Source organism: Papaver somniferum, chromosome 1 (genome assembly GCF_003573695.1).
Source record: "Papaver somniferum cultivar HN1 chromosome 1, ASM357369v1, whole genome shotgun sequence".
NCBI lineage: Eukaryota > Viridiplantae > Streptophyta > Magnoliopsida > Ranunculales > Papaveraceae > Papaver > Papaver somniferum.
The window spans coordinates 182,491,617-182,563,705 of record NC_039358.1 but is presented as its reverse complement, the minus strand read 5'-3'; the positions used below and the strand labels follow the sequence as shown (position 1 = coordinate 182,563,705).

The 72,089-nt window shown below is 36.7% G+C and overlaps 1 protein-coding gene and 1 pseudogene across 1 annotated transcript; one reads left to right on the top strand and one right to left on the bottom strand.

Annotated features, from left to right (window-relative positions):
* Positions 1–43,655: 43,655 nt before the first annotated feature.
* Positions 43,656–68,094, top strand: LOC113309419 (callose synthase 9-like). The gene is made up of 52 exons (XM_026557854.1): positions 43,656–43,882; positions 44,247–44,451; positions 46,040–46,137; positions 46,406–46,569; positions 46,985–47,096; positions 47,302–47,415; positions 47,495–47,620; positions 48,332–48,421; positions 49,082–49,179; positions 49,304–49,421; positions 50,179–50,310; positions 50,388–50,464; positions 50,556–50,634; positions 50,821–50,943; positions 51,740–51,842; positions 52,167–52,290; positions 52,411–52,600; positions 52,696–52,748; positions 53,093–53,153; positions 53,245–53,326; positions 53,482–53,531; positions 53,940–54,026; positions 54,290–54,375; positions 54,486–54,510; positions 55,464–55,558; positions 55,694–55,775; positions 56,066–56,226; positions 57,056–57,176; positions 57,447–57,544; positions 57,644–57,734; positions 57,835–57,995; positions 58,118–58,227; positions 58,849–58,983; positions 59,593–59,661; positions 59,738–59,915; positions 60,011–60,125; positions 61,533–61,652; positions 62,163–62,278; positions 62,391–62,474; positions 62,567–62,679; positions 62,849–62,901; positions 62,985–63,161; positions 63,361–63,408; positions 63,789–63,947; positions 64,664–64,777; positions 64,861–64,949; positions 65,035–65,193; positions 65,267–65,369; positions 66,356–66,475; positions 66,647–66,697; positions 66,798–66,980; positions 67,642–68,094. Exons 2-52 carry the CDS (start codon positions 44,250–44,252, stop codon positions 67,876–67,878), a joined length of 5,736 nt encoding a protein of 1,911 aa, XP_026413639.1. The 5' UTR covers positions 43,656–43,882; positions 44,247–44,249; the 3' UTR covers positions 67,879–68,094.
* Positions 68,095–68,382: 288 nt separating this feature from the next.
* On the bottom strand, positions 68,383–71,589 carry LOC113309445 (annotated as a pseudogene).
* Positions 71,590–72,089: the final 500 nt, after the last annotated feature.

Genomic DNA, 72,089 nt, shown 5'->3' with positions numbered 1-72,089 from the left:
CCAAAAACCATTGGAAAACCGATTAATTTTTAAGCTTAGTTTCTACCGTCGATTTACAAGTATTAGATTCTACCCATTGATCTAGAGGATAAATAAAAACCCTAAATCTAATATTTCATTATGATACTCTCCCTCTTTCTCTTTCTCCTTCTCTCAGTCGCCTCTCTTCTCCACCCCCAACTACAGCTGCTGCTACTCGACTTTTTTCTTCCCGCCTTCCTTTTTTTTTATTTGTCAATAACTAAATTAAGATATATTATATATCTTCTTTTGATCTCTAGAATTAGAGTAAGCTTTAACTATTCTTGATATATTTTTTTTTGTCTGTGAATTTGTGTAAAGCAATACTATCGGCAACTACGATTTTTTTGTCTGTAAATTTGTGTATTTTTTTTTTGGTTTGACATAATTATTGGTTAACCAAAAACCACTGGGACAAACCGAAACCAACTGGAACCATATGGAAACCGAACCAATGATTAATGGATTGGTTTGGTTTAGATTTTTAGAAACCAATAGCATTGGTTTCGGTTTTGGTTTGGCTAGAAACCGAACCAAAACCGACCATGAACAGCCCTAATTATAACAGTTTGATTTGTTCTTAACCTGAATTTGTGTTGGTTGAGTTTTTTTTTGTGTATTTTGTTGCGTTTTTTTAAATTATTTCCTTTCACTTGGTCATAGATTTGAAAATCGTTGGCTTTTCCTACACTGTGCTGTCTTTTGTTCTCCATATGGATGTTGAAATAGGCATCCATCCTGTCAAAGAAGCATTCGGAAAACTATGTCAAGACATGGTCCCACCAACCTGCTCGCAAAACCGGGAGACGTCTTGGTATTCATGAGATTTGCAGTTAATACCCTAGTTAGTAATTCGGGATTCGGCAAACGTACGGAACGGCAAACGTACGAGTATTATACGGTTTTGTAAAATTCAGATTCGGTTCAAAATTTGGTCAATGGGACGTGATTCGTCAGTAATTCGGAACGGCATACGTACGTGTATGATTCGATTTATAAATGTGAGTTCGGCTCTGAAAATTCGGTATCTATATATAACAAATAATTTGTATTTATAAGGTCATAGACCAATTTTTATGCATATGTGTGAGTTATTTAAAGAAAAAATAAACTTAATATGATGATATTAATAATATATACAACATTAGTTATCCAAGAGGACGTCGTGTGGTGGTTTAGATGCTTGGTTAGTGAGTTTGAGATCTCTCTCACCTTCACCTTCAAATCTCTTCAGTCGTTTTTGTTTCATAAAAATCACAACACGTCTAATATTCGGTCGTGTATGCTCGGGAGGCAGTAAAGCCCAAAAAATGGAGTCTTTGAAAAGTAAAAGCTAAAGAATTTATGGCGAATTAAACGGACGTATCATTCGGGATACGTAAAATTCGTGAACGGTTCGCGAATAATTCGGAAATGCCACATAATACGCGATTTGGGTTCGGAGTTGCAAACGTACACGAATAAGACGGTAAAATTCGTGATACGGAAAAATTCGCGAATGATTCGCGGATCATTCGCGAACTTACTAACTAGGGTTAATAACTCTTATTAATGAGCCAGGTGGAGCTGAACCTACAGAGTTTCCCCCACCACCACCACTCCCTGCTGATGTAGTACCACTACGAGCGGACAGTGGGGTTGCTGAAACAGTTCCAAAGGTTTCCAAGCCAAAACGTGTCCCCATGGCCAGGAAGGGCACTGGAAGCAAGGGACAGAAGATACCACTGCTCACCAATCACTTCAAAGTTGCTGTCTCAAATTCTATGCCAGTAATGTGCTTTAATTGAAAGTAATTGAAAGAAAAAACCCATCATGACTGCTCCTCTTTTTTGGTGGATCAGGTACATGCAATGTGTCGCTGCTTTCCATTTCCTCCACCAGGATATGAGAAGAAGACTAGACCTGACGATGTAGAATTGCTAATAAAGGTGTACTTCAATTTCCTATTTAATATTTTTGCTTGTTTTAATGCATCTGTTGTTGCTTATTTGTCATGATCCCTTGGTTAGTCCGTGGTATTTAAAATCTTAATTACTGACTACTCTATACAACTTAATTCCCAAATCAGTTAGATAATTTGTGAATGATTCATGACTTAGTGACCTTACTGATTATGTTGTTTTGTTAATTATTAGACTATATGTACATGTCTTGATTGCTTGGATAGTCCTTACTAAGATGTTGATTTGTTGGAGTTGCAACGGGTGACGTTTCTTGAGTGTTTTCCCTTTGATTGAGTTTTGGACGTTGAATGCTTGTGCAAGTCATTTTAGTTGCAATATTAGCTCCTCATAGGGATGGACATAATTTGGGGCCTGAATGTATGAAATGATCGTCACATGATATAATGGTAACAGTTAAACGGTCCTCGAGTAGATAATGACTTACTCTGTTTGCTCCTTTAGAATTCCAAGATTGATTTTAGTTGAATTGAAATATAAGAGCAGCCCAAGTAGCAAAGTGAAACACCTTCAACTCACATAAATGATGTTACAAAATCGTTTCTGCGGCTAGTCATTTCATATCTGTAAAGGTTATACATGCAAGTACTTGCTTGAACGTGGCCATCTAATCCCATAAGAGCAAAGGACTGTAGATGCAATTGATAAAGCAAGGTTGGCTCCTTTTAATATAATTGTCTGTGAAGTATGAATTCTTGGTCAAGCCGTGTTCTTAAAAACACGTTCTTTGCTGTTTTAGTTGGAGTTGGAGATGGGCCATGGGAGATGATGAAATAACTTGATGATAACATCCGTGCTCGTGCTTTCAATAATTTCCAGGTATGCACCATTTGCTTGGACTAATCTGTGAAGGCTTAATCGTGTCTGTATTTTCCTGTCCAGTTTGTGAACTTCACAGAAATTATGTCAAATTATAAAATAAAACGTTGCTAAACCAGTTGAGCAACGTTTATATACGTTGCACAAATTAATTTGTGCAACGGATTTTGGCGTTGCACACAGATTTGCTACACCATATTACCAACGGATAAAAGTGTTGGTTAAATTCATTGCAACGCTTTTATCCATCCCAAATCGGCTGTTTTGGTGTAGTGATATGCATTTTGACGAAAAGACCTACACGGACTAGGCCATTACTATTATTGCTTGGCCACGGCCTCGCGAACAAGTTGGTTTAAGTTTTCTGTCCCTTCGATGATGAACTACGGTCTGTGCTTGATCCCTTTAGAGTAGGGAACGGTACGTAGGCAGCCACAATGAGTTGCAGCATTGCCGATCAGCACTTCGGCGCTCATATCATCTAATTGTGAGATGATTGCGGCACTTTGGCCCCTCATATCATCTAAGCTCGGCAGCTCGATGCAAGAGATGATTGTGGCCAAGCTTGATGAGGCTTAGTTGCATGCCAACAAGTGGATGCTCATACTTCCTATCAAGCTACAAAGAGTAAGCTAAGCTGATGCAAATGAGCAAATTATAGTCTATTTGGAGGCTAAAAACCCGAATGTCGTAATCTAGCTCAAGACGGGTCTAAATTGATTGAAAACGGACTAATGATCAAGACGTGATCCTATGTATCACGGTCTTGAGATTTTGGCCAGATTCCATTGTTTTGGGCCTCAAAAGGTCGTTTTAGACGTTTTAAGAAAGTCTTTATTTTCTTAATGAACCCTTTGCGGGAAACGAGGGTAAGTTGGAACGGTGTGGAAGCTAATTTAGCTGCATCATGTTCCACGAGCATGCTTTCAAGGGAAAATGGGCGTGTATTTGCCTAGCCATAAGGTCCAGATCGTAGCATCATCATGGCGCATCAGGAGAGTTATGGCTTGCGCGCCCAGGCGTGTCGGGCGTAATTTTCCGGTCCGTCACACTATGTCTAAGGACATAATACATCTATTACAACTTACAACGCTTTGGCTAAGATAAGAATGGACTAACGGATTGGTTGGAATCATCCCAAAACCATTGGCTAAGTCCATGGCACATCCTGGAAACCATAGCCAACATCATGGCCTATGGGGCGCACGCCATTACCTCGCCATGGCATAGGCTACATGCCATTACCGCGTCATGGAATGGCTGCACATTATTCTCATCCTTGGCAGCTAAGGCCAAGGCCATGGCCTGTGGCGCGCGCGTCATTGCCGCCCCATGGCATAAGCCGCGCGGCATTTTCGGCCTTGGAAGTTATGGCCAAGGCCACGGCCTATACTCCGCGCCATTCCTCGGCCTTGGCAACTATGGCCAAGGCCAGTGCCTATGTTACGCGCCATTCTAGGCCTTGGTATTCACGACCAAGGCCATGGCTTAAGCCACGACCATTCTCACACTTGGGAGCCATGACCAAGGACAAAGTGTAAGATGCGATACTTTAGGATCTTGGCCAGCTCCGTGGCATATCCATTATAGCTTGCACGGCTACAGCCAATTAATGTCCTAAAAAAGGGATCTGGTCTTAGGTCATGCGCCTCTCATGATAACCTAGCTCTATTCCTAATCCAACTTGGCCATCTAGTTAAAATATGAATCGTATTTTAATAGCCTTGTCCGAATTAAGGGCAAATCCTAATTCTCGGCCATGACATATTCACATTATTCCTATGCCAATATGGAGCCATAGCCAAACGTGCATTAGCTCAACCCCCATGAAGTTCCATAGACATGCTACAATGTCATACACATACTATAAAGGTCTATGGCTCGGGTGAGATCCGATAATTTTGGCGTGGTAACATTGGGCATGGCACGCCACTTCTAAAGACGCGGCTTACCGAATTCGGGCCCACAACATGCCACACGCCTCTTTGAGTGTAAATTATGCCACTACATCTCTCGTAGATTGTAAATTAACTTATTTAACTTTTGGCTAAGTAATGGCCCGACAAGTTCTCTCTCATTGGCGGTGACCAAGGCAAAATGTACTAATTAATCTGCTATAAAATCGTGGCTTACCGAGCCAGGCGTTAGCGCTAGCACCATTGAGAGGTCACAGCGCATCAAACCCTAATGCTGCTTCGCGCCAACATCTCCAGCTAGATATAATTTTAGTTGTGGCAGCTAAAGCCAAGGCAATTGAGTCATCTTTTGGATCTTAACTCATTAGGCCAAACATAATGCCACTGCAGGCTATGGTCACTCCATTTTAGGCTACAACGCCATTTGCTATTTTATCGCCATAAACAGGCCACTCAAAGGCCACGCAATAATTTAGCACTCCAATATCCCATGTAAAGATTATGGCCCGTAATATTTATTTCCATCTTAGCTATGGCATAACGTGCTATGCCACTTTTATGCCATTAGCATGCCGCGCTAAATTATAGCACATTAACTAGCCGCAAACGCGCCAAGTAATTCTCCGGCGCTTCAACAGGGAGAGAGTGCGCCATGGTTGGTATTGGCCAATTTGCTTTCAAAAAATCTTCTATTCAACATATCCCTAAGGAATATGGCATATCAACGGCTATTTATCCTAAAATAAGATGAGAAGCTCATCCAAAATACTTAAGAAATATCAAAATACGTCACATGGTGGGATTCTTCATAGGGTATTGGTCTGGTGGTCTACGGCAACATGCGACGTGACAACACCCCATGTGAAAAGTTAAAATAGTGTGGCAGTTACAACAATTGGAGAGATAGTGGAAGAAGTATAGAAGGGATTTCCAGAAACTTCCCTGATTTATCTCGCATCATCCCCATCTTTCCATAACTCACGACCTCCACTACTTACGAGAGGGCAATTCGTATTCTAAACTACTATAAATAGGCTACTTAGCTGATTCAGAAAACAGGACAAGCTTCATCACCCAAAAAGCTCTGTTATTCTTCATAGTTTTCAATACCAAAAACACACAATCCAATACCATTGTCATTTTCTCAAAACTTTTCTGCTTCCCTCCCCTAATATCAACCCATCTTCCTCTCCTCGTGACTGAAGCAGGAAGGAACGGCTACTATCGTAGTTTAGGCTTGTCTTGTTCGATTTTGATTTTCGAACCTAAAAAGAAAGTACCACAACGGTGCATTTGTTTTGCCTAGAAGTAATATTTGGGTACTAACAAGTATGCATACTTTGGGTACGGGTACGCATACTTATCAAGTCTCCTTCGAACGTGAACTTCCGCCAGTATGCGTACGGGTACGCATACTTATCAAGTCTCCTTCAACCATTTTGTATACACACAAGTATGCATACTTTGGGTTCTCGGTTTTGGACTTATACACTAATGTGCGAATACACTATGCTTATATCCAAAGATGGTTACAAGATTCTAAACTCTTTATTTCAATCATTGAAACATTCTTCTATAATGATAATAGCCGTTTTCACACACTATTAGCATCAAAGCAATTTTCAAGATATTTAAATAATCATTATCGAAACATTCCAATCCTTACACTAAATGATTGTATCACAGAAACCGTGTAAGATGTTACTCGGAATCGATATAGTTTTCTATATACATATTTGAGATTCCGAGCTGAGTATATCTCGCCTATATATTTGTTGAACGGTTACGTCTTAATATGGGAGATAGAGTAGAAATAGACTTTCCAAGTGATAGATGAGTTTAAGTCTCCACATACCTTTTGTCGATGAAGTTCCACAAGATCTCCTTAGTAGTTCTTCGTCTTTAAGTGATAAACGCCGTGAAGTCTAAGCTCAACTTTACAAACTATGTCCTAGTCCGAGACATCTATAAATAGGCTAGAAATCAAGACTTATAGTTTTGATCACTAACATTGACAAACATGCTTGAGATAGCAACGCATGCGAGTTCGACCGATCAGTGCTCTAACAATCTCCCCCTTTGTCAATTTTAGTGACAAACTATCAATATATATGGATTACAAAATAAATAAAAATTGTAGCTTCTCATCCAAATGCTTGATCTCCTTGGCATCTTCAACGCGACTCAAAATCTTCGTCCCTTCCAAGTATTCCATGTTCCTAAAGGTTGTAAGTCCAGCATCATAGTTGTTGAAGATCCGTAGCGATAACAATGAGAAAACAAAGTGCTCTCAATCATTATTATACAATGTCATAGTATTATTACACAGCATCAAATTTCAATTGTATCACAACTTTGACAATAACACTATGGTGATATGTATCACTCCCCCTTAGTCAATACTTCATCTCAACATAAAAACCACTCCCCCTTACATAATGATCCGTAAACCATATGTATTTGTAGTGTGAAATACACATTAATTCTCCCCATTTTTGTCAATATAAATTGGCAAAGGTACGAAAAATAGCGGGATCCTCATGAAATTTTCATAGAGATACTTCATGACCAAAAGAGAATACCATATCAACTTATTTAGATGCCATCATAAAGCTGAAGCTAAATGCATTCATCAAGGAGTTTATAAAGATATAAGATAACCCCTATAATATTCCACAGCCGCACTCCCCACAAATATTTGGCAATTAAGCACAAGTTTAAAAAGAACTATCCCCCATAAAATGTCATTCCCGAAAGAACAACAAAGGCGACCTTACTTTCACAAGAAAAGAATGATTTCTTTGGACATAACCAAATCACATGAAAACATGAATTTCAATCCAAAGTATTCAATTTAATTAAACACAAAAGAATCCATGATTAATCCAATCGAAATGCACAACTAAATTAACCACAAGAAACCCATGATTAATTCAATCGGAATTACACAACTAAATTAACCACAAGAAAGTGATCAATTCAATTTGACATGCTCGTCATAAGAGAACTTACGGAGCAACAACTAAACTGACCACAAGAGAATGATCAATTCAATTGGTCATGCTCAAACATAAGAAAACTTATGGAGCAACACAGTATATGCACAAAAATGTGGATCGGAGATTGACCAATACTGCGGAATAGACAAGGATTCATTCTATTTTCCATCACTATTTGCACAATGACATACAATAGATTTAATCCTTGTAAACAAAAGTTTTATCCTTTCGTACATCAGCTTTAACTTTTGTAATGTCAAAAGTTCATTCTATCTTCTATCAATACTTTTATACCGACATAATAGAGATAACTTTTGAACAAGTATGAGACAGTCACAGGTTCACTGACGTAAAAAACATATCCCATAACAATTTGCAATATTTAAAATTATAAATATTAGAATTGTAAAAATCATCTTCCAAAAGACTTAGAATTTAAATAAATAAATCTAAAAACATTAAAGATGAAAATCGTTGGACATAGTTGTGTACTCACAATAATGGCTATTCCAAACCCTAGTTATTCTTCTAAAAACACAAGAAATAAATTCTCAAAAGAAGATTTACTAGACATTGAGACCTCTGAAGAATTCTTTATCGACCCGAACTCTTTGTCGTCAACAGCCATGGGAACATAAGGTTCATGGAGAAAGGAGTCAATTCCAACATACCTTCTAGGCTGATGATGTCGAACCAGGGCCTTCTGAATTTCGAGAGTTCTCAAAACAAAATCCTTTATTTGCTGAATCTCCTTCCTTGCTTCCTTCAACTCTTCAAGAACATCAGAAAACTTCTGAGAATTTGAAGGAACAACTCTTGGCTTCCTCACAATCCTTCTTTTTCTTTTCAAAGTTGGAGCTTTATATCACGAATGTTAGAGCACTGCTCGGTCGAACTCGCATGCGCTTCTATCTCAAGCATGCTTATCAATGTTAGTGATCAAAACTATAAGTCTTGATTTCTAGTCTACTTATAGATGTCTCGGACTAGGACATAGATTGTGTAGTTGAGCCTTAGACTTCACGGCATTCATCATTTGAAGACGAAGAACTACTAAGGAGAGCTTGTGTAACTTTATCAACAAAAGGTATGTGGAGACTGAAACTCATCTATCACTTGGAAAGTCTATTTCTACTCTATCACCTATATTGAGACATAAGTCGTGTTACGATATAGTTTTATATTATACACATTTGAGATTTCGAGCTGAGTTTAACTCGCTTACATATTTCTCGGAATATGTACTGTCAAGATTTCGCTTCGACCAAGTTCATCTTATATTCTTGACGCAAGTCAAAAGATGATCATGTGAAAATTGTCGAGCAACATCTTACATGGTTTGTGTGATACAATCATTTGATGTAAACTTGGACTGTTTCGTTATGATTATTTCAATAACTTGAAAATTGCTTTGATGTTAATAGTGTGTGAAAACGGCTATTGTCATCCTCTAAGAAAGTTGCAATGATTGAAATAAGAGTTTAGAACACTTAACCATTATTGGATGTATCATGTTGTGTACTCTTGCACAAATGTAATCCATGTCCGGGAACCATAGTATGCGTACCCGTACGCGTAACTGTTGGCTTGAGAAATCCGGGAACCTAAGTATATGCACCCATTCGCGTATTGCCGTAAGGTTCATGTCCGAATATTTCTGCTGGAATTGGAAGTTTGCGTACCCGTTTGCGTACCCGTTTGCGTACTGGCGAAACCCAATTTTGGATCGGGTATTTCAAGTATGCGTACCCGGTTGTGTACATGAAATTAAACATATATATATTAAGGAATGCAATCTTTGAAAATCATGGCTATAATGTTCATGAATTGATTCGAGTGAATCAAAACGATTTTGCTTCAATTGTGTTCTTGTATAATTATATGAGAATATAACAATTGAACAACTCTTTAACAAGTTTCATTTGAGTCATTTGAACTAGTTATGGTTAAGATGAACAAGGTTGATATGAGTGTAATCATATGGCTAACCTCGGTTAACTATTATTGAACCAACATGGTGTACACGTTTAGGTATAGTTACATAAACCTAAATGAGGGTACATTTCATTTGTGTGTAAAAAGCTAAGTTCGATCTAACGGTTGAAAGATATTAGCTGGGTTGAATCAGGTTTTTCATCTAACAGTGAATTTTGAATGCTTTATTACTAAGGTAACTTAGATTGCAAACCCTGATTTGAAAACTATATAAAGGAGAACTCTAACAACTGGGAAACCTAATCCCCACACTTCTGTGTTTTACTAGTTGCATAACTAGAGTCGATTTTCCTTTAACCTTAGGTTTCTCTTGAGACCCTGTAGGTTAACGACTTGAAGACTTCATTGGAATTGTGAACCCAGACCCAACTATTTTCTTTATAGTTGCGTGATTTGATCTTGCTATTTCTATCGTGTTGAGTACAATTGGAATATTTGGCTCGAGATTAATATCTCCGATAGGCAAGATAAAAAAGTAATCACAAACATCTTCGTCTCATCGTTTGTAATTCCACAATATTTCTTTCGCTAGACGATTAAGATTATTATGAGGTGATTGATAATACTAAGCTGTTCTTCGGGAATATAAGACCGGTTTATCAATTGGTTCATGTTCACCTTAATTTATCAAAAGACGGAACAAAAACTCATAGGTATTTCTGTGGGAGACAGATTTATCTATTCCAATAGACTTTTCTGTGTGAGACAAATTTGTTTATCAAGTCTTCGATTTTGGGTCGTAGCAACTCTTGGTTGTGGGTGAGATCATCTAAGGAAATCAATTGCGTAGTATCCTGCTGGGATCAGAGACGTACGTAACTCAGTTGTACCTTGAATCAGTGTGAGATTGATTAGGGTTCAACTACAGTCCAGTCTGAAGTTCATTGGTAGTAGGCTAGTGTCTGTAGCGGGTATTCAAAGATGGACTAGGTCCCGGGGTTTTTCTGCATTTGCGGTTTTCCTCGTTAACAAAATTCTGGTGTATGTGCTATTTATTTTCCGCATTGTATTTTGTTATATAATTGAAATATCACAGGTTGTGCGTTGTATCGATCAATTAGGAAATCCAACCTTTGGATGTTGATTGAAATTGATTGATCCTTGAACATTGGTCTTTTGTACCGTTCAAGCTACTACTCTTATATTCAATCGGGCTCGCAAATTTCTATTTGTTGGTTGCAAATTGAATTGAGAGATAAAGATATTAAACTCTTGTATATACTTTTCTCTAGATTGAGTCTGACTGACTAATTTATCCTTTAGAAAGTATATTGGAGTAAGTCCTCTTAGATTGCCAAATGAATTGTTGGGTGTGGTTGTTATACCCCCGCATTTTCAGTTGGTATTAGAGCAGGCAAACACTATAAACCTAATAAGTTTTTGTTTGACTGATCCTTAAAAGTTTGCCCGTATGGGAAATTTCTTTGGAAAACTTGCTCTTGGCATATGTAACGCACGCCAGAACTCCTTAAAGATTGTTCAGAGATTATTATGGATCAAACCTATGGTTTCTCATGATAATCCCATTACATCTAAGACTTTGGAAAACTTAGATGTTGCGAAACAATCTAAAGGAAAAATTAAAAGGAAGGGAAAGTTGAGAAAACGTTCTTTACGCTCAAAGATATGGAATCTCACTAGGTTAACTCTTAATATTTTTGAGGAACACTATTGTGATGGATCAATTGACAAATATCTATTTAGAGCATTTGAAAACGTTTTTAGATTCTTAGAAAAGCTTAATTTGGCTAAGAAAACGAATCGATCCGATAAATTTTCGGTACATGTCAAATCATGGAATCATGATGCATGAACTAAACATATTTTCAACACAATTAGGTCCAAAGAAACGGGTTCTTGTGTTGTTAATACTGGTTTAAGATATCGGAAAAATCTCCTTTCTGGTCATATGAAAAAGAAGATAGAAAGCTCGGTTCACCCTGATTATCACCATTACTATGATTATATCACTGGTACTTCTCACAAATATCAACCGTAAACTGTGCATGAGGATCACTCTGCACATCTTGCCACTTGGTAACTTGCTTGGCACTACCCCATTTGTATATATCTTGAGATGGGGCAAGAAATGGCTTGATTTGTGTATATTTGTGTTAACATGTTATTCTGTCCTTCTTAGGATATTTGAATAAGCATTCTATTGGACCGTCTTTTCGCACGAATGTGTGTTTTCACGAGTTGCACAACCTTGGTGTTTGAACATCAAAGAAAATCCTACATTTCCTTTGTGGGTGGCGGTTCAGAAAAGGGTCCAAGCCCATCAGTGAGTATATAAAGAAGCAGTACGCGTACCTTCTTCCTTATCCCATCTTGTCCGCGTTCCTGAACATTCTAGGGTTCATGAATTTCCTCCATTAAATCATCCTTGGAGAAAAATAAGAAAAAGGGTGTTCAAGTTTCATTCCAAGTACGTGTTTTCCTCCTCTTTTCTTTCCAATTTCTAGATCTCATAGTGAATTTCAAGGTTTCAAAAGGAATTTCAAAAAATTTGGGTTCTTCATCTTCTAGCATGAACTTTCCTATAGATTAAAATTCTCTTAGGATTAGATTTGTCAATGATTCTTATGCTAGAGTTTTTGAAAGGATTTTATCTAATGGATTTATTCTAGAAAAGAAATTGGATTTTTCTAGTAAACATAAAGAGGATTTAATTTGTTTTGAAAAATTCAACCTTGGAAATATCTTTGATGGTCCTGGTGAAGGTTTTGACACTCTTACAAGAATCTTCTATGCTAACATCTATGATGTTAATCATGACGACATGGAATTCAAGACCATGGTTAATAGACAAAGGATTCATGTAAATAGAGAGTTGATTTTAAGAATTACTAATATTACCTTTGGGAGTTTTCGCCTTTCAAAACCTAGTCATGAAAGACCTTCTTATGAAACCATCTCTCTTGGTCTCTGTGGTAAGAGTGTTATTTGGAATGAAGGAAAGTTTCCTATTAATAATCTTAATCTTGCCTTGATGTCCTTTGGTAAACTTGGTATATCAAATCTTTGTCCCTCCACGATTGAGAATTCTCGTTGGAGTCGTGAGTTTGCGGAGTTGGTGTATTTTCTTATTTTGGGAACTCAAGGTCTCGACATTTGTGGGTTCATCATATACCAAATGATGTCGATGACGTCTACCAACAAGAAGCTAGGATATCCATGCCTGATTGAGTGAATTTGTCGCACTCTCTCTTTAGATCCGATTGGGAACTCTATTGGAACTCCCAATCTAGTCCGCCCTTGTACTTTCAAACGTATGAAGGAAAACGATTGCAAGAGACAAAGAAGCGACACACTTGATGGCACATGTGATTCCACCTCCATGAATCTTCTTCATCAAATTCTCAAAGGTGTTGATAAGATTAGTGCCAAGGTAAAGTGTGTGCAAGAACAATTACTTGTGATTCCTACTAAGTTTCCATAAATCAAGGATGACATGGATATGATTCAAGCCACTCTTATGGTCTCCGATGATGAAGATGATGACTAGATTTTGTACTTTATCGGTTGTCTTTTAGAGTTGTTTTTGATTTTGTCTAGGAAACTTCTTATGAGAATTTTTATTCTTGTGTTTTTAAGAAGGATAACTAGGGTTTGGAATAGCCATCATTGTGAGTACACATAACTATGTCCAACGTTTTCATCTTTAATGTTTTTAGATTTATTTATTTAAATTCTAAGTTTTTTGGAAGATGATTTTTGCAGTATTAATCTTTATGTTTCATATATTGCAAATTGTTATGGGATATGTTATTTATGTCCGTGACCCTTGACTGTCTCATACTTGTTCAAAAGTTATCTCTATTATGTCGGTATGAAAGTATTGATAAAAGATAGAATGAACTTTTGAATACAAAAGTTAAACCTTTTATGTCATTATGCAAACATTGATGGAAGACAAGATGAACTTTTGTTAACAAAGATTAAGTCTATTATATGTCATTGTGCAATAGTGATGAAAAATAGAATGAATCTTTGTTTATTCCGCAGTATTGGTCTTTTCCTGATCCACATTTTTTGTGCATATACTGTGTTGCTCCGTAAGTTCTCTTATGTCGAGAATGGACAATTGAATTGATCATTTTTGCGGCTAATTCAATTGTGATTTTTGGATACAAATTCATGTTTTCATGTTATTTGATTATGTCCAAAGAAATCCTTCTTTTCTCGTAAAAGTAAGGTCGCTCTTGTTGTTCTTTCGGGAATGACATTTTATGGGGGAGAGTTCTTTTTGAACTTGTGCTTAATTGCCAAATCTTTGTGGGGAGTGCGGTTGTGGATTATTGTAGGGGTTATCTTGTATCTTAATAAACTCCTTGATGAATGCATTTAGCTTCGGCTATATGATTGCATCTAAATAAGTTGGTATGTTATTCTCTTTTGGTCATGAAATATCTCTATGAAAATTTCATGAGGATCCCACTAGTTTTCGTACCTTTGCCAATTTATATTGACAAAAAGGGGGAGAACTAATGTGTAGTTTCATACTAGAAATACATATGGTTTACGGATCATTATGTAAGAATGAGTGATTTTCATGTCGAGATGAAGTATTGACTAAGGGGGAGCGATACATATCACCATAGTATTGTTGTCAAAGTTGTGATACAATTGAACTTTGATGTTGTGTAATGATACTATGACATTGTATAACAATGATTGAGAGCATTTGTTTTCTCGTTGCTATTGATAGGTGTCTAAAACACCTTGAATGATATTTATCTATTGTTTATGCTTTCTTTGCGAGTTTTCTTGTGAATTTGAGTTTTATAGGTACTTTGGAGTCGTTATGAGCAGAACAAGGAGAAAACATCCATTTGCAGACAACTAAAGTTATGCAGCAAAGTAGCTGAAGAATGAGCTGTCAGTTCCTCGCAACCAACAGTTGAACAAGAAAGCGAAATAGGATGCCGGTTATCTGGAACTGACGGCCATATAATTTCAGGTGGCCCATATCCAGTTTCTGGGCACCAATAACATTTTTTATCACTACATGGCCCTAATATTAAGAGAAATGATTCTCTTTTCATTTCGAGCCTCACCTGAAATCAAGACAGAGAGAGAGACGGCTGCTGTGAATTCGTGAAGAGCTCAGGAGAAATTGAGAAGATGACTCTGTTTTGAATTGAGATCGAGAGTTTATGAAGAATTACTCGATAAGGTTTGCTTCTGATTTAGGTTGGGGACTCTTACTTGTGGCTGAGAACAGGTTGAGAAGAATCCAGGGTTGAATTCAGCTAAAGGACGAATTGGTGCTTGTTGATGGGTTATGGTGGTGATTTAGAACAGGATCAAGAATGGGTTTTGGTTGAATTAGGTGTTGTATTGTTTGAATCAAGAAATCAGAGAAGATGTTATTGAGTTAGGGTTTTGAACAGATGGTGAAATCTGATGGAGAAATTGCATTAGCAGAAGACCTAGGAGAAGAGCTGAGAAGATTGATGACAGTAGCAGCCGAGAGAGAAGATGAGTGAAGGTCTGGGGTTATTTGGGATATAGAAATAGGTGGTGTTAACTGTTGCCATGTTCTGTCAAGAACAAGGAACTGAGATGCTGGTAATTTGAGATGGGTTGTGCTCAAGTTGAAATCGCAGGAACTGTAGAAGAAATTCATGGGTTGCAGGTGAAGAAAGAAAGGGGATTTGATGTTTAGGGTTTGAAATGCTTATCAAGAAGGAGATGAATAAGGGTTTGATGTTGATATTGGTTTGCTGGTGGAAATTAGAACCTGAGACGAGAATGGAATTGAATTGGCTCGAATCTCAAATGGGTTTGATATTGAGATGAAGGTGGTCTGTTGCTGGTTGTAACGAGATCGAGAAATTGATGAACAGAGAGAAGGAAGGAGCAACTGATGCTGATGGGTCGTCACAGAAAACTGATTGAGCTTGTGGAACTGAAGCAATGGAATGAATGTGTGTTGGAGCTGTGATTTTGGCTTGAGAAGACAAGAAGGTCAGGCGGATTACAATGAAAATGACCTGCAAGTGTGGTGGTTGGAAGCTTACAGGGAAGTATTGCTGCGGTTGCCATTGGCTGCAATGGAGCAGCTAAGAATGGAGCAGGTGCAGTGAGTCAGGGAGAGAATGAAGCTGCAATGACGAAGAATGGAGGTGAAATTGCAGGTCTGAGATTGCAGGGAGTGTGGATTGTGCTTGGTAGAATGAAGGAATGCTTATGTGCAGTGAAACTATGGCTTGAGTTGCAGAATGAAGATGGTTGTGTCATGGCAGGTTTGAGTATGAGGCAGTGAGCTGAGTTGCAGCTGTTGCAGGTGCAGTTCTGGTGGAGGAATTGAGCTGCAGACCAAGGTACAAGAACGGGATCATAATGAAATTTCCACAAGAGACATTTTGTGACTAAAAGAAAAGACACACATCATCTTAATTTAGGTGCAATCATATAGCCGAAGCTATTAGCATTCATCAATGAGTTTACAGATACATGATAACCCCTCTAAAATTCCACAGTCGCACACCCCGCAAGATATTACCATTAAGCACAAGTTCAAAAGAACTCTCCCCCATTTGATGTCATTCCCGAAAGAACAAAAAGAGCGACCTTACTCCAGAGAGAAGGATTTATAATGGATCTTAGAAATCCTACAAGGAGATATGATTTAAGAACCAATCATTGAAAGTCTCTCATGAGATCATGTTACTAAAATGTTTAAAACTATCTCATGGTAACAATACACAATATGTGATCATGAAGATCAAGTATTGTGATCATCTTTTCTAACATACAAACTTGTATAAACAAGACTTGATATGCTTAGAAGGAAGAATAAACTTTTCCACAAGGATTTACACCAAGAATGGTTACCACAAGAGTATGAAAAGTTTCTTTGACAATAAAAACCAACATCCATGGCTTTGATAATTGCTTCTAACCTGTTGAATTTAAGAATTTCAATCACAAATCAAGTTAGGTAATTAAGACTCATACATGTGGTATCTAGACATGTGATCACTTCCATATTAACCATATTCTTCTTTAGCATAACTAGTTCAATTGACTTAAATGAACTAGTTAGAGAGTTGTTCAATTGCTATGAGATCTTATGTAACTACACAAGACACAATTGAAACAAAGATGATACGATTCACTTGAATCGGCTCATGAACTTATAGCCACGGTTTGCACACTGCATTCCTTAGTCTATTAAGTTTATGTTCAGAGCACATCTTTAGATCATAACCCACTCAAGTTCGCAAACAAGTTGGCGGACTTAAGATAACCGGCAGAGTTTTCCAAACTCAACAGAAAATATCGGAAAAGAGACTTCCGCCAGTTCGCGGACTAGGTTCGCGGACTAAACACGCAAACGAGTTTTTGGAAATCCCAGTAGAAATTCTCGGTAAGAGAACTTTCGTCAGTTCGCGGTCTGGGTTCGCGACCTGGCAAAGCCAATTCCTCCGGTTTCTCTCAATCAACAAAGTTCGAAAACTTCGGATTAAGGAATAAGACTTATGCATATATGTGTTACCACACAATGCTTATATCCATCATTGGTTATATAGACCTAAACTCTCATTCCAACCATTGAAACATTCTCAGAGAACGTTATTCAGTCGTTATTCACAGACCTTTCTCGTTAGAGCAAGTTCCAAAGTGATTGAAACATTATGACTTTCGTCACTAGGTAAAGATAAACTTGATCAAAGCAAAAGCTTACTAACACATATTTCGAGGAATATATAAGTGAGTTAAACTCAGCTTGTGGTGGGCCTGGGAAAGCGTATAAAATTGAAGCGAAATGAAACGGGCCTACGGTTATACCGCAAGTGCACGGTCGTCAGTTGTAGCTCGTGCAAGTACGGGTCGATCCACAGAGACTGGGTGTGTTTGGAGTTTCTAACTATTTTGGGTTTCTAAATTGCTAATGGGCTTTGAGTACCAAAGGGTTTTGAATATCAATGGGCTTTGAATAACTTTGAAGCTTTTGCTTTCACAATAAGAGCAAGATGGGCTTTGATTAACTGTGAAGCAGTTTGGGCCTTTGATGGACTGAACTGGGCTTGGTAACAGTGAACTGGGCCTTAGCTTTTCACCTGGGCTTTGATTAAGTCCACAGTGGACTGGACCTTTGATTTTTGGAATGAACTGAGCCTTGGGCTCAGTTGGCTGGGCCTTTAGATTAGCTAGGCTCTTGGCCTTTTACCCTAACAGTGGACTAAAGAAGAAGAGAAGTGACAAAGAGTGAAAAAGAGATGGTGCAACAAAGAGTGACAGACAAGAGTAACAGTGGAAACAAGTGAACAAGTGGAAACAAGTAAGAAAAAGAATGAACTAACAAAGTAACAGTGAACAACAAGTGATAAGAAAGGCACAAAACAGCAAACAACAATGGAGATAAACAGTGAAGCAAAGACAATAAAATGACAGTGTAATAAACCAAGGCCTAAGCCAAGGGCAGTGATGTGAAGAAAACCGTGAAGTAGAAATAAGAAAACAATGAAGACAAGAGGATGATCACTAGGACGTTGAATCCACCATTAACCAAAGGGATATTCTAATCACAGCTAAAATACTTACCAAAGTACTAATTGTCTGATTAAAGTACAACTAGTCTAAGGGCTTAGCAATATTGGGCATGAGCTACACATGATGAAGACTATCTCAGCATTCCAAACACAACATGAATGTCATAATTTGATCTGACTCCTTACTGGTTCATAGCTTCATCTAATCCTAGCATTTGAGGTTCAGAACATGATAGACATGAAGATAAACATACATTAACAGTTGACAGTGAAACAAAACATGAATTTAAACACAATAACATAACATGGGAAGCACATAACAGTGGATAAACTTAGAACAATTGAGGAACTAAACATTAACATCACATAGTATTAAACATAAAACATCACAGTGAACATAAATGGAACAGCACAAAAATTGGAGAGACTGGCTACTCCAGTTCTCCCAAAATCAAACCAAATGACACTGGCTATTCCAGCATGCGTTATACAACAACCCAAGGTCTCAATTTATAGTTGCACACGTCCAACCCTCGAATCCCCAAAATATCAGAATTAGGGTTTCAAAGAAATCAAAATTAAATCATACCTACTTTCTGAAAACACTCAATAACGTCGACCCATTCTTCTATTGCGTCTTCTGTGTCTTCCCATGCCTTCAATTGCCTTTTTAGCTCACTAATTTCATCAACCCCTAAAACTAGGGTTTCAGTGGGAAGAATAGGTTGAGGGGTTGATGTAATGAGTGGCTAGGGGATAGGAGAATGATGGGGTGTAGTTGTTGGCTGATATGAGAACTCGGTGGTGGTTGTGGTGGTGGTTGAGCGGGGCAGTGGAGGTGATGGTGGTGGCAGAGTTTTTCTCTGCAGACGGAATGGAGAAGATGGAGTCGATGGAAAGAAGGAGGGGAGTGTTTGGCGATGGGTATAGGGTTAGGTTGTTCGAGTGTGAGGCGGGCTCATCAGATTTCGATGTTAGGCGAGTGATAGGCGTTTGATCGATACATCTGAAATGCATCCAACGATAAGATGGAACATAGCCTTCAGCGACCGTCGGATGAAGAGATACAACGAAACTAACGGCGTGAGATGGAGTTAGGTGCTGTAGTGTTGGTCAGGAATTTCAGACTTTGATGCACGAAGAGGAGGCGACCGTTGGATGATGATATGGATCCAATCTGACGGCTACATGAGAAGTGGGTTATGGATTTGGGTTTTGGTTTGGGAGATAAGTTGGGCTTGGGATAATTCTGAGCCCATTTCTTCTTTAAGAACAATTTCTTCCTCTTCAATCCCACTTCTAGCCTTTTGGTCTTGTGCACAACATTCTTCGCGGCTTCCTTGTGTAATTCCTCCCGGCTTTTCACCACTTCTCTGCTCCGCGACTCATCTAGTCTTTATTTACAACCTAGAAATACAAAATTAATTAATAAAAATATTTATTCTTGAAAACAATGAAAATACAAAATATGGGATAAAATGTAGAATTAATGCACAAAAGATGAGTTAAATGCCAAGAAAAATATATAAAAATATGCACTTTTTAGCACTCATCAAATACCCCCAAACCTGAATTTTACTTGTCCTCAAGTAAAACAAAACTAAGGAAATCCTAACTATACCACTGTCGCTGGTCTCTCGAATGCATTTAGCGTATGCACTAAGACTTTTAAACCACTAAGTGTCCCTAGTGGACGAGTGAAGTCTCGTGAAGGTTTGCTTAGAACATACCTACAAAGTTCTAGGTCAAAATATAAGCTCAGATTCCATCAAATGTGACATGTGCAAGACAGTTTAAGCTCACAGCAAAATGGAGATGTCAATCTAGCTATCAAAGGCACAATCCTAGCACTGATAACAAATAAAGACATGTGATAAGAGTGTAAAGTGTATCTACACATGTTTTTAGAATGACCTGAAGTTATGACTACTAACCACCAAGAGATAGTTTTTAGGCTAAGAACCGAATTCTAAGCCAAGCTAGCTGTCCGGCTTTACGAGAATTGTGAATGTTCACCCAATGAGTTGGTGATATTTCAGTTTACCCGTGTTATACATCGATGGCTGCACCCTCCTTGCTTATTACAAGACTATTTACAACAAAAAGATGACTCTTTACATGACTCTTATTTACATTGATTACTCTCTTTTATTTTTGGAACAAGAGAGAATATTGTCTTTAACATGACAAAACATGGAATAAATAAATACTTGATTTTTTTTTTTTTTGAAGAAAATTACTTTGAACTTTACAACATAATGACACTTTTGATACATGAACAAAAAGAAAAACATAATTACATGACTCTTAGCAAGAGGTGGCCCTTATCGAATGCATCCGGTCAAATTCTATGGTTGCTTTTCTTAACGTATCCTCCAACTTCTATCCCAGCCAACCAAAGAACAAGCTAGTCAAGTCTCATTCAGTATTCTAAAGTGACTGGCAATCTAACTTCCTATCAAACACCTTGAAGATCGAGGCTATACATGTATTGGTAGATCGTGCGCGTGCAAATTTCTTATCACTATGTGAATTGTGCTAGAATCAGGGTGCCTAAATATCTAGACTAAGACTCCTAATAATTACATATTTGCACAAGAGTCAACATTTAAAGGGAAATGAGCTCCATTTTTATGTTTTTATCATTTTTCTAATTTTTTTTTTTTTTCAAAAAGGAAGAGTTCAAATTTTTCAATTATAGCATGTTATCAAAGTATCTACTTTTCACCCCCAAACCTAAACTAAACATTGTCCTCAATGTTTCAAAAGATAAATATGATTATAACACATACCATGAGAACGATGCTAAGTGTAGAAAAAGGAAAGAGATTACCGGATATTGGCGAAAGCAAGATTAGAACTCCGTTATTCAAGGAAAAAAATCCAACATATTTCAGCCGAGATCATATTGGATTAGCAAAATATATACAAAAGGAACAAAAGGGTTTTAAGAAATTTTATCTACTGGGTTATATACAAAAAAATTCACCATACACTAACAATCTAAAGAGTTGAGGATCAACCCAAAACACAAAGTGTAGAGGTTTCAACAGTTTCACACAAATATAACAGGAAATAAACGCAAGTGAAACTGTGAAACAAAATGAGCTACCCCCAAACCTGGATTTTACAGAAGATATAATTTTGAAAACAAAATCGCGCAGTTTTGGGGGTTCCTCATGCACAAGATCTAACTCAAAGTGTACTTTGCTATGGACGGGCAAACATGCCATTTCCAACTGTGGTTCCTCAAAGATATTATATTTAGATGCAAAATGGTCCAAGAGGACTTGGGAAGCACACAGTTCCAAACCTATATTAGGCATTCTCAGAAAAATTGGTTTTACAATATTGGTACAAACCAAATCTAGGTTGGGTGGAAGGCCATCAGATTGTGACTCATGTAGGAGAATAGGCACGTCATTATCAATCAAATCAAAATCTCCTAAATCATCTACACATGTCACATCATGCTCACAATCATCAATCAAATTAGCAAGTTCACAATCAGAATCATCAACATCATCAACAGATTTGTCCTCATGCATCGGCAATTCAATGGAAACATCATATGGAATACTAGAAGAGATATCATTCATTAAGGTCTGGGCAGAGAAGCCTAATGTATTTGAACCCAAAGGTTCCATAACATCATCAGTATAGACATGTTCTTCTAATATAACATCATAATTATTATCATCCTCAACAAAACAAGAGTGTCCTTCCCTAAAAACTATAGTGTTTCTACTCCACTCATTTACCTCAGATTAGGTTCATGTTCAATATGACTATCATGAGTAGGGTTAAAAACACTATTTGATAATTAATTTCATTAGGGATAACAATGCTGCTATGATCATTCAATGTATGCATTTCTAAACTAGCAGTGTTTTGTTTGAGGAGATTGATGTTTTCCATTATAGATTGCATACAAGGGCTCATGTGAAATTGTTCGTCCTCCCCTTGTGGTGATTGATACATGGGTGCATGGTCGTTAGGGTCTATAAATGGTTGATCGCAACCTTGAAAAGGTTGATTATGGTCCCAATAACCACCATCATAATAATCTGTAGGTTCTACAAACCTTGGAATTTCTCCAGTCCGCCTAAATTCATGGAAAATATAGCAATTCGCAATAGTGTGGTCTAAGCCATCACATGCGGGACAAGGATAGATTTCAGGTTGCCTAGGAAAGTTAGATGTGACAGATTCCTCATGTGCTTGCTTTTCTGAAGCTGCGACTCGAGCTTCTAATTGATCCATAAGTGATGATTGTGTGAGTGAGGCTCTAGCAGAATGTTCATTTTCACGTTGCGATGAATGATGCATGTATGAATAGTCATTAGGGTTCATGTATTGCGGCTCGGGACTTTGAAAATGTCCATAATAATTCCTATGACTATTGACATCATGGTCTGTGGAAGGTTCATAACGTGAAGTTTGTCCATATGCAAGTTCTCTAAGGGATTTGTTGTACTCCCCAACTGTAGAAAAAGATCTATTCATGATTGGCTCAAAAGCTAAGTAAAGAATGTACAAAGCTCATAATTTGGTTTTTAAAGGGTTTGGATTTTTGGGAAAAATTTGGTTTTGGTGGGATAAAAGAAAAAAAAATTTGGTTGTTAATGTGGGAGCAAAATAAAATTTGGTTTTAAAATTTGGGAGCAAGTAAAAATTTTGGTTTTTGAATGGGAGAGAAAATATTTATTTATTTATTTTAAAAGAAAATAAAATTTGGTTTTTGAATGGGAGCAAGCCCACTGTTGGTTTTGTGTTTGCTTTGGCTCAGCTGGTTTGAAAACGTTTGGTGAAACTGAGTCCAAAATCTCGGCCTAGAATTTGGGTACTCGGCCCACTAACGAGTTAACCTAGCGTGATCGGTTACAAGCTCAGCTGGGTTTAAAAACCCAGAATACAAAATACCAGTCCAAATTAAACAAGCTCACAAAAATTAAATACAAGCCCACAAATTAAACAAACAAGCCCACAAAAATTAATTACAAACCCAACAGAAAATAAAAAGCCCAAAAATTGGCTTTAATATTACAAGCCCACAATTAAAAATTGGAAGCCCACAATTCGGGTTCTCTGAATAGGTTTACCTTTTTAGCACAGCCCAGCTGCTCTGATATTGTTGCAAAAACCCAGTTGGGCTTTGGTTCTTTTCCTTGGTGGCGTCCCAGCAGAGGAAAAACTGGTTCAGAACAGCAGGTCCAACAACAAATGAAGTGAAGCAGATGCAAATGCTATGCAGTAAAATGCAAAAATAGCTAATAAAACTACTAGAGAAACAAAACCGAGTCCCCGGCAGCGGCGCCAAAAACTTGGTGGGCCCGGGAAAGCGTATAAAATTGAAGCGAAATGAAACGGGTCTGCGGTTATACCGCAAGTGCACGGTCGTCAGTTGTAGCTCGTGCAAGTACGGGTCGATCCACAGAGACTAGGTGTGTTTGGAGTTTCTAACTATTTTGGGTTTCTAAATTGCTAATGGGCTTTGAGTACCAAAGGGTTTTGAATATCAATGGGCTTTGAATAACTTTGAAGCTTTTGCTTTCACAATAAGAGCAAGATGGGCTTTGATTAACTGTGAAACAGTTTGGGCCTTTGATGGACTGAACTGGGCTTGGTAACAGTGAACTGGGCCTTAGCTTTTCACCTGGGCTTTGATTAAGTCCACAGTGGACTGGACCTTTGATTTTTGGAATGAACTGAGCCTTGGGCTCAGTTGGATGGGCCTTTAGATTAGCTAGGCTCTTGGCATTTTACCCTAACAGTGGACTAAAGAAGAAGAGAAGTGACAAAGAGTGAAAAAGAGATGGTGCAACAAAGAGTGACAGACAAGAGTAACAGTGGAAACAAGTGAACAAGTGGAAACAAGTAAGAAAAAGAATGAACTAACAAAGTAACAGTGAACAGCAAGTGATAAGAAAGGCACAAAGCAGCAAACAACAATGGAGATAAACAGTGAAGCAAAGACAATAAAATGACAGTGTAATAAACCAAGGCCTAAGCCAAGGGCAGTGATGTGAAGAAAACAGTGAAGTAGAAATAAGAAAACAATGAAGACAAGAGGATGATCACTAGGACGTTGAATCCACCATTAACCAAAGGGATATTCTAATCACAGCTAAAATACTTACCAAAGTACTAATTGTCTGATTAAAGTACAACTAGTCTAAGGGCTTAGCAACATTGGGCATGAGCTACACATGATGAAGACTATCTCAGCATTCCAAACACAACATGAATGTCATAATTTGATCTGACTCCTTACTGGTTCATAGCTTCATCTAATCCTAGCATTTGAGGTTCAGAACATGATAGACATGAAGATAAACATACATTAACAGTTGACAGTGAAACAAACACATGAATTTAAACACAATAACATAACATGGGAAGCACATAACAGTGGATAAACTTAGAACAATTGAGGAACTAAACATTAACATCACATAGTATTAAACATAAAACATCACAGTGAACATAAATGGAACAACACAAAAATTGGAGAGACTGGCTACTCCAGTTCTCCCAAAATCAAACCAAATGACACTGGCTATTCCAGCATGCGTTATACAACAACCCAAGGTCTCAATTTATAGTTGCACACGTCCAACCCTCGAATCCCCAAAATATCAGAATTAGGGTTTCAAAGAAATCAAAATTAAATCATACCTACTTTCTGAAAACACTCAATAACGTCGACCCATTCTTCTATTGCGTCTTCTGTGTCTTCCCATGCCTTCAATTGCCTTTCTAGCTCACTAATTTCATCAACCCCTAAAACTAGGGTTTCAGTGGGAAGAATAGGTTGAGGGGTTGATGTAATGAGTGGCTAGGGGATAGGAGAATGATGGGGTGTAGTTGTTGGCTGATATGAGAACTCGGTGGTGGTTGTGGTGGTGGTTGAGCGGGGCAGTGGAGGTGATGGTGGTGGCAGAGTTTTTCTCTGCAGACGGAATGGAGAAGATGGAGTCGATGGAAAGAAGGAGGGGAGTGTTTGGCGATGGGTATAGGGTTAGGTTATTCGAGTGTGAGGCGGGCTCATCAGATTTCGATGTTAGGCGAGTGATAGGCGTTTGATCGATACATCTGAAATGCATCCAACGATAAGATGGAACATAGCCTTCAGCGACCGTCGGATGAAGAGATACAACGAAACTAACGGCGTGAGATGGAGTTAGGTGCTGTAGTGTTGGTCAGGAATTTCAGACTTTGATGCACGAAGAGGAGGCGACCGTTGGATGATGATATGGATCCAATCTGACGGCTACATGAGAAGTGGGTTATGGATTTGGGTTTTGGTTTGGGAGATAAGTTGGGCTTGGGATAATTCTGAGCCCATTTCTTCTTTAAGAACAATTTCTTCCTCTTCAATCCCACTTCTAGCCTTTTGGTCTTGTGCACAACATTCTTCGCGGCTTCCTTGTGTAATTCCTCCCGGCTTTTCACCACTTTTCTGCTCCGCAACTCATCTAGTCTTTATTTACAACCTAGAAATACAAAATTAATTAATAAAAATATTTATTCTTGAAAACAATGAAAATACAGAATATGGGATAAAATGTAGAATTAATGCACAAAAGATGAGTTAAATGCCAAGAAAAATATATAAAAATATGCACTTTTTAGCACTCATCAGCTTGAAACAATAAATTGTTCCACATATTCAAAATTTTCCCAACTTAATATGTGTGCCCCAATTCTTTTGCAATCCTCACCGCATTTAGTAGGTCTCCTTGGTGAGGATGCACTTTCAACACAATCAAGTTGTGTTGAGGTGAGCAAAATCTTGCTCACGACAGGTATTCGAAACAAAATCATGCATAGAGTCTAGGAATTTAACAACTTCCTTGAAACTTTCAATAAATGTTCCATACCTTTTTAAGATGTTATCCCTTGTCAAACTCTTGTCTGGGAGATCCTTCTTAATAGTACTCGTTTCTTTATTAGTCTTCTTTGGTACCCATTTCTGAGCAGCTTTTAGAGCAACGTATTTAGTTTTCTCCCCAATATAATTGTGAAACTTCTTTGGGGGAATATTGAAAGAACTGATATTATGAGACTCAGTTTTTCTCCAGTTTGGAACATCAGATCTTGTCATCCTAACAGAATCATATTTGGTTTTATCTCGTTTAAGAAATCTGCAATTCCTTTGCAAGTGACTTGGTTTTCCACAATAAAAACAATGTTTAGTATAATGGAAAAAGTTATATTTAGTATTACCCGAATGTGTATGTGCTTTCTTTGGAACTTGGCAGGATTTTTTCTTTTCGCCATCCGTAGTTGGTAGAGATACTTTACTTTTGTCAACCGTGGAAGGTTTTGGTTGAGAACAATATTTAGCTTTGACAAATTTTACCTCTTTGCAAATACTAGGAGCGTCTATTCCTTCATAGCCCAATCCTCGTGTATCATGATGAATTCTACATGCTCCCAATATCGAGGTTAATTTATCTGAGCTGCTATTTCTAGACAAACTCTCTTTTAAGCTCAAGTTTTCTTCTTCCAAATTTTTGACCTTCTCAAGCGCAATAACTAGATCATTCTTGGATGATTCACATTCAACTTTGAGATCTTCTCGTTCCGAATCGAATAACAAGTTCATCTCAATGTTTTCCAAGTTATCTAGCTTTGCTTGAAGAGTAATTTCCCGATCTCGACCTTCTGCAATTTCTTCTTTAAGCTTTCGTATCTCGTTGAGATAATCTCTTGCACCACTAGAATCAAGTTGGTCTTGCAAGTATTTATTCCGACTACGAATTCTGTCATATTTAACTTTCTCACTGAAAATGGTACTATCAGCTTCTGAAAGTTTCCGATGACATTCTTTAAGAAGATTATTAGCAACTGGATCAACATGGAACACTTCTTCGTCAGAATCAGAATCAGTATCCGAAAGAATTTTTCCATAAGCTAATGCAACCTCGCCTATGAGCTCTTGAGGATTATAATATTCAGGTCCATCATCAAGAGTAGGCAAATCTGCTGCATATGCCGATTGTCTACGGCTCCAGCTAGGGCATACTGAAGACAAGTGCCCGAAACCACGAGAGTTATAGCATTGGACATCATCCTTAGGAGATGACACACTTTTAGAAAAACTCTTTTTCCTGTCTCTCAAGAATTTTCTAAATTGTCGCGGAGTAACATCCTTAATATCTGGCGAACCAGATTTATCCTTGGAGGATTCAGAATTGTTTGCAGCTTTAAGAGAAATCACCTCTTTTCTTGAGTGTTCATTATCAAATATCTTTAGATTTCCAGCAAGAGTATTTCTGGAGAGTGTCGAAAGATCGTTTCCTTCTTCAATGGCATGTTTCTTAGACTCGTATATTGATGGTAGAGACCTGAGAATTTTGCACACGATATCTTTCTCCGGAATAGTTCTTCCTAATGCAAATGAGGAGTTAACTATTTGAGAAAGTCTTTGGTTAAACTCATCAAAGGTTTCATCATCAGACATGCGAAGGTTTTCCAAGTCAGAAGCTAGATTTTGAAGCCTTGCTTCTTTCTCTGCGGCATTCCCTTCGAATACGGTTTCTAAGATATCCCAAGCATCTTTAGACTTATTGCACGTAGTCACGTGGTGCCGAAGATCTGGGGTAATGACATGTATGATGGCATTCAAACCGTCGGAATTTTTCTTTGCAGCAAGTATCTCGGCATGACTGTATTCACCAATGTTCTTGGGAATGTTTACATCTCCAACTGCCACAACGGGAGTATCATAGCCATTAACTATATTACCCACGTTTGAAAATAACGTGCTTGAAGAAAAGCTCGCATAGAAATTTTCCACCATAGGTAGTTTGTGCCATCGAAGGCTGGTGGTACGTTTATAGAGATAGCACCTCTGTCCATAGAATCAGATTGCTACAAATACAGACTTATGAGGTCTTAGCGTGTTTGCCTGCTCTGATACCAATTGAAAAAGCGAGGGTCTAACAACACCACCCAATATTTCGTTTGGCAATATGAATAGACAAACTTCAATATAATTTCAAGAGAATCAACTAGACAGTTAGACTCAATCTAGAAAAAGTATATCAAAGAGTTTTATATCTCTATCTCTTGATTCAATCCACAATCAGCAAATAGGTATTTGCGAGCCCGATTGAGTATAAGAGAATTAACTTGAACGGTACCAAAGACCAATGTTCAAGTGTCAATCAATTCACTCAACAACCCTAAGGTCGGATACAAGAACTGATTGATCTTAACGTACAACCTGTGATATTTCAATTATATAAATAAAATATAATGCGGAAAAGAAATAACACAGACACCAGAATTTTGTTAACGAAGAAACCGCAAATGCAGAAAAACCCCGGGACCTAGTCCAGAATAAACACACACTGATAATAAGTTGTTACACCAATTTCCTACTACCTATTCGGACTAGATGTAATACCTTCTTCAGCACTTGTAGAACTCCTAGCAGAATACCGATTCTCTTTAGAAATTCTTCACACAAATCTTCTAGCAGAACCCAAGGTTCTCTTTAGAAGATACACCACCACGATTGATACGATTCGATATTTTGTTTGCACAAAACACCGGTTTCATTTCCCTTTAGATGTAAATCAAGGTTTTGGAAATCTTGTGTTTATTTTGATAAAAACAATTACTAGGTAAAAGTAATATCAAAACAAACTTGTAGATTAGGGTTTTAACTTACAGTCAGTATCCGTACACACAAGGAGTCCGTGAACCTGATTTTTGTAAGTAAAATTGGGTGATTCCAAAGATCAATTTCCAAGTTAAGAAAACCCTAATAATTCTACAACAAGAACAAATAGAATAAATCTAGAGATATCTTGTTTCAAACTTCTCAAGGATTTTTACGAGATGCCTCAATAGAAGTTTTTCTTTCTAGTCTCCGATTTCGACTAACAAGTGTTGGTATACGGTCGGAAACTGAAATCTATCAAAACCTAGGGTTTATGATCAACAACTCTTGAATGGTTTTATATCAGAAGAGAAAATATTATAATATACAAGAGGTGAAAAACCTAGATTACAAGTTGTATGATCAATCACGAAGATTAAATCCAACTTGGCTTTGTGATCCCTAATACAAAGACTTTTATCTTACTCTCGTTCACGAAGAACGGAAGACGTGGAAAACAACCTGCGGAGCTTACGCCAATTTTCCAAAGGGATAAAAAACGTGTAAACTCACGAACTCTTTATTTATAATGAACAATAGCTTGGAAGCTAAGCAAATATATTTTCCTTTTTCAAGACTCTCCTAAATAAGGGAGTCTTTCCTAAGTTACAACTCTTGCCAAAATAATTAAATAAATAATTAGTTTAGCAAATTGTATTTTTGTGAATAAATCACAAATTAAATTAGGAAGGAATCACAAACACTTTAATATGGCAATCAAAAATGTTTGGACCAATAGCCATCTTGCCTAGATAAGGAAACATCACCAATTTGACCAAAAATGCCTTTTAGTCACGTAATTGGGCCCAAGTCCGTGAACTGTTGCAAACATCCCATGGATTGTTTCCTACTAACGAACTGTAACAATCACAACAAAACTTATACTTGTTACTTTAATAAATCACTCATAACTTCATCGTTATAACTCGGAATTGAGTGATTCTTGGCTCGTTGGATTCATAAGCTCATTCACTATAACATGAGATTCTTTATAAGGATAAAGGTTATTGTATCCAAGGTCATGAATCAAATAACCTCAAGTATATATACATAAATGTACATTTACCGTCATTGGAATTATTTCATAGAGTGCGCATTTATCTTGATAGATTAGAAAGGTTTAATTGAACAAGAATCCAAATGAAATCAATCATATACCTTTGTTGATGAAGTACTTATTGATGTCTTCTTGTAGTCTTAAATATTCAATCTTCACCCTTAAAGGATAGCTTCGATTCAACTTCTTAGACTTAATCTAGTCCGAAACTATCTTTAGTATGCTAAATCAAGAATGCATTTTGGTAACTAAAATTGACAACTAACTTGACATACCAACGCCAGTGGGTTCAACCGAGAAATGCTCTAACAGGTGTAGCCGCCTATTCGGAGAGGAGATTAACCTAATTAGGCGAAATATCTTACGGCCGCTCAGTTTAAAGTCTTCTTTGGGATTGAGAAGCTCTACGAGTACCGTTGGTGGGAAACTAGATAATTGCGGTTTATCTTTTGTTTTCATTGATTTGATTGACTAACGGTGGTTGAACTTTGATTGCACCTAGTTTGTTTATGCTTGGGAATCTTCTCTTCTGATATAAGATTCGCTCAAACTAGTTCAGAGTTTCGACAGGGATCTTTAGACTGTTGTTAGCTCTAAAGACGGTCTTGTGATAATCCATTGTTAACAGACTCCGTTCTGTGCATGATTGATCACAAGAGATTCAAGTGATTGTGTGCAGGTTTTTATTGAAGATCTAAGAATATTTGAAGACGAAGAAGATATTGAAGATTTCTGATTTGTGGGTTCATAATCTTTGGTGTGCACAATACTTGTTTCGGTAAAAGAGGATCCAATTAATAATCGGTTTATCCTTGTGATAGATTGGATTGATTAATTGAGTAGATCGACATCAACACAATTCTTTGGATTAATAGTGTTGTTGGCTTAATCTTAAACGATTACTTCGATAATTGAACATAAGATGTATCTAAGGACCTGACGAAGGAGTTTCTGTTAAGATAAACAGAAGAGCCTTTGTCCGACTCATATCACTTGGTTGAATAGAGTTTATACCAAACAGATTTGTTGTTCCTTTACTGTTTGGAATACGAACCAAATGAATTGTTCCAAGTACGTGACTTATTCATCCTAGCATTTTTAGGGGCCACCCAAAAGGAATTAGGGGCCAACAATAAGACAAAATAGGGTCACCCAAACGTAAATTGAAGCTAACCGTTATCTCGCTTATTTCATAATGGCAAAATTACCCTTCCATAATCGGTAGTAAAGTGTGTTACTTTAATCTCCGAATGTATTCAATTTTTAAATTTTGGTACTACCATAATCGGTAGTGAATTTAACTTCCGAATGTATATTGTCCCCAAAATGAGATTCCTAAAATTTTCGAACTTTGGTACTACCATAATCGGTAGTAAAGTGTGTTACTTTAACCTCCGAATATACTAAATTTTCGAATTTTAGCACTACCATAATCGGTAGTAAATTTAACTTCCGAACGTATATTCGCCCCAAAATGAGATTTTGCCAAAATCCTAAAATTTTCGAACTTTGGTATTACCATAATCGGCAGTAAAGTGTGTTACTTTAACCTCCGAATATACTCAATTTTCGAATTTTAGCACTACCATAATCGGTAGTAAATTTGACTTCCGAATGTATATTGGCCCCAAAATGTGATTTTGCAAAATCCTAAAATTTTCGAATTTTGGTACTACCATAATCGGTAGTAAAGTGTGTTACTTTAACCTCCGAATATATTCAATTTTCGAATATTATTACTACCATAATCGGTAGTAAATTTGACTTCCGAATGTATATTGGCCCCAAAATATGATTTTGCCAAAATCCTAAAATTTTCGAATATTGGTACTACCATAATCGGTAGTAGAGTGTGTTACTTTAACCTCCGGATATACTAAATTTTCGAATTTTAGTACTACCATAATCGGAAGTAAATTGTGTTAATATGTGATGCTTATTATCTTCCGATTGTGTTTATGGCCTCAAGTTCAAAATTTCAAAACTTAACAAAAATTTCAAAATTTTCTACTTTCACAATCGGTAGTTAATGGTGTTCATTATCTATCGATTGTGCGTAACTTTTCGTACAGAAAAATTTAATTTTTAGAATCAAGAATAATCGGTAGATATCGATCAATTTACCTACCGATTATGTTTCTGCTAGTGTAAATCTAAGAACATCAACCATAATCGGTAGGTAAAATAGATAGTTATCTACCGATTATGTTTCTGCTACTGTAAATCCAAGAAAATTTTCGGGTCAAAATTTTGATTTCAAGTAATCAAGTCCTAATTTTGAATCACAACTACTATCATCTATTCGTTTTGTTTGTTGAACTCCTTTTTTTATGTTCTAAGTTTCAACTTTAAGGTTAATGAATTTTGGGTTTTAATTTTAAACAATCAATCATAACATTTGTTTGATCGATGATCTTTGTTTTCAATGAAAATTAAAATGATGAAAAAAATTTTCAATGGGTAGAAAAGAGAAGAAGAAGTGGAATAATATGATTATGAAAATAAAGGATATAGGTTTAGATTTAGTATAAAGATGAAGGACAATATAGACAATTTTCTATTTTTAAGACACCCCTTAACCTCCTTTAATGGATGGGAATAAAAAGGCGTCCCCTAATTCCTTTTGAGTGGCCCCTAAAAACGCAAGGTTATTCATAGGTCGGAGGCGTGGGAATACAGACGGAACTAGGTGAGCTATAGGTTTAGTTGCTTGGTCTCAACTATACGAAGTTAGGTGTAATTTTGTGTAGCGGCTTAATCCTGAGAGTATTCAATTCTGGACAAGGTCCCGGGGTTTTTCTGCATTTGCAGTTTCCTCGTTAACAAAATCTTGATGTGTTATTTACTTTATATTTCCTCATTATAATTGTTTTATTATAATTATAGTAAATCACACAAACGTTAATTCCTATTTACTTGATAATTGAATCCTATTGTGTTTGGTTAAGTCCGAACCTTTTTATCAAGTAACATACTTCGTTGTTGTATTGTCTCGATCTCGTATCCATAGACGATCACACGAAGTGTAAAACGATTAGTTGCATTGTCTCGACTCAGTCCATAGACAATCACTTTCGGAGAAAGGACTTATAGGTAGGAAAAGTTTTAGATTGATGTATATTTGGGTACCCTCGCCTTTTCAATTTCATTATTCCTAAAACTATAACTAAGGAAATAGATGCAATTCAGAGGGACTTCTGGTGGGGAAAGGATACTAACTCTGGAGGGTTTTATCCGAAAGCCTGGCCAAGTCTATGCAAACCCATTCGTAAGGGAGGTTTAGGATTTAGGGATGCCCATAAGTTTAACCTTGCAATGGTATCCAAATTGGCATGGAGACTTATAAAAGAAAAAGACTCTCTTTTGGGCTAAAACTATGAGAAATAGGTACTTCAAAAAAAAATCGCCACTAAAGGTTAAACCCTCTATTAGGAGCTCTTGGATTTGGAAATGTATTTGTCAGGGACTAGATCTAGTCCAAAATTATAGCATATGGGAATTAGGAGATGGGTTCAGTGTTAATATCTAGGAGGATAATTGGTTACCAGGCCTCACTAACTCTCTGCTAGGATATAAAAACTCGTGTAATAATCACATGTCCTTAGTGGTTGATCTTCTCCACCCTAATACTCTGTCTTGGAACACTACTCTTATTGGAAATTCTTTCCCTGAGGCCATAGAAACAAAAATTCTTAACCTGAATCTCTTTCTAGATTTAGATGGAAATCCTAAACAAGACCAGTTAAGATGGACTCTGACTAGAACTGGAGACTACACTATTAAATCCATGTATGACAAATTGAATGAATCAAGAACAGAAAAAACTAAACTTCTTTTACCTGACTCATTCTGGAAATCTATTTGGAAATTAGAAGTGTCTCAGAGAATTAAAGTGTTCCTTTGGAAATGTCTGCAAAATGTCACTGCGACTAATGTGAATCATTATGGTAAAGTAGATGATATTAATCCTAATTGCACTGTGTCTGGTGAGGACCTAGAAACCGCTGAGCATTTATTTTTTCATTTCCCTTATGCTAGAGAAATTTGGGAAACGACTCTGAACCCTATATCTCTTCAACTAGATCCCTCTACCTCTTTGTTAGACCTTTATACAGATTGGATTAATAACCCAAGGCATGAGATATCTCTAGAACTAGCTTTAACCAAAATGTGATGATATGGAAAGAACGGTGTAACAGATTTTTTGAATCAAAAACTAGATCAGCAACACAATTATCTCAGGATATACAAAGACATCTTCTTTTTTGGACTAGAAAAAACACTAAACCTGTTAAGCAGCGTAAGAATACAGCTACTCATAGACCTATTTGGATGGCCCCAGAAAATGACACACAAAAAATTAACATTGATGCAGCTTGGGACTCAGCTATAACCCCCTCAAGCTTTGCTTTAATTTTGCGAAATGATACGGGAATCTTTGAAGGAGGCAGAGCAGGACCATCAATCTCAACAAACCCTCAAGAGGCAGAAGCAGTAGGAGTATACCAGGCAGCAGTATGGGATAAAGAAAAGAATATCAAAAACTTTAGCATCGAAGGGGATTGTAAAAGTTGTTTCAACTACTTACAAGGAAAGGTTTCTAAGGTGTCTTGGAGAAGCAGAGCTCTCTAAAATGAACCCTCTAAAATCACTAGAGAATGTCATAATTTTTTGGGTTTTTATTTTGTGCCTAGACTAGGAAATGAAGTAGCAGACTCTCTTGCTAAGCATGCTAAAACTTTATCTTTTGTTACAGATTGGGGTAATCTCCCTCCGCCTTGTATCTTAAAAAAACTTGCAGTAGATAAATCTAATATAAGGAGAACCACACAACTCTCTATATTAGATGGTTATACTTCAGATGTATTTGTGCCTCCATTGGGGGCTAGTTTTTCAATGAAATGTATTACTCACAAAATAAAATAAAAATAGTTCTTTACATACTACTTCATCTCCTACTAAAAATGAAGATATTTGACATGTATCCCTATTATCATCACTTCTTCAGACAACATGGACTTTATGAGACCACCTGATGCAGCTGAGATCCGTAAGGCTTTAAAATACATTAAACCCTGGAAAGCACCAGTCCAGGATGGCTTTCCTCCTGGATTTTATCAACATCACTGAAATATTGTTGGTACAGATGTTGTGGAAATAGTGAAACAATTTTTTCATACAGGTTATATTCTTAAGATCCTAAATGTTACAAACGTGTCCTTAATCCCTAAAACAAAAAAGGAGCAATTTCCTTTTGTCTTGAGACCTATTTCTCTGTGCAATACCTCATACAAAATCATCTCTAAGATCCTATCATCCAAATTGAAGAAAGTTATGGGGAAGATCATACATTCTCTTTAGACTGCTTACGTCCCAGGGAGGTATATATCGGATAATATTCATCTTGCTCAGGAAATTGTTCATACTATGAAGAATAAAAAAGAGGTGTCCAAGCATCTAGATTAAAATCTAGACATGTCTAAAGCCTTTAACATGCTCGAATGGTCTTTACTCAAAGATGTTATGTTGAAGATGAGGTTCTGTCCAGAGTGGTGTAACTCATTATGCAATGCGTGAGTATCACACAAATCTCTATTCTTCTAAATGGAACTCCATGTAATTCTTATAAACCAACCAGGGGGTGAGACAAGGTGATCCCATGTCACCTTATTTCTTTATTATTGTTATGAGAGCATTTTCTCGCCAGCTTCTTTGAGATGAACAAAACAACCAGATTAAAGGTATCAAGATCGCTCTAGGTGGTCCATCAATTTCTCACTTATTCTTCGCGGATGAATGCTTGTTGTTTATAAATACTGATCTTCATAATGTGAACAATCTTCTTAAAATTATTGAAGATTTTGGTGCTGCATCAGGACAGATAGTGAATTTTAATAAATCAAGTGTTTGTTACATTATTTATATGCCCCAGAGATTTTGCAGATTACTTACTCGAAAACTAAAAGTTACAATAATGAATTCCAATGAAATATATTTGGGCATTCCTCTTATCATTGGTAAGAATAAAGGTACAATATTTTAATGGCTTGGTGGACAGAGTAAAGAATCTGTTATCTAGCTGGAATGGTGAAACAATGTCTCAACGCAGTAAGTCTTTAATGATAAAGAATGTCACTAATATAATCCCAGCATATTCAATGAGTTGTCTGCAAATATCAGTGGATATTATCAAGCAGATTGAGTCTCTACAATGCAATTTCTGGTGGGGTTTTAAAGACCATAGAGGGTCTTGTATTATTTCATGGAAAACTTTAGGTTTCATAAAAATCTTGGTGGTCAAGATTTTAGAGACCTAAGAATTCTTAATCAAGCCCTTCTAGTCAGAGCTGCTTGGAGGATATGTACAAATCCTGATAAGCAATGAGTTAAGGCTATGCAGTCTAAATACTTCTCAGGTACCAGTTTACTTCATGCAGTTATTAAGTCGGATTGTTCTTGGGACTGGAAGGGTATCCAGAAACAACTTTCTTTTATAAAGCTTCATAGCAGATAGAGATCAGGGAGGGGGGATAAGATAAAAATTTAGATCGACGTGTGGATATCTGGCATGAACACTTCAACAAACCCAAGACATGGTGTGCAAGATAATGAGCAGTTCATATGGGTTCAAGAACATTTCATTCAAGATAACAAACAATTGAATGTTGATTTGCTTCATCATCTATTTGATCCATCTGCGGTAGAATTGATTCTGAATATGAGGATTCCTGCTATTGCTGAAGATAAACTCATCTGGAACTTAACAAAGAATGGAGTTTTCTCGCTAAAATCTGCTGACAATAAGCTGCATGAGAACAATTTGGGTAATTTGCAGGTTTCTCAAAAAATCCAAAACTCTAACATCAGCTGGATGAAGTTTTGAAGCATTCAGACTTGGCCTAGGGTTAAGCACTTTTGGTGGAAATGTCTATCTGATACATTGCCAACCAAAGTCAGGCTCTCAAGGAATTACAAACATATAAATTTTTTATGTCCTCTCTGCAATCAGTCAGATGAATCTTTGATGCATATTCTTTTCTAACGTCCTTTCTCTAAACAAATTTAGATACAAATCCCTGGAGGTGCCAACATGTTAACAGGGGTTCATAATGATATTGTTGTTTTGTTTGAAAGCTGAATGACTCAAGTACAACATCAGCCTGCTCAAGATGCTTGGTTAAACACTGCCATGATAGTCTCATGGATTATCTGGAATGAGAGATGTGAAGTGCAATTTCAAAACAAGAAAGCTGATCCTATAGATACTGCTAGGAGAGCTATGAGTTTTTCCAGCTATATTGAGAAGGTTAATTCTAAACTAATGGCTATCCATAGTAATGGGCTTTCGTCTAGGCTAAATATACCAAAGTGGAAACCACCTGCATACCCATACTTTACAATTAATTGTGATGATTCATTTGATGTTAATACCGAACTAGCAGGTTTTACTCTTATTTTGCGTGATTATGCAGGTAGGTGGTGGGGGTGCAAATCCAAATGTTATGCATGAATAATAGATTCTGAATAGGCAGAATGTCTGGCATTCTTTGATGCAGTCAGTTGGGGGTCTTTGAAAATTATTTAAAAGGGATTGAAGGCTACATCAACAAATTTGCGCCAGTCGTTATTTGGGAGAACGAAGTCATTCTGTTTGATGCCATTGAAAAGATAAAAAAAAAAACATCCCACAATGGGGATGTAATTTTGTTTTTAGAGTTTATAATAAACCTGGCGATAAACTAGCTAAGTTTAGCAGGTTGTGAAAAATACTAGAACCCCCCTACTATATGGGTTTAACATATACAAGCCCCACAAAATGGATCCTTCACTATCAACTCAATTCTTTCACATTTTGATATTTTTAGACCCAAAACTTTAAATTTCAGGGCTTATTAGTAAAGCATAATTTAAATAATACCAGGACTGCCCTTTAGTGTTTATATGTAATAAAACTAATTATCAGATTTCATTTTCATTTTCACTTTCTCTCACTTCTTTCTCGTCTATGCTCTGAAGAAAATTAGGGTTCTTTGATCAGACCAAAGAAAACGATTGCAAAGAGCAAGAAAATGATTCTCGCTCCATCGATCTCCGCTGATGAAATTTACCTATTATAGAAGAACGAAATCAACCATTCATTTTTGGTTTTAGATTGAATCTCAGATCAGAGATGAACGATTCTCTTAAGGTTTTATTTCTTCCCTATCAGTTACAATCGAATCTCTGTATTTTTCAGTTGATTCGAAGATATCTGATGTATTGACTGAATTATTCTAGTTTTCAATCGATTTGATTCAAACAGCTTTAACAACTGATCAACAATCTACAAGTTCGAATCAATCAATTGACTCTAATTTGTTGTTTCAAAGCTACTTCAGGTAAGGTTTTCGATTTGATTCAATAGGTTTTCCTCATTTAGTTTTTCTATTTTCTTAGTTTGATTAGGTTCTGATTTTTGTTTTCATTGACTTTATTCATATCGGAGAAGAACATGATTTTTATTGAATCAACAGGTTTTGAATCTAGGTATGTTTAGGCTTGTTGTTGTTTCTGTTGATGTTGTTGTTTAAGTTCGATTTGTTGATAATACTAGTTGGATTCAATCAACTAAGAAGACATTATCCATTCAATAAAAACTTTGATCTCTCGTAATTCTAATGGAGCCAGTTGTGGACTCTTGTTGGTGGTTTTGTCTTGCTTATCTTGACTACACATGTTGAGTTTGATTAACGAATCTATGGTGGTGTTGGTGGTCGAGATGCAGGTTCTGGAGGAGTATGAGGAGGTTGTGGTGGTAGAGGTGATGGTATTGGAGCAAGTTTGAAGGAGGATTTTGAAATCATTGGTGGTGTTTTAAGATTTTATCAATTGAAGGAGATGATGAGAAGATAGAGGATGAACTGTTTTAAGTTTCAACTGCTGGTGCTAGTGGTCACAGGTAATTAGCTGATTTCACAAGGTTATCTTCTTTTTTAAATGTTTATATTTTTGTTGAGTCTCTGTGCAAGTGTTGTTGCTGCAGTTGTTTTGCCATGAGTTCTGGTAGCCGTTCAGTGAAGAATTGGTGGAGTTTCAAGACATAAACCAGCTGGAAATGGGTGGTTCTACTGTAACTGATTTTGTTCTTCTTATCAAAGGTACCAATAAGCAAAGCCAGTGGTATGCGTGGGTCTTTATGATGGGTTTGAGAGATAATTGAGGTCATGAAGCTTTCAGGCTGAGAAAATAAGAAAGTGTCTGAGTATGGTGGATGTTACAGGGATTTGAACAGGCTAAGAAGAGGACTAAAGGTCGTGGGTTTGTAGCAATGTTCTTTCATTCATTATGAACATCACTGCTGAAAATTCCCTCCTTTAGAGTTGAATTTATAACTCCAATTGTCAAGGTATATTTGATGGTGATAACTGCTCTAGGTTTTCAAGTACTGCTTTGATCAAATTTTATGCAAATATTGATAGATGATAAATATATCCTAATTAGTTTCAGTTTTTGAACATCTTATTCAGGTTGCTCATATAAAAAATAAGAATGTCATATCCTTTTATTCAATGCCTTGGAAATTTTGAGAGGGAGTTCAAAGGGCTGGGATGTCAAATACTATAAGGTTTCCTTGTACTACTCCTTGAGTAATTTATAGCTGGCACAATATTGTCCTGCGGATTTCGTACTTAGATCTATAGGAGGGTTAAGGGCCAAAACATAGTTACATAGATAGGATAATTGTTGCTTACCTTCTACTTACACAAGCTAAGTGGATGTGTAACTTCCAGGTACACAAGCTAAATAGATGTGTAATTTCTAGTTACACAAGCTAATTAGATGTGTAACTTTTACTTACACATACCGATTGAATGTGTAGCTTCTGGTTATATAGATTTTACTTACATATAATAATGGTTGTTACTGATTGAAAATGTTGCATTCTTTCCATTAAGGTTGCATTCTTTTCATTCTGAAACGTGCATATAATATGTGAATGATCGTATGATATGAAATGCGTATCTAATCGATTTTAGTTAAGTGGAAACACGGGTGGTTAGTAATTGTTAGTGTAAATGTTATTATCTGATTTTAGTTAAGTTTCTGCATATTTTGTTCTACGAAGGATGGTTATAAATGAATGGTATTTACCTGCCTTTGGGGATTGGCTGTTTCTAGAGCAACTGACTGGGTATGTATTATGCATCTATTTACAGGATTACAGGTTTATGATGCAGAAGTCATGTACTATGACCTGCCATTATAACTTTTTTCTGTAGGATTCTGCAGGATCATACCTTCATCCCCTTGCTGATAAGGTTAGTTGTAAAATATTTATGTTCCGATGTTGTATCTTAAGTACGGAAACATGTAAATATATTAGTACCTTCCATCTCAAAATTAACTTGTATAAACGCCATTATACGGATTTTATGCAAAAGGGATTTTATGTGGCACAAATTTTTGCAATGCTACTGTTTCTTACAAGTTAGGTGTAAGACATTAGACATTTCTTTGCATTATATGGATGTGTAACTCTCAGTTACACAAGTCAAGTGCATACGTAACTCTCAGTTACATTATTCAAATGCATCTGTAACTCCTAGTTACACTATTCAAATGCATGTGTAACTCCTATTTACAGTAGTTAATCTTCTCACATCATGTATTCATGTTCTCTATGTTCTGGTCTGATGCTGGAATACTACTCAGGCATGTGTGAATAAATAAAACTCGCGTCCCTTGTTTATGCAGTACTGAGATGCTTTCCAGTTTGACACATCCCCTGGGTTATTTTCAACCTCTCTGAAAGAAGGGCTTTGCTAAATGAATCAAATGAGGTAATTAGTTTTTTTTTTTTTTTTTTACAAAATCTTAATTGTTATTGTTATATACAGCTCTTGTGGCACATCTTTTGCTTTGGTTTTTCTTAATTTTTATATAGTTCTGTAACATTGATTGGATGCTTTTGAAATATGGTTATGTAGTTCTTTGGAAAGAAAGTTGCATATGCACTTTCTCAAGGGTTTAAGGTGATTGATGATGTCAGTGAGAGGAGGGGCACAATTTGCCTGTTGTGGCTGAACAAACAAAAGCAATTGCAGGTACTTCTTACCCACAAATGCTACATAATATTTAAATTCTTTAAGTCCAACACTTGCCTGGACATTCCTATTAAGGAATCATCATCTTGAAAATCTGTTTATTTTATGATGGACTTTAGTTTTATGTAGTTGGGCTCCAGGCATTGAATATGTGTTCCGCGAATTTATTTCATGTTTGAAACCTTGTCTGCCAATAAATCAGAATTAGCAAAAGAACTAATTGGTTCTTAGTTGTAACATATGCGTTACAACTGTGAATATCACAAGTAAAGTCGGTAAGCTGAGTACACAAGTCATACATAGATGTAACTCCTCTTTACACTAGACAAATGCATGTGTAACTCCTCTTTGCACTAGACATATGCATGTGTAACTCCTAGTTACACATGCTAAAATGAACAAACTTGCAATAAAAAAATTCCACATGCTAGGTATCCAAGTCATATGCATGTGTAACTGTCAATTACGCATAACAGATGCATGTGTAACTCCCAGTTACGCATGCTAAGATAGGTTATCATGTGTATTTTCTGTGATCTTTGTTCTATAATTTTGCCTTACAATTGTTGTATAATATTATTTTTTTTCTTTTTGTTCATCCAACCTAATCCATGGATGTTTATTTCGTTGCGGATATGCAAGCATTTTGGAGTGAAGAAGACAAGAAGGAAAGGCAACGATTTAAACTTCATAAAAGCTAATTGCTTAAATGTGGTAATGATCTCGTTGGAAGTGGAGTTGACGCTGAATACACAAATCAGATGCATGTGTAACTCTCAATTACAATCGATAAATGCATATGTAACTCTCCATTACACTAGACAGATGCGTGTGTAACTTCTAGTTACACATGCTAAGAAATTATTGTAAATGAATATTAAACTAATACATATAATTATTTTGGGCCTAGTTTTATATTTTATTTAATTATGAGCTTAGTTTTAATAATTAAGGGTATGAATGTCTTTTAATAATTCGGGGCCTAGATTTAAACTTCTTTTAATTAAGGGTCTCATATTATGGGTTATCCATGGGTTGGATCTTAGCCTAATTTCCCCTATGGTATTACTAGAGCGTGGCTAGATAAAGAAGGTTATTATTGGGGCGTCACACTCCAATAGAGGGGCTTCACTTGGATTCTTAATGTCCAAAAAAGTAGTTATGGGATATCCTAACATATATACAAAATGTCTAGCTTACCCTTTAACTAAAATAAAACTTAAAAACCGTAGAAGTGATTTTACGTCCAGGTTAGGATTAATTCCAACTGAAATTTTTTATTTGCATGTAGTTTAACGTACAGGTTTGGATTAGTTTCCAACCGTAGAAGCTCATTTTATGTCCAGGTTTCTTTTAATTCCAACCGTAAAATCCGATTTTACGTCCAGTTTTCTTTTAATTCCAACCATAGAATTGATTTTACGTCCAGGTTTAGTTGAATTCCAACCGTAATTTTCAATTTTACGTCTAGGTTTAGTTAACTAAATTTTCCTTTCGTCAACCTAACCGTAAATTTCAATTTTACGTCCAGGTTCCTTTTAATTCCAACCAGAAATTGATTTTACGTCCAGGTTTTGATTGATTCCAACCGTAGAAATTGGTTTTACGTCCAGGTTTGGATTGATTCCAACCGTAAAAATTAATTATTATCTAATTAAATTAAATAAAATTAAAATTAACTAAAAATTTATTCGGTCATTACAAAATTATTTGAGATAAGGAATTTTTGATATTACTTCTGGGTGACCCGTTTTTGTCTTATTAGGTGACGCCCCTCTAATGGAATGTGACGCCCCAATAATAGCCTTCTAGATAAACCACCCAATAATATTGAGGGTCATCTTTTGCTAGACAATGACGTGTTTCGAGTTCATAAAGTTTTCTTTGGCATTAAAAAAGAAAAAAGAAAAAAGATTCGAATGTCTACAAGACCCGCTCCGGACATTAGTTCTGGTTTTCCACTTGTGTTTTAAAATGAAGGCTATTATTGGGGCATCACACTCCAATAGAGGGGCTTCACTTGGATTCTTAATGTCCAAAAAAGTAGTTATGGAATATCCTAACACATATACAAAATGTCTAGCTTACCCTTTAACTAAAATAAAACTTAAAAACCGTATAAGTGATTTTACGTCCAGGCTAGGATTAATTTCAACCGTAAAATTTTATTTGCATGTAGTTTAACGTCCAGGTTTGGATTAGTTTCCAATCGTAGAAGCTCATTTTACGTCCAGGTTTAGTTGAATTCCAACCGTAATTTTCAATTTTACGTCTAGGTTTAGTTTACTAAATTTTCCTTTCGTCAACCTAGCCGTAAATTTCAATTTTACGTCCAGGTTTTGATTGATTCCAACCGTAGAAATTGGTTTTACGTCCAGGTTTGGATTGATTCCAACCATAGAAATTAATTATTATCTAATTAAATTAAATAAAATTAAAATTAACTAAAGGATTATTCGGTCATTACAAAATTATTTGAGATAAGGGGTTTTTGATATTAATTCCGAGTGATCGGTTTTTGTCCCATTAGATGACTTCCCTCTAATGGAATGTGACCCCCGATAATAGCCTTCTTTAAAATATCAAGATTTTGGTGCTATTAGGTGACTTCCCTCTAATTGGTTTTTGTCCGAGAAAGGTAAAGTCGCGTCCTACCGCGTCGTAGAAAATTCAGTGCTGTCGTAATATTTCATCTCTCTCTTCGGTTCTCTCCCATCTCAACTGAGATCTCACTTCTTTTTCAAATTCACCTCCCACTCATACAACAACTCTTCACATTTCTCTGCATCAAGGAGCCAAGTACTGGCGCGGGAACTGCGAATTCGTAAATCGATATACAACAACTCTACTCGTAAGATAAATCTCTATCTGCTTTGATTTCTTCTCAGATGATTTATTAATAAGTTTTATCTTCTTCAATCATGAAAATCCGTAAGGTTATGATCGGGTTTTCATTTCCTGCCAGTTTTTGTTATTTCTAGGGTTTTACAGTTTCGGTCTACAATTCAAATCGCTTAACTTCATCGTTAAGTTTTTACTTCATTTCTTCGTTTGATGACTTTTAGCTGGCTAATTGACTTATTCGTTCAGTTCCAGACTTTTGCTAAGGCTTGTTTATAGCCATTGAGTTGTTAAAATTTGATTTCAGCTGTATAGTAGTGAAAACCTAGGTTTTCATTTTCTACTTTTCCTTTTTCTTTTTCTGGTTTTTTTAGGAGATGTCTCGAGTAGAAGAAAACTGGGAGAGATTAGTGCGTGCTGCATTACGGAGGGAACGTACGGGTGGTGATGCATTTGGTCGACCTGTTACTGGAATTGCCGGTAACGTTCCGTCTTCTTTGGAGAACAATAGGGATATAGATGCAATTTTGAGGGCTGCTGATGAAATACAAGATCAAGACCCAAATATCTCAAGAATACGTAAGCTTGTGTTTTAATTTGATGTCATTTACTTTATTGTAATTTTATCTGAACACTTTTACTGTTATTACTTTTGTGCAAGCACGATTTTACCAATAGTTAGCTTTTTGCATTTGCATTTCACTATACAAGCGGTTTGAAATAACAGATCAACTTATCATAGATAGTTAACGATTTAGTATCTCATTCTCAGAGTCTCATTAACATAGTTTAAATTGCAACGGGGGTTCAAATACTAAGAAATGCAATAATATGCTGCATAGGTCGAAATAGCCTGTTCGGATTGGGAGCAATGAGAGACCTTCTGAAGTCCATTAGGATTGAGGGATTCAATCTTGCTATTGATATCAGTATTGTGGCCCCTTCCAAGATATGGTTCTTGAATGGAAAAAATCTTGAAAGGGTACATTATATATGGCAGAAAAATCACACCTATCTTCAAAGAGTTACTGATTGTTCTTGGGGATAAAAGTACGCCTGAAAAATAATCTAGTAAGGTTGTAGTGGATAAGGATTAGGAAACTACCTACTCGTGGAGTGCATGTATACTTGGAATGACTTTTTACTTACCAATTAAATGGTCCCTACTATAAACTTGACAAATGTTAATATTCCTGGTTGCTGTGTACTACATTTAGATAAATATTGTAGCAACACCAACAAGAACACGTTGGTAAAGTGTTGCGAGTAGTCAAGTCTTTAATCTGGGATTGACGTCTTTGAAGAAAATCATGATTCTTCACTGGATTTATACTCCCATTTTGAATTTGAATGAGTTAAGTGGGACTTTTTCTTAAAAGGGCTTTAATGGATTTTAGTCTGTCCTTGTTAAACTTCCTTTTGTTAGCTCAGTGGACCGAAGGTTTGTTGCGTCATGCTCAGGGTTGGCCTAGATTGAAGCCTATAATTCTTCCTGGTTATAACTAGTAACTTATTCCCTTCTTTTGATTATGAGGGGAGAGAAACTGATCTCTGAATTTATTGTTTGGTTAAGTGGGAATGTTATAAATACCCTCCATTTTGGTTGACCTTGCACAAATACCCCTGAGGGGTAAAAATTAAGTTTTTTGGAGTCAACTTGAGAAAGTTGCTTCCACTTTTTGGAAGCAACTTGAGAAAGTTGCTTCCACTTTTTGGAAGCAACTTGTATAAAGTTGCGTCCACTTCTGGAAGCAACTTGTGCTAGTTGTGTCCACTTTTTGAAGCAACTTGTGCTAGTTGCTTCCATTTTTCAGAAGGTAGGGGTATTTTTAAAAATTGAGTAAGGGTATATTTCAAGAGATAGATTTTAAGGGGTATTTAAATAATGTTCCCTTTGGTTAACGAGTGGGGTTTCGACAATAAACAAGACGCATTTTTTATGTTATCTGGTCAATTTCTAGGGAATCATCTTTTGTGCATATATCTATTTATCGGCACAAGTTGCATGTGGGCTGTGGATGCCAATCCCTTGGAATGACCAGCCCAGGGTCTCACATCACCACACCTAGAATTTTAGGGCCTACTATTATATAGTGTGCTTGCTCATTGCATTTTTAAGAACTGGATATTTCAGTTTTTTGGCATGATATATGGTCCTGTGCTGCAGTTTGTGAGCATGCTTACGCATTGGCACAAAACTTGGACCCCAACAGTGAAGGTAGAGGTGTGCTACAATTCAAGACCGGTTTGAATTCTGTGATCAAGGTATATTTTTGCTTGTGAAATGTTGACTGGTAAATTTTTAATATTTGCAATGATAGAAAAAGCCAGAACCAAAAGGAGTGAATTATGGAATTTGTGGCAGCTACATATGTTCCGTGTTTCGTCATAATGTCATGTTTTCGAAGAAAATAACATAAATCAGATGACAGATAGTTTCAAAACCTAAAGGAGTTGTTACGAGTTCACTAGTTCACTAGTTCAGTAGTGATAGTATTTTAAACCTTGTTGCATTCTTTGTGCTAATTTTCAGCAAAAACTTCTTAAGAGGGAAGGTCTAAGCATAGACAGAAGCCAGGACATTGCTCGCTTACGGGAATTTTACAAGCTCTACAGAGAAAATAACAAAGTAGATGAGTTACGTGAAGATGAAATGAAGTTAAGGGAGTCTGGTGCTTTCAGTGGTAACCTTGGAGAGTACGTGCTATACGAATATATATTTTTATATTTTTGAATGACTAGAATATGGAACTTTGTATCTTTTTTCTTGCTTGATTGGAGAGTGCATGCTTTTAAAGGTGTTGTTTTGTTGTTCCCTTTCTTGTTTATGTGGTATCTATTTGTGGATCATGATAAGGGGTAGGAAGAGTTAGGTATCCAGTTGTAAGAATATTTATAGTTACTGAAACTATGTTACAAACTGATTCCTGTATTTCGTTAGCTTCTGATTGAATGCGTGCTGTTTCACTGTTCCCTTTCGTTCGATGTCTTACTCTTCCTCATGCCTGTTGCGGCTTCAGTATCTTTAAATGATTTATTTCTTGATAGTAGATTGATTTTTATTCTTACTTCCAATATTATAGTTATTGAAAAATCTGTTAATAAAAATAAGGTTGGAACGGAAAACTGTCAAAAGGAAAAGGGTGTTTGCGACTCTGAAGGTTTTAGGTGCAGTGCTAGAGAAGCTAAGTGAAGAGGATGCAGATGGATTGATCTCTGAAGAGGTTAGATTTCTGGTCCTTGTTATTTACTATCCATTTAATGGAGAAAGTGGAAAGTGGACATGTATAGATTTATTATGGCGTGCATCCATTTATATATAGTAATCCTGTGATATCATCTCTGTTTCCTACTGACAGTTGTATTATCTGGCTGACCCAATTGAAGGAACAGATTTTCTTACTCGGTTAATTTTGCTTAATTGTTCAGCTGAAGCGAGTGATAGAATCTGATGCAGCGATGACGGAGGATTTAATCGCTTTCAACATAGTTCCACTGGATGCAGCCCTGACTACAACAAATGCAATTGTGTCTTTACCTGAGGTAAATTGCTTTTCCTTGATAGGTCTCAGGTTTCTGATTGTATTGACTTACTTGTGGACTTACTGTTGGTTTACTGTAGGTACGGGCTGCAGTTTCAGCTTTAGGGTACTTTAGAGGTTTGCCCAAGTTGCCAGAAGATTATTCGACTCCTGAGACGAGGAATGCAGATATGCTTGATTTTCTGAATTACGTTTTTGGTTTCCAGGTTTGTTAAATGATTGATTTTTGAAGTATTACGTTAAAGGATATTTTCGTTGCTTGAGTCAAGGTACAAAATGTCGAGGTATTGCGATCAAAATTATTGAAACATGTTGGTTTTGGTCAAGTCTGGTAGCTACAGTTTGGCGCTATGATAACGACCAAAATTCTTAATATGTCTGCAATTTTGGAATTATTTAATAGCAACTGTAAGATTTCTTCTGAAGTTTTTACTATTCAGCTTTATAAAATCAAATAAGGGAGTGAAATCGCCTATTCTTATAAAGATCAATTATGTATGTGTATAAATCTTACTTAAGACAAACCCCTAAATTGTATGCTAAAATTGTTTGGAACTTTTGTTCACAACCTTTTGACACATCACATATGCTTACACCTTATTTTTAAGAGATCAAGTCCCTCTTGACGCACATTTGCTAACACCAAGTTATGAGCTTGTTATGGAGAAGTACGCTACAGAACTCTCGTTTCTAACATCAGCTTGTCATGATAAAGATGCCAGTTTTCAGTTTTGTTCCTAGAAATTGGTTAGAACTTAGAACGCAGGGCAAGTGCTTTTCGGGTTCTTTAGTTTATACGAACAACTAGTGAATGAGATATTGAACTATAAGTTATAGTTTTCGAACCATGGTCTTGGAGGAACAGGTACACGGAGGTTGAATATGCTCTAACATCAGTACGTTTTAAATTTTTGCAGAAGGACAATGTTGGTAACCAGAGGGAACATATTGTTCTCCTCCTTGCCAATGAGCAATCTCGACTTGGCATTACAGAGGAAATTGATCCGGTATGTGTCTTCAATCTAAGCCTTTTCCTTTACTCATTTACTTGTTTACACTGGCACAACAGTTTCTTATCTCTTGTTCCTTCTAGGTGAATTATTAGCTTATTAGCTTCTTGCTTTTAGTACGCCCTAAACAGATAGCAGCCTTAGAGGATTGTCTATTTCCATGTTCTCTCTTTTTTTTTTTGATTGGTCAGTAGTTTAACTTGCTTATCTAATAAATTAATCCTCTGTTTTTGTATATTCACAATCTCGGTTGCTACTTCGATGTGTCATTAGGTATGCTTTTATTTCTCTTGTTCTTTTCTTTTCTTTTTCCCTGATTGGTCAGTATGAGAAAGCTGTTGTAAAACTAATGTGCTATTATCAGCATACGCCGTGTTAGACAAAGAGGGGGCGGGGTTCAGTAGTCACTCACCAATCTTAAATTTACTAATTCCATCCCTGCAAAGTGCAAAGTATTAAATGATGTTTTGGGGAGACCATAAGTCTTATTCTGAATGGACACACTTATATAATTTAATTTATAGCATATCACATGTTGCTGATTATGTTCTCTTTTTGTCAACAATGTAATGTAATCGTGAAAAGTTGGTTTGAAGTTCTTACCAGTTGATTGTCTATTATCCTTCTATCATTACCTTGTGCATTTTCCTGCTTCAGAAATTGGATGAAGCTGCCGTACAGAAAGTGTTTTTGAAGTCACTTGATAACTACATCAAGTGGTGCAATTACTTGGGTATTCAGCCAGCTTGGGGCAGGTATGTTTTATCTTGTTTAAGGGAGATGTATCTTAGTACTATCCCGGAGTAGTGTTTATTGTTTGACAATCTTTATTTTATATTTTCTGGATATTATCCTTTTCCAATATTTTGTTTTGTGCAGCTTGGACACTGTGAATAAGGAAAAGAAGCTACTGTTTGTTTCTTTGTACTTTCTCATATGGGGAGAAGCTGCCAACATTCGATTTCTTCCAGAGTGTCTGTGCTACATATTTCATCATGTAAGTAGACCCTTCTATAGATATCTTAACTTCATGATGTTTTCTTATTTACTTGTTCATTAGCAGTTCATGTCAATGGCAGCATTTGATTATTTTCATTAGAAATTCACTCTTCATGCAATTCAGTAAAGACCCTTTGAAGTGTCATTTGGTGTGTGGAATTATGCAATTTGTTGGAGGAATGTAGCAAGCAGTAAAAAAGTTCAACTTTGCTCCACGTTTTCATTATTTGTTACTTATTAAGTCATGTGCCTCTTCTTTGGGCATCAGTGGTTGCTTTCTTGCTGTTTCCGTTACTTTATTTGAAGAAGATCAGTTCTAAAGACATGCTGAAGACACCAAAAACTTTCAATAAAAGCTTAAGACATGTCATGGGATCGTGTACCTAATCATACGAACCGAATAACTTTGGAAGAGGGCTTAGTTCTTTCACAAACTAATATGCACCTGAAGGACAATCGTTTATAGCCTTGTAGGTGTTCAAATTATTTGATTTAATTATGCGGGAAATCTTATTAGAATCCCATGTTTTCTATTTTTATGGTCTTAATATATTTGTTTTCGTTTTTTTGCGTTAATATAGTGTCCCGTGAGAGTTATCTAAAAACATTAAAGTAAACTTAAATTTTGAAAATAAGCATTGTGAGCATACTGTAGCTTTAACAACATAGCGTATATGCATATTCTAGAGTTGGTCATTGCTTCATTTTCTCGGTTGCTTTTCTTATGGGTGCTTTTTCTCTAATTGGACATTTAGATGGTCAGAGAAATGGATGTGATTTTAAGGCAGTCAAGTGCAGTGCAAGCTGATAGTTGCAAGTTACAGACTGGTGGCCGTGCGTCATTTCTTGATCAAGTGATTTCTCCTTTGTACGATGTCGTGGCTGCGGTAAGTTTTGTGTGGTCTTAATAACTCGAGGTTCTAAATTCTTATATTCATATAGCTTACATTCTTTAAACTTGCAGGAATCTAAAAACAATAATAATGGCAAGGCAGCTCATTCAGCATGGAGGAATTATGACGATTTCAATGAGTACTTTTGGTAAGGGTATATGCTCAGAGTTCTTCATTCACGAACACAAGCGCTTGCTAATTGTTCATTTTTTTTTCTCGCCTCCTCTTTTTTCTTCCAGGTCACTACATTGTTTCGAGCTTAGTTGGCCGTGGCGCAGAAATTCACCCTTTTTTATGAAGCCCATACCGAGGTCTAAGGTTTGTGGTTGCGCAGGCTAATCAGTTTACTAAAATTTTCTTGCCCTTTCACTCGTTTAGGTTGTTTTTTATCTATGAATTTTCCCGTTTTTCTTAGCTACGACCCATATTTTATGTTGATTTTCTTGCTTTCTTATTGGTCTTCGAGTTATGTATTTTTACTCCTGATTATTTGTTAATCTGCAGGATTTTCTGGCATGTACTGGAGGTCAGCACCAAGGGAAGACTTCTTTTGTAGAGCACCGGACATTTCTCCATCTTTATCATAGTTTCCACCGATTGTGGATATTTCTATTTATGATGTTTCAGGTTAGACTTTAAGATTAAAAGCTAAATGTACCTTTTTTTTTTAATACAACTAAAGATGATCAAACAAGGTAGAAACAAGACAAAATAGTTTCTGTTTATTATTTACACTAGTAGATTAGTATAAGTGGGACTAATTGATAACATGGTAGCATTCTTTGTTAGCAGTGCGAGGCAGCGCCTTTAGGGGCAAGGCAACGCCTTCCCTGAAATTGGGTGAGCTGCTGCGCAGTTCATGTCTTGCCATGATACTGGGGCTTTTTGTGCATGTTAACCTGACCCATCAATGGCTTGCCCTGCTAACTATGTTGATATAACGTGAATTAGGATGCGTAAATTTTGTTTGTGTTGTGATCAATAAATGCAGGATAACCTGAAATCATGATAAATGTTGTTTACTTAATATTTGCATAAATCTTTTCTGCATTTTGCTTCTATTAATTTCCCTATAGTTCAAAACCTCATGTCTCTGTTGGCATTCATTCAGATAATTTAAATGTTCACTAGTACATTTGGAATTATTGCTAGTATCAGTGGCCTATAGCATTCATATATTGCTAGATGATTCGTGAAGAAGATGCATTATATAATTGATGCTGTATCTTGTAATTTGTTACAGTTTATCTGGGCTTCGAGGAAATGCATAACATTATTTACTTCATGCATACATTTTTCTTGACTAGAAACTCTTAATTTTATTTCTGGTTTCTATCTTTTCCTATCCATAATATAGTTTTGGTGCTTTTGATTAACAATGTTGTTGGTATTTGTTGCCTTTTGCTTGTTACTTAATCTCCAGTTACTCGTCATCATCGCTTTCAACCAAGGGAAGTTTAACGATAAGACAATAAGAGAGGTTCTTAGTCTTGGCCCGACGTTTGTCATATTGAAGTTTTTTGAGAGTACGTTTGTACTACCCTGCAATTCAGTCTTGGCACTATATAAAATCTGCTATACACCATATTGTGCTTTTTTTTTCCCTTTAAAATATTTTTATTGTAAACTTTGTTTCTTGTTGACACCCACATGTGCATGCCACTTTTCTTATTTCACTATAGACACTGTGCAAGAGAAAGAATGTTTCACCTCTTATGTATGTTGAGGAGTGTAATGCAGTGGGGGTATATTTAAGAAGGAAATGCATAGCAAGGAATGGAAGCTTGATTGAATGACCTCTTCACCTCCTCTTCTCTGTCCATCAGTGTGCTAATCCTGTTGTAGTACAGGTGTGCTGGACATTCTCATGATGTATGGAGCCTATACTACATCACGACACATAGCAGTTTCTCGAATTTTTCTTCGGTTTCTATGGTTTACCGGTGCTTCAGTCGTAATATCCTATCTTTACGTGTAAGTTATTTTCAGTATTCACCAAATGGTTTCGGATTTCATGGTTGGTTTCAAGTTTCTATTTGCTCGACTCAAACCGTGGACCAAGAGATGAGGAAGCAATGTTTCTGTCAATTTCAGGAAAGCTCTTCAGGAGCAAAGCAAACCAAATACGAGTTCTGTTGTATTTCGGATGTACGCCTTTGTCATAGGAATATACGCTGGTGTCCAACTGCTTTTTAGTCTCCTCATGCGAATACCTGCATGCCATAGCTTGACTAATTCATGTGATCGCTGGGCTATAATTCGCTTCTTTAAGTGGATGCACCAGGTTTGTTTCTTATGTTGCACATTGCTTTATAATCTGCGCATATCCTAACTTAGCAGTATGCAATTTTCATATTTTTGTATCGTTGCTGCGTGAAGGAGCGCTACTACCTTGGGCGTGGGATGTATGAGAGGACCAGTGACTATATCAAGTAATCTTTTTACGCTTTGCTACATAAAATTTCTTGTAATTGTTACTACGGTGTGCCTTGTGTCTTAATAATTGTCAGCCGCTTTCTGATGGCTATTATGTGTATTGTAATTATGTATGCTGAACATTTGCAGAGTGTCAGTTACTGATGTTATTTGCAGGTTGTGCCCTCACTTGTAAATTGCATTTATCACTGTGCTAGACAGTAGATTAATGCATGTTTTATTATTCATGATGCTATTTGGAGTGTCAAAATGTTTCTAATTTATCTATGGACTTGGTTAATGCATCAACCCGCATGACTACTGAAGTGTGCTTTTAATGTGATTTTTTATCATCCCGCAGGTATATGCTTTTTTGGGTAGTCGTGCTAGGCTGCAAATTTGCATTTGCTTATTTTCTCCAGGCAAGTTGCATTTTGAGATATTTCTTCGCATTGGACCTCAGATACTTCCGTATGAATATGTGTATTATACCCTCCTGGATGATTTATGCAGATTGAGCCCCTCGTGGAACCTACAAGAATTATTGCAAATCTTCCCGTTTTAGAATATTCATGGCATGATTTCATATCTAAGAGTAAGTCAGAAGTTTTCGGTTTCACTTACTTTTAGAGTCTAATTTGCCTTCTGCACCCAGGTGCTATTGCCTTTCTAAGCACGTCTACTTTGTGATGTGTGTTTCCTAATCCTCATTTGGAGACATCATATGATAAAACTGCTGTGTGTCTGCAGATAACCACAATGCTTTGGCAATTGCAAGCTTATGGGCACCAGTGATTGCTGTAAGTATTACTACCAATTTTTGTTTTTATATACACAGCACATGCATTATGCAATGATCTTTAGTTTTAAACAGGGTTAGATGGTCATTTCATATGTGGAGAATTTTCTGTTCACGGCAACATGAAGTTGTTTCTCTATTACACGTGGATCGATATACCTTCATGAATAACAAAATTCTCAGACACTGCTTTTTAGTTCCCATTCTGAAAAAACATCACCACATCACGTCAAATCAAATTGATTGATAAATTTGATATTTTCTAGCAAATTAGTATGCTAGAAATCTACTTTTAAGGGATAATATAATTTAAAAGGTGGAGTAGAAAGACCATTGTGTCCATTATTATGTTTGTTGATTTCTAGATTACCTTTCCTGAGACCTTTTAAATTGTTTGCATTTTCTGCAGATCTACCTCTTAGATATCTATGTGTTTTACACAATTATATCGGCCATTGTTGGGTTTCTTCTTGGGGCTAGGGATCGTCTTGGGGAGGTGAGTCGTTGTTTGATTCTGAGTTCTAACATTGCATGCATTGTAACCTGGAAGAAATGATTTGGTTGAGAAGTAAAATGTTCAATTGAGTTGCGCTAAGTTCCTGTCCTTGCACGTACTTGGGTGCTTACATTATCCTCCTTGTCACCTGTAATTATTATGCTCTTGTAGCATGTTATTGAGGTTCTTGAAGAGAAGCAAGTATTTCCATTTAACACTGCAGAACACTTATCAGTATAGTAAGCTTTTCTTCTCTATTTCAGATTAGATCATTGGAAGCTGTCCATAAACTTTTTGAAAAGTTTCCTGGGGCTTTTATGGAGACTCTTCATGTTCCTCTTTCGAGAAGGTTGTTTTCGCCGCTGTAATTTTTGTTATTATTTGTGTTTTCTATTTTGCTTCTCCTCTCCCCTCCATTATGTTAAATATAGGCGTCTGAATGCAATGTGTGTGTTGCAGGTCCTTCCTCCAAACCTCCAATCAGGTAAGACCGAAGTTTGCTTCGGACAGCGATGCACCCTTTATTTTCTAATTAAGAATAAGAAATTTATTAATGTAACTTAATCTAAAGCTTCCCAAGAACCTTTAACGTATAAGAAGATAAAGAAAACAGGGTACAAAAAAAACTTGTTTTAACTATGTTTATTCCGGAAACACCAATTATTAGGGAGCTTCCCAAGCCTGCAATGCCACAATATTCCTAACGAGTATATTGCCGATTGAATGGTCCGCTGTGCTTTTTGTATGGTAATGGGAAATTACATTAAGAACAAAATACTTATATAAAAAAAACAGTAGGTAGCCGTGAATCACATTACTCTAGAACTTGGGATAAAATATTCATGGTGTCATACATATACGTGCACGAGGGTGCTGAAGAATGAAATAACTTGTTTTCCACAAATATTCATGTTATCGACCGTTAGCCGTCCAAGGCTGACAGCAGCCTCCCTATTAAGATAAGTACTATTATTCTTCAAGCCTTTCATTATTAACTCATATATCCTGTGGTATGCCCTGTTACATCCAAAAATATATTCCCAATTCAAGAGAATGTCGTCTAGTACAACATGATTCAAGAGATGTCTGAGAGGAAGTTGAAATAAGCGTAGTTCTCCAGAACTTAACGGTAAATATTAAATTTAGGCGAAGAATCTTGAGCTGGTGTGTTCCCTCTGAATTTATTTTTGTGTAAGCATTTCCTTGTGACCCAATGTGTCTGTAAGATACAATTTGATTTCTGTTATCTGGTAATGAAAAACCAATTCGAGGGATATCTCACACAAGGATTGGATTGTACCCAAGATAAAAAGGGTTCGACTCTTCATTGACTATTGATATTTTGATAGCGGGGAATCTTAGTTCAGTTATTTGTTTCGCCTGCTTTCTAGCCATTATATGAACTTCTTCTAATGCTATTTATCTTTGCAAGTCAAGGTTTTTGAGAAGAACAAAGCAGACGCTGCTCAATTTTCCCCCTTTTGGAATGAGATTATAAAGAACTTGCGAGAAGAAGATTATCTTACTAGCTTGTGAGTATCATCAGTTTTCTGCTTTTTGTCCTTTTGTTGGTTTCACACATCAACTTCTGTAAATCTCAACACCTAGTACACACTTCTCTTTCACATTCCTACTCTTCGTAAATATTGTGTGCTTTTCATATGCAGAGAAATGGAGTTACTTCTCATGCCCCTAAATTCTGGAAATATGCCCTTAGTTCAGTGGCCCCTATTTCTTCTTGCTAGCAAGGTACGGTATATTTATGTTTGCTGCCAGATCAGTCTTGTTTTGTTAGCAGGAGGAAATGTTTTTACAATGAAAATACAAAGGAAAAAGAGGAGAAGGGGGTACAACAACCTTAGCCTTCAAGAGAGAAACAACATTGTTTAAAATTTTAGTTAGGTAAACCCACATAATTGTGGCAGCTAGGCTTAAAAGACCTGAATAAGAATCAGAGACCATACTTTCCATTCAATGTGCTTTGTTCAGATTAGTGTGTTCATAGTTGTTCAGTTTTCCCTTTCTTTCCTCTTCTGCAGTTATTTATGGCTAAGGATATTGCTGGTGAGGTCAAGGACTCGCAAGATGAACTATGGGATAGGATTTCAAGAGATGACTACATGAAGTATGCAGTCGAGGAGTGCTATCACACTATTAGATACATTTTGACAGAGATACTTGATGATGAAGGAAAGATGTGGTAAGTACACTTCATCTGGTTATTACTGCTTTCTTGTGTCAAAGTTTTGTCCACATATTTCTTCTTTAAACTCTGACAGTAAGGCAGTAGTATGGATGCTAGCTTCAAGAGTTTTCCAATAGCTTTTCAAGAATGTTTCTTTTTTTGAAAAAAATGCATTGTTTGTTCCGCCTCTTTTCCCTGTTCCCGGCTTTAATAGAAAGTACAGTATATTCCTTCGGTGGACTCGTTAGCCATTCAAGTCACAATTTAATTATCACCAACCCACCACCACTACCCTGAACCCTGCAACCAATTCTAAAATTCATTACGGGAAAGCCACTCCCGTTATACCACGACACAACCAGTTAGCCATCATACCTATTGCGACTGACATCCCAGTCACGGCTCCCTCTTGACGTTTATGCTCGCACCACTTCCACTTCCATAAACTTCGCTCCTGCCAGTAACTCGATTACTGTGATCTGCTACCATTGCATGTCATAAATCCGCCCCACATTGGTATATCCAGTAACCAATTGGTAAATAATAAAATATGTTGTCCCACCATGTTGCACCACCGTTGCCATACAACCTCTGTTACTTTACTGCATCACCAAATCAGTCATCACATTTTCGCTATGTCTCCACAGTCGCTACAATTTCTCCATTTTGGTATTTTTATCTTTTGTTTTTGAGTTCATCTACTGCCAAACCAACCAACTTATATATTTTTTTGCCTTCGAAATGCCTCTTTAAGAGGCATACTGCTACTTTCAGTTCCTGGATACCCTCTTTTTCATGACTTATAACTAATAACAAATCTTTTTAATCTTATGGTACTGGATAGGGTGGAGAGGATTTATGAAGATATTCATGGGAGTATAATGAAGAAGGAGATTCATTTTGACCTTCAGCTAGTTAAGCTGCCTCTCGTCATATCCAGAATTACTGCTTTGACTGGAATTCTGGTAGGTTCTCGTTCTATTCTTCCTGTTTGCTACTTTGCATTTCATATTATTTATTTTTGTAGAATAACATTAACATTTAATGATTGATGTTAGTGGTCTTCATAGGTCCTCTAAGTTATACTATTTAACATGGTTTCTTGTCTTCCTGTCATTAAATCAATGGAATGATTATTGAGATAACTGCTTTATCTATTAAAGCAACGTCAGTGTAGGATCGCACATTCTACTCATGTTTGGATTGTCAATAATGAAGTTTCTTTACATCCACAGAAGGGAACAGAATCACCTGAATTGCAAAAGGGTGCTGTGAAAGCTGTGCAAGATCTCTACGATGTGATCCAGCATGATATTCTTTCTGTTAATATGAGGTACCGTAATCTAAAGTGGTGATTATAGTGAAATGTTTGGTTTTTTGCTTTAGAATTATTTTGTGCCTTTGTGGTTCTTACTTATTATTTTCATTGTAGAGGAAACTATGAAACATGGAGTATTTTAATAAATGCAAGGAGTGAAGGTCGACTTTTCTCAAACTTGAAGTGGCCCAAAGATGCTGAGTTGGTATATCTTTAAACTTTGTTCCTTTTCCTTCCAGGTAGCTTGCTTTATAGCACTTATTTGTTTCTACTTTTTGAAACTATGTAATTTATAACAAACCCAGAGAGCACAAATTAAGAGATTGCACTCACTCTTAACCATCAAAGACTCAGCTGCAAACATTCCAAAAAATCTGGAAGCCAGGAGGAGGCTGCAGTTCTTCACGAATTCCCTTTTCATGGAGATGCCTGCTGCTAAGCCAGTCCGCGAAATGGTGCCTTTCAGGTTTTCTTTTCCCAATGCATTTTGTGCTCTATTGATTTCTATTTATGAGTTCTATATTGCTATAGTTGTATATATAATGCTGATGGACATTAATCTTGTTTGCGTGGGTATATAAATTGCAGTGTGTTCACTCCGTATTATTCTGAGATTGTACTTTATAATATGGCTGATTTGCGAAAGAAAAATGAGGATGGGATATCTCTATTGTTTTATCTGCAAAAGATATTTCCAGGTTTATTTTCTTCTCAAAACAAAATGCTGCATATCTCCTTTTATCTTTATAGGTTCGTTACAATTTTCTCCTTCATTTTCTGTCTACCGTCCATTTACTTTTTCGAGCTGGACATTTGGATGCTGCTCATAATCTATATGCTTTACAATCATATTATGGAATCGGTTTTATGGGCAAAGAAGAGCGATTCAACTTATGTATTGCTTCTGAGTTGGCATACCTTCATAAACGCTTGTGCAAGTTTCAGTCAAATTAGTCCAACAGCTCCAGCTGGCACTATAAAACTTACTCTTTCATTTTTCTATGCTGTGATAAGTCCACCAGCTCCAGCTGGCACTATAAACTTATTCTATATTTCTAATGGGCGTTGTCATTGTGAAGTACTGTATGCAACCTTACTAATTGATATACAAGTGGCTGGCACAGGCAATTGATTTGCAGATCGAGTGGAGATTTTGTTTCTCTTTTGGACATCTATTGTTTTCATACTTTTTTATAAACTCCAGAATCTAATCATACTTAACTATCTGTTTGGTATGATCTGAGCTATATCATATTTATATACCTACAGATGGTCCTGTTATTTTAACTCATTATTTTGAATTAACCTGTTGATTGCAGATGAGTGGAAGAACTTTCTGGCTCGAATAGGTCGAGACGAGAATACTTTAGACTCTGAACTTTTTGAAAATCCCAGCGATGTCCTGGAGCTTAGGTTTTGGGCTTCTTACCGCGGACAAACATTAGCTAGGACTGGTAATTTCTTAAAAACTTTTCACTAGGTCTCCTATTTCTTGATCTTTCTATGTTTGTTGAGAAAGCTCCATAATTTTGATATAGTACTTGGTGTCGGTTGCATTGATTTCTGAATGAAGATTATCCTTCGTACTCTTGATGTTTAAACTGATTGTCTAATATTTTCTTACCAATTTTACGACACCTTCCAAGATAGTGACAGCATATTTTGTGGGATATCTTTTGTATCCTCTATGTTTGAATTGATTGCTTAAATTTAAAGTGACAGCATGTGGTTTAAGTAATAGATTCTTGAGGGTTTGTGTTTGCCTTTTTTTCCCCCTCTCATTCTCGTACTGTTTGTTTCTTTATCAAATTAAATTACCATATGAAGGATCAGGCAGCATGATTATTAAAGTTGAGTTAGTACAAGAATTTTAGTTTCTTGAAGAAACGGTTATAATTTTCTTCCTGGTAATTCTGTGTGACCTTTTCGATATTGCTAGGTTATATGCAAGATTGGTCCTCAATTTTCACTGAAACTAAAATTGCTGTATGTCTTCTCTTAGCCTTTTAGCTCTTGTAGTTTGTAGTTTTTCTGCATTCTTTAACTTGCTGGAGTTGATGCAGTACGGGGAATGATGTACTACAGGAAGGCAATTATGCTCCAGAGCTATTTGGAAAGGATTTCTCCCGGAGGTTTGCATTCTTGATTCCATATATTATATTCTTGTTTGAGTTGTATTAGGAGATGCTCTAATGTTGGAAATTACAGATACGGAAGCCACACTCTCAGCAAAGGAGGCCTTTGACACTCAAGGTTTTGAGCTGTCCCCTGAAGCTCGAGCGCAGGCAGATCTTAAGTTTACGTATGTTGTAACATGCCAAATCTATGGGAAACAGAAAGAACAACAAAAACCAGAGGCTGCAGACATTGCAATGCTGATGCAACGGTATTATGCAACTCATTCCGATCTCGTGTTTGTGTATGGATGTTTTATCAACTGTTTTTAGTTTCTTAGATATTGATGATTGCTTTTGCTAATAGACACGAGGCTCTTAGAGTTGCTTTCATTGATGTTGTTGAAACTCTAAAGGAGGGTAGAGTTCATACAGAGTACTACTCAAAGCTTGTTAAGGCTGACGACAATGGGAAAGACAAGGTTTGAATCTAACTGACCCTCTTATTTTAGGTCTTCCTATCGTTATATTATGACATCTTTCTCTCATTGGATGTCATTTATCTTTTTTCAATTATTCCCGTTAACTATGACATCATTTAGCAAATTAGGAGGAACCTTTTAAAACATATAGGGAGCCTAAAATTTCCGACTTCACGAGAACCTAAGATGTCTATCTTAATCAATCCACTAATGCACTACTCCTTGATCAATTCACAGAGTTGAAGCAATGATTCACTACCGTATGCGGTTAGTTCTTCCTAAAAATTATAAGTCGTGAAAACTTGCTATTTCGAAACTGAAAACTGTAATAGAGTATCTACATTGTCTACTGATCACCATCATGTGCCATTGCACATGAACCCGAAACCAGTGATATAGATATTGAAACATATCAGCGGAACAAGGCTTTATGTGTAGCTTTCTTAAATTTCCAAAATTTTGGAATCCCTTCATTTCCCCACGGTTCTTGCTCTTGTGAAGGCCATAAGACCTAGTCTTAGGGAGCCTAAGATTTTCCATTCCGCAAGAATACATGCTGTTTATGCTCCATGATTGCACTATTCTTTGATCCATAGTGTTAAATTTTTCTAAAACTCATTAGTCACCAAAGCTAGCTAGCTAGCAGAAAAAAAAACAGTAGTGGAGTGTCAACATTGTGTAGTAATCAGCTAGTGTCATTGCTAAATATTGCGACCTGAGGCAATTCTTGAAGCTAGTAATCAGCTAGTGTAAACATATCATTTGATAATACCTTATGTGAGCTTTCCAAAATATTAAATGTTTGAATAAGAACGCTTTGCCTTCGTGTTTCTATTTTGTCATCTTATATTAGTGCGAAAAGATTTTACTTTGTAGTGAGCCTAGGATTTTCCACTTCCCCTTCAAAAACTAGATGAAAGAAAGACATCTTTATCTTCTCATCCTACATTAGTGCAAAAAGATTACTCAGAGAGCCTAGGATTCACTTCACAAGAACACAAGCTATCTATCTTAATCAATCAACTCCTCAGTCAGATCATAGAGTTGAAACAACGGTCCACTACCTAGAGCGTATTCTCTTCTAAAACTTGTTGGTCATTAAAACTAGCTACACAAAAGAAACAAAAACCCGTAGTTGGAGTATAAACATTTAGTAATCAGCCATTTATGTGCCATTGTTAAAGATTGCGATCAGAGGCAATGCTTGAATGCGAAACTGGTGTTGTGGACTACCAGCTGACTAACTGCTTTAATAAAGATGACATCTTAACAAACCCTGAAACCAAAATGCTTGTGCATACTCAAGCATGTAAAGGCCTAATACAATTTCTTTTTTTTGCTTCATGTTCAAAGTTCCTCTCATGCTAATCCAGAAAATTTGCATGGCCAATTCTTCTCGTATTGCAGGAAATATACTCCGTAAAATTACCAGGAGATCCAAAACTTGGTGAAGGGAAGCCTGAAAACCAGAACCATGCTATCATTTTTACACGTGGTAGTGCAGTTCAGACAATTGATATGAATCAGGTTACCATGACTCTTACTTTTACTGGATAAACATTATGTGTAGTAGCTATAGCCCGTCTTTCTCTATGAGTATCCTCGCCTTTATTGTTTACATCAGACTCGTATATCTGAGATTTTCTTAGAGTCATTCTACAAAATCCAGTGCACAAGAAGTGTGTGGTCTCCTGTGCCTGGTTTACAGTTTGTAGAATGATTTGCTTTTTAAACTATTGTTTGTATATGGAAAATCACTGTCCCTTCTTGGTACAATTCTTTAGTGTGTCATCTAGTAAGGTACTGTGTGTCATCTAGTAAGGTACTGTCCAATGTAAAGATAGCAAGAGCTGGTTGTGATATTGGCATAATTATGTCTGGAGAAATACGTAGCTGTACTTTTGTTTGCTTTCATTAAATTCTCTCTTTAAAAGAGATAAAGAGATAATACTCTTTTAAATCTGTAATTTGCTGATTACATGTCCCTATCACTTCTTTTTGGGCGACCTAATTCTTCTATGGAATACTTTTTCTTAGGATAATTACTTCGAGGAAGCCTTGAAGATGAGAAATTTGCTGGAGGAGTTCTATCATGATCATGGTATTCGTCCTCCAACTATTCTTGGTGTAAGAGAGCATGTCTTCACAGGAAGGTATACCTCTCTTTCTTTCCTTCATTTGACAATTGTGTATGTACCATAACTGCGTCACTGTTTTCTTTTGTATCTATAATTATCAAGATCGCTTCTCTGTAATGATTCACAGTGTTTCATCCTTGGCGTCATTCATGTCCAACCAAGAGACAAGTTTTGTAACTTTAGGCCAACGTGTTTTAGCAAATCCTCTGAAGTAAGTCTACCTATCATGTGCATATGGTTTGTTTTAAATTTTTCCATACATGTTCAGAGGTAACACATTTTACATCTTTTCGAATTATATAGGGTGCGCATGCATTATGGACATCCAGATGTGTTTGATCGAGTTTTCCACATAACAAGAGGCGGCATCAGCAAAGCATCACGTGTTATTAACATTAGCGAAGATATATATGCTGGTAACTCCAATATATTGCTGTGAGGCAACTATTCATAGTTTCTCTTAGTGACTGAATTTTCTGCTGAGGAAATAGCCAATGAAGAATATCAGTTTGCTTAGTGTCTCAAAATAATGCTATCAAAAAAAGAAAAAAAAAAGGTGTCTCAAGATTATTAGTTTTTGTGCAGGGTTCAATTCAACATTGCGTCAAGGCAATATTACTCACCATGAGTACATTCAGGTATGACTGGACGTTTGCTCAAAGAACGTTTCGTATTTGACATTATATTGGGTTATTGCAGTTCTCTTATTATGTACCTACAGGTTGGAAAAGGTCGAGATGTTGGTCTTAATCAGATTGCAGTATTTGAAGGGAAAGTGGCTAGTGGTAATGGTGAACAGGTTCTTAGTAGGGACATTTACAGACTCGGTCAACTCTTTGATTTCTTCCGCATGCTGTCGTTCTACTTCACCACTGTTGGATTTTATTTTTGTACTATGGTATGCTACTCGACTGCAGTTATTAGACCATTCTCAGTCCTATAAAAAAAATTCTTGAACTTTAGACAAGATTTAGGGCTTGGGTTCACTTTCATATACACATTAGGTGAATATGTTCTGAATTTCGTTTTCTCATGTTGAGTAGATTAACTTGCAGTTTAAAGTTCTCCGGTGATTGAACATTTTCATGTTTATGCAGTTAACAGTGCTGACTGTGTATATTTTTCTGTACGGGAAGATATATTTGGTGAGTTGGCATCTCTGCTTCTATATGATACTGATAGATTCTTAAAACCAAAGCAGGTATTGTCTGAATATTCTTAATTCCGTGAAGCATGTCTTGTTGGCTGATGGCATCCTGTAAGATGGTGACTAGGCATCTATGACTCAGAGTTCAAAATTTGTGCATCTTCGATGATAGCAATAGGAACTTGCTAAATAATTCTTACTGCTTGTTTGTTATAAATAGAAAGTAGCTATGTTGTTGCAGTTCTGTATAAAACTCTGAAGGGGTGAAAAATACGTGTTTCATTTATCCTGTCTTGCTTTTGAAGTTCTCTTGAATTACTTGAGTAGCTGAGATTTGAAGTTGCCATCTTGAAAAACTTATCCTGAGATTTGATCTAGGCACTCTCTGGAGCCGGTGAATCTATTATGGAAAAAGCCAATGTGTTGCAGAACACTGCATTGACTGCTGCTCTCAATACACAATTTCTTTTCCAGATCGGTGTTTTTACTGCTATACCGATGATTTTGGGATTCATTTTGGAGCAAGGTTTTTTGAGGGTACATCGTCTCTAAAACTTATGTCCCTTGCTATGTTTTACTTAAAATTTTCTTTGGGTGATTAATTAATGAACAGTCCTACAGCTACTTGCCATGTCACACTAATTATTAAATCTTGTTTGTTATTGATATGCATATATATATATAATGCCCCATAGCCTTGGGAGGTTGGTTTTTCTCTATGTTAAGCTTGCAGTCATGCCAACGCCATTTAAGAGAGTTAGTCTTGGTCCTGGGCACTAGCCAAAAACAAATTTCATGCATGCGCTACAGGTGACTTTAATTTTGGTAGATATGGCTTGGTCATATATTCCAGAAAAATCGTGGTATTTCCAAGTGGATTTAACTGCAATAAACATATTTAGTAAGGTAAAGGAACTGACATCTCAATATCGAGCATGTGCAAATCTGATAAGTGGTATCTTAGAAGCATCATGTCTAAACTATACGAGGATCCTACTCTGCATTGTCTTAGAGAGTCATATCTCATGGCTTCCTTATGAAGATATTATCTCATGTTAGTGTTGCTATTTTCTTCTTTTGATTTTGTTGGCAAGTTGGCACCTTCCATATGGTGTGATCTGGCTAGATCTATTTGTTGTGTTGGCCATTCACTTTATTCACCTATATAGACATTTTTACCCCTTTAAAAGTGAAAGATTTTTGATCTCGAGGAAACTTCTTTATCTCTGCATATATCTTCTGAATTCCTGTAGGCGGTTGTCAGTTTTATCACAATGCAACTCCAGCTTTGTTCTGTCTTCTTCACATTTTCTCTTGGCACAAGAACGCATTATTTTGGTAGGACAATTCTCCATGGGGGTGCAAAGGTATATTTTTGCTGATCTTTCTTAGTATCTTTTTTCTATCATTTTCATTCAGAAAATATCTAAAAATTAGTTTCTCTCAACAGTATCAAGCAACAGGCAGGGGGTTCGTGGTGCAACATATTAAATTTTCAGCAAATTATAGGCTATACTCGCGAAGCCACTTTGTTAAAGGGTATGTGGTCTGTTCTTTTGGATTTGGTGATTGTTTTTAATTAAGTTGGAGCTGTTTTTAATTCTTGTCATCCAAAACTTTATAGGTTAGAAGTTGCACTTTTGCTGGTGGTGTACGCTGCTTATAGATATGATGATGGTGGTGCTTTAGGCTATATTCTTCTTTCTGTTAGCAGTTGGTTCATGGCACTCTCTTGGCTATTTGCACCCTATGTGTTCAATCCATCTGGTTTTGAATGGCAGAAGTAAGTAACTTTCCATTTTTGATTCATTAGACGGGGACAAGTAGAATGACAAGTGTGTTCTACTGCTCTTCAGGACTGTAGAGGACTTCAGAGACTGGACAAATTGGCTCCTGTATAGAGGTGGTATCGGAGTAAAGGGCGAGGAGAGCTGGGAAGCTTGGTGGGATGGGGAATTGGTATTTTGTCTTGCTACCTTGGCTTGACGCTTTCTTTTTTGACAAACTCCCGGAGGAGTATTTTATTGAAAATTGAAATAGGAGGTGAACCTTAGTCTCAAACATCTAAATAAAAAAGAAAATATCACAAATATGTAGGTAGTCAACAGAGATCCCTCGCTCTGAGATCCGTCACTCCCCATAGCATGTTATGGAACATCAGGTGGTTAGTGCGACCATTTGGGTAATGCGTGGGCTAGAATATTCCCTATAAATGTGAGAGCGCCTAAATTGAGTCGTCTTTTAGTGTGCCAAACAATTATTCCAATGTACGTGGAACCTCTGTGGTACAATAGGTTTGACCTATAAAAGAAACAAAGAAAAGAGACTCTAAATCCGCAGTTGACAATTCAGTAGCAATCAGTTATGGTGAGATGGCCAGAAAGCATCTTGTTCATTCACTACTAAGTTGCTGTGGCAGATGTTTTTGGTAAGAAATATGGTACTATTGTCTGATGTATGGAAAGCTCAATAGAAGTATTGCATGTAACAGTTGTTTTAGATAGAAGAAGAGATGTGTTTCTTTTCTTTTTTTCAGATGAGAGGAGCATACTGGTTGGCTTACATTATGTTATGCGTGCAGTTATATACAATACATAGCACAAATGTCTTAAACCTGTATACTGGCTACTGCCAAATTCGTTCTTAGAATCTGAAAAAAGCTCAGCTTTAACCTTCGGGGGCACTATCTATACCACCAAGTTTGAGATTGCGAGTGATCCTTTCTGCTATTAGATCGGGATTGACCTCAGAAACAAATTACTTGTATGGAGCTATTTGGTGATGGACAAAACCTTACACATGTTACGGATGCAAGTTATTATGTATCACCACACTTATTCTAAAAGTCTGGTTTCTGTTAAGACAGTGTCTTATAACATTTTATTTTATCACTAGCTTTTGCTAGCATATTTTTAATGCCAAATCTTGTCTTTTAATATCTGTAGGAACATATTCGAACATTTGGAGGGAGGTTAATGGAGATCTTACTGAGTTTAAGATTTTTCATTTTCCAGTACGGCATTGTTTACAAGCTGCATGCATCAGGGGATGATACCTCTTTGACGGTAGACATTCTTGAGAAATAAAATTTGTTTTTTTTTTTTTTTTTTTTTTTGTATGGGCCCTCTTTTTTGTCATAGAAAAAGTGTAATTGCAAATCAAAAGAATTTCATTGCTACTGAAGAAACATTTCTATTGTTGCCTATGCTTGAACTCAAGTTGTTATTATTTTGCAGGTCTACGGGTTATCGTGGATCGTGCTTGCTGTTCTCATTATTCTTTTCAAGGTAAAAACTACTTGAATCAAACCGTATCCCGTTTTCTGGAAGAAAACTTCTGGTATCATGTTATGAACATTCATTCATCCTCATGTGGTGGGTTTTCCAGGTGTTTACCTTTAGCCAGAAGATATCTGTTAATTTCCAGCTGGTGCTGCGCTTTGTCCAAGGCGTATCATTCATGCTAGCAATGGCTGGTTTGGCTGTTGCAGTGGTACTGACTAATCTATCCGTGCCAGATATCTTTGCCTGCATCTTGGCATTTGTACCCACTGGATGGGGTATTATTTCGGTAATATTCCTGGCCTGCTAGTGGTTCTTTTTCACACTTACTGTTTTTCTTTTTCCCGTTCTCTATATTGAGCTGACTGAACGAAGTGGCATTTTGATGCTTAGAGTAATCCAGTTTTATGGTAGTTGCTGTAGAGGAACATTTTGGTCAGTTGTATTTATGAATGTCAACTTCAGACTCAAGTATAGGTATTTAAGAGATGCTACTATAGTTTTTTTTTGAGGTAAAACTGAGATGGTGCTCTACTGTGGTACAACTAGTATAATGTAACATTGATGATGAGTGGTACTGGTATAGGATGCCTTATCAATTATGTTCTCCCCAGGATGTCATCACCTTCAGAATAGCCTTTTGTTTGTATATATATACATCAACATTGATGATGAGTGGTACTGGTATAGGATGCCAGCTTATGACTTACGTTCTCCTCAGCATTCAAGAAATCAACTTTGTAGATTTATTGGAAATCACCCGTCAGTGAGCCTAGAACCTTATATTTAGTTGTTTAATGTGAGGGATTAGAAGTATTGCTTCTAGGCTAAAATGATTATATGTTGTCATGAGATCTCATCACTTAAAGTTGGCATTTGAAGTATCTGTACACTCTTTTGGCATTTAATTTACAGCGACTTGAAAATTATGCTGTTTAATGAAATTATAGATAACTGTTGCTTGCAAGCCGTTGATGAAGAAGCTTGGGTTGTGGAAGTCGATACGCTCCATTGCTCGTCTATATGATGCTGGAATGGGAATGATTATCTTCATTCCCATTGCCATTTTCTCCTGGTTCCCCTTTGTCTCAACATTTCAGACACGACTGATGTTCAACCAAGCATTTAGCCGGGGGTTGGAGATTTCTCTCATCCTTGCTGGAAACAACCCGAACTCTGATCTATGATGGCTGTGTTTCATTTTAAACTCTGTATTGTAAAATGTAGGAATGAAATGTTTTTAGGCTTTACTCCATTTTTCAGTGTCAGGATAGTAAGATGTGTAATGACGTTTGATCAGTTGTGATGATATATCTCATGAGAGGTTGGAAATACTTTCTGTATAAAGAACGGTGTAATGATTCCTAATTCTTCTGTATAAAATTTTGTTTGTATTTTGATCAGTTGTGATGATAGATACTTTCCAGGAGTCTATGTTTCTCAAACCTGCAAGTGTAATTTTCATATCGATGAAATTAGGGTAATCCAGCTGATGCATAGATTTTAAAAGCTGGATTAATGAGCTAAAAATTCATGGCAGCGTGTAATAAATGTACAACTATCACCAGGTGCATAAATTTTGATTTTCCCTTGCTTGGTTTCTTGATTATGCTGTAGGAGCTGTCTTTTTCCATTATTTTATAGATTCCTTCTTTCATAGTTTCATTATGATAAAATGATAAGATTCCAACTTACTTAACGAGCCAATAACTTTTACTTGATGATTCAATAACAAATCAAGTGATGCAAAAATGTTATGAAGCACAATTTTGGCGCGGAAGATATATTTACTCAGTTATATAGAAACCGAGCTATGCTATAGATGATTTGACTTTCCCTATGTCCCGACCAAAACCAACAATGGCCATGCATTAATACACATTTTCAAATTAGGAAATTATAACAAAACTATGTCTGGACACTGAAATAGTGAAATGATAAAGTAAAGCTGAAGTTTTTTTTCTTCTAGACAAGGAACAATACTTCTCTCTTCTTCACCTGCACAACCTGCTTCAAACTTTTAAGAAATAAAATAAAAAAAATCAGAAGCATTTCCTGTGAACGATAGATGGCCCGGACTCGTCGTACTCTGCCTTCGCAATCCACATCTGCAATCATATCCAAAATTTCGGTCAAGTAAGCAATCACTTACCTAACGTATCCCATTTAAGAAAAGCCACCAAAATCACGATTTGTGTTACTGTTCTCATGAGCAGGTGGAGTATGGGTTCGTTTTACCCCTTTTTCTCATTGGTGGCGAAGCCCTATCATGCCTTACTAGCCATTTAATTCGCAACCATAAATTCTCTGTTGATTCTGTTTGCCAATGTCAAAAATTTTGGGACAAATATGAAAAAAGAAAAGAAGCAAATACCTGCTGGAAAGTACTTAGGGATGCCAAGATGGATCCTCCAATCCAGACACTGTATTTCCTCTCGGGAGGAGCCACGACCTTTATCTTCATGCTGCTTGGAGCTAGAGCGGTTATCTCCTTGCTCATCCTGTCAGCAATCCCGGGGAACATAGTGGACCCACCACTGAGGACAATGTTGCCATATAAATCTTTCCTGATATCAACATCACACTTCATGATAGAGTTGTATGTGGTCTCGTGAATACCAGCAGCTTCCATACCAATCATTGATGGCTGGAAAAGGACTTCTGGGCATCGGAAACGCTCAGCTCCAATGGTGATCACCTGTCCATCTGGAAGCTCATAGCTCTTCTCTACAGATGAGCTTGTCTTGGCCGTTTCCATCTCCTGCTCATAATCCAGAGCAATGTAAGCAAGCTTTTCCTTCATATCCCTCACAATTTCACGCTCAGCCGTGGTGGTGAATGAGTAACCTCGTTCAGTCAGGATTTTCATCAAAGCATCTGTAAGATCACGTCCAGCCAAGTCAAGACGCAGGATGGCATGAGGGAGTGCATAACCTTCGTAGATGGGAACTGTGTGGCTGACTCCATCACCAGAATCAAGAACAATACCTGCACAGTAACAACATAGTTGGTATAAAGAAATACACAAAAAGACCTATGCACAATGTGCTTTTGTTAGCATAAACAACAAGAATCTCCATCAGCATACCACATTCCTCTTAGAAACCCAGAGAATGTAGAGATGCTTACCAGTTGTTCGACCACTGGCATAAAGGGAGAGAACAGCCTGGATAGCAACATACATAGCAGGAGCATTGAAGGTCTCAAACATAATCTGAGTCATCTTCTCTCGATTAGCTTTAGGGTTCAGGGGTGCTTCAGTAAGCAGAACAGGATGCTCTTCGGGAGCTACACGAAGTTCATTATAGAAGGTATGATGCCAAATCTTCTCCATATCATCCCAGTTGCTCACAATCCCATGTTCGATTGGATATTTTAGAGTTAAAATACCACGCTTGGACTGAGCCTCATCTCCAACGTAAGCATCTTTCTGACCCATACCAACCATCACACCAGTGGACGAGGAACGTCTACAATGCTAGGGAACACCGCCCTAGGGGCATCATCTCCAGCGAAACCAGCCTAAAATGGGAAATTTAAATCAGAGAAAAAAAGACAAAAAAGATTGTAAAAGACATTGGAGAAGTCATCATCAGGAGTGTGTAGATGGTTAATTAAGAAGAATTGTCCCATTTGAGAGCTCCCCATCAATTACCTTAACCATTCCCGTCCCATTGTCACAAACAAGGGGCTGAATATCATCAACGTCAGCCATGATGCACTACCTGCTGGAGAGAAAAAACCAAGCTTCAGCAACATAATACACAGACAAAAAAGAAAGTGCATTCAGCTCCCATCAGCTTCATTTTCTGAAGTAAAACGAGTTCTTTCGTGTTTCATATCTGGGTAAGGGAGCTTACCAAATATCTTTCGGAGGTAAACAGTCATCTAGCCCTGGCAATTGGTTGAACAAATACACAATACAACCCACTTTCCTCAAAGTGCTTGCAATGTACAGTAAAAAGACAATAGCAGGTCTAGTTCGAGGTTTGAGTGTTTAATATCATATCAAAAGGACTGAAAACAAATATCAAAGAAACCAAGTTGAGGTTCTTGGCAAAATGGTATCATGATGTCTCTGAAAAAAAAATCTATTACATTCAAAATTACACAGAAGATTAACGAGTTAAAATCTAGGAAATGCTAATACGTAGTTACCATGCGCTGAATCTTTTAATATCTTAAAATGGTCCTAGCAGATTCCAATTATATTCTTCAAAGTAGAACTAGTAGCCGAAACGAAAAAACCTTTCCTTCCCATTCCCCACAAACTCAGTAACTAGTGAGATGAATTTCGGCACATTACAGTCTCTATCTAGAGTACCAATCCCTGAACTAAAATGTTGAAACTGGTCCGAGATCGTGGTTTAAAACCCCGACATCCAAATCCATATGCAAGGATTTCAGACCTAGAATGCTCAATGGTGTTTGCCAAATTCAGTTTGCCCCATCCATCTAATGCTTTTGACAAAATATATTCCTATATCAAAACTGAGAAATGCAAATCTAGGAACATCAAAATTCCGCCAAAAATAAAGAGAAGAAACAACAAACTCATGAAACTGAGGTTTCGGATATAGATAATTCACACATGTAAAGCAGATCAAATGTATAACAAAATTCAGATCTGATTAAAACAATCACCAAATGCCATTATGAAATGTAGATCAAATATGATTCTTAAATTCAAAACCGATTACCTTGATACCCTACTTAGGATCAGAACTCAAAAATCCTTTCTTCTGGATATCTATCTCCTCGATTAAATGGTTCCTTCCGTCTACTTTTCTTGTCGACGAAAAGACAGATTATTGTTTTTTAAAAGGAAAAGTTTCAACCAAATATTAAAATTTTAGTTACGGTTACCAAAAACAAATCCAGTCTCAAACTTAAAAAACTAACCACAAAAATCCAAAGATCCAAACAACAAACTCGGTCCTCAAGAAAATAAATATTTTTAAAGAAAATATCTTGATTGCCCCTCAAAACAAACCGTTTCCAAATAAGCATAAGGCCTGTTCCTATGCATATTTCAAACAACATAATTTGTCATTTTTGCACCAAGTGGGTAAGGTAAAGTGATAAACCCGACAAAATCTCTAGCGAGCGATAGGGACTCCGTCGCTCGATGGTCTGGACGATGCTAGTGCTTGTCTTTCTAAGCTCGTCCTTTTGATTAACGCTCAATAGTTTCTCATGTCAGAATTTTTATATTTTTCTAGAATTTTTTAGTCTCTCACTAATCTTCTAATCTAAAACAAGATAAACTAATTTCTCTAGAACTTCTTAGTTTCTCGTAATATGGATTCTCAAGGGAAAAGGTAAAAGTAAAAAATGTGATAGAGCTCAGGGGTCAAATTCAATGTCTCAGAAGATGAATGTATTTGTCGTAATTATA

Excerpts from the sequence above, each read along its gene's own strand:
- LOC113309419 (XM_026557854.1), top strand. The coding sequence starts at position 44,250 with ATGTCTCGAGTAGAAGAAAACTGGGAGAGATTAGTGCGTGCTGCATTA. Across the intron at positions 57,996-58,117 it reads CGCGAAATGGTGCCTTTCAG|TGTGTTCACTCCGTATTATT; the intron begins GTTTTCTTTTCC and ends TATAAATTGCAG. Across the intron at positions 60,126-61,532 it reads ACGACAATGGGAAAGACAAG|GAAATATACTCCGTAAAATT; the intron begins GTTTGAATCTAA and ends CTCGTATTGCAG.